A 72,089-nucleotide genomic window follows, 5' to 3' on the forward strand; every position below is an offset into this window, starting at 1 on the left:
GGTCTCTTTCACAAATGTCTTCGTTTTTCAAACTACTTGAACCCGAGACCTCTGATAATATTTGAACCCTTCATAAACAAGGTGCGCAAAGCTTCAATATTTTTATTTTTTTTTTGGTTTTCCACCCGGTGTCTGGAGCCCACATTGGAGCTCCGATTAAATCCGGATCGCGCACTGCAGGGCCCATTCGGGGGTGACGCTCCCAACATGATTTTCTCCATATCCAGGGCTCGAACCCGATACCTCTGGTTAAGGGTGAAACACTCCCACCAGTGCACCACGACCATGTTGGTTAAAGCTTCAATATTAACCCTTGCCTAATCCATGAGTTTGACTGTTTCTTTTAAAGATCGACCATTTGCCTAGACTTGGGTAGGTAAAATCTAACCATACACCTATCACTACAAAAAAAAGGTTTTAGAACTTCGTCGTTAAATATATAACTCTAACTAACATTTTTATTTATTTATAATCTATCGCTAAATAAGATTAACTACGAATTTTGCTATTTAGTTATGGCACATCAAACAGGGGAAAAGAAAAGTGTGACTTTTCACATGGTGGTTGAGACATAGTTAACCTTAGAAAGGTGGATGTCATGCCTATAGACTTATAAGCCTTCAACCACCAAAAACTACATTCTTTATTTTTTCCCCCTATAAATAAGAGCTTCACTTGAATACATTTCCCATATAAAGCTAACAATCTCATCTTATACACTACAAAAAAGAAAAAAGAAAAAGAAAAAGAATTAGCGACATACAATTTTGTAGCTAAACAACAGAATACGTTACTAATCCTATTTAGTGACGGATTAACAACAATTATCAATATTTTTATATAGTTACCAACAATTTAACGACGAAGTTCATAGCTAATTCCGAGAGATATATTCGATTATGCCTCTTCTCAATAATCATATTGTGTCTCTTTTCTTGAGTGCCAATAAATCAGATGGAGTAAGAAGAAAAGGAAGGAAAAAACCCTATCGAAGTTTGCTGGTATTGTTTCTAACTATACAAAACTTTAGATTCATGTAGATAGTTAAAATCACACTAAGTACTTGTGATTAAAAAAAATAGTTTTATAACTTTACTGTTATTATGACGACTAAAATTCATTTAGTTTGATGCGAAAAATAAAGTTTTATTGTGATTTTAGTGTTATGATGAATAAGAAGTTAGTGACTATACGTGAAATTGACCCTCGTGTTGCCTCAAAAGTTCAAATTTGTAACCTAATTAGCTTTTGTTTGTAGTAGGGGCGGATCCAGTATTTAGCAGAAGGTGTATTTTTCGCACAAACTATGTGTTTATGATAAAATTTTCATCTACTATGTAAACATAGAAAAAATTATTATCGCCAAGAATTGATAAACTAAATATTCTAAATCCGCTTCTCGTTTCTAAACTTCTTCTTGTAGTGTTATTGTTATTTTTTTTATCTTATAATTTTAATATCTAGTTTGTTAGTTAGGGCTAATGATATCTCGACGAATCCTTTAAATAATTAAGCTTATATACTTATAATTTAATTTGCAAGTATTGAAATTAATTCATGCAAACATAGTGAAAAGATAGCACACAACAAAAGTAAAATATATACATAAGTGATATTGGGAATATGTTTTCATCATGTTAGTACGTTTGTTTGGTTTAGAAAATATAAAATTCAAATCTATCTTCTTTTTTTTTCAGGATACAATTTGGTAAATCATCTGGAACATTCATTTGAGCAAGAAAGTTAGAGTTAGTACGACGATGAAGGTACGAAGATGATGTTGTTTTTGCCAACCTCAACCTCGGACCTTCATCTATAACGTCAATTATGACGTAGGTGCACACGTGGAACGTTCATCACCACTATTTCACATAATATTTCACTCAAGAAAGTTTTGTGCATGGCCCAAAGACAACATGAAGTTTGTTAATTATTAGTCGAGGCCTATATACATAACACAACAAAAAATGCCTTTAGTGGCAATAACAAATGTTACTTAGAAACGAACTATTTAGAGGTGGATTCAAGATTTATAATTTTGTTGATTCAATATTAAAGATTATCAGCATTGTTTTCATTATATTATTATAGTTACAAATTCATATTTATTATTTATTGTAATATTGGTGAATTTCTATATATAAATTTATGTATCGTACCAAAAGTAACAGGTTCAGATGGATATATAATGTACTAAAATACTATATCTGCCTCTAAACAAACATTCAATTGATAGTCATGAAAACAATCTTTTGCAGAAATATATTGTAAATTAAAATGGTATACAATACATTCAAATTTAATTAGTCAAAATTGTCCTCTACACATAACTAGAGCATAATGCACTGAGTTGTCCTTAATATTAGTGATAGTTTATTACGTAGGTTGGCTACAAAGTTTGACTAAGGCCTTCAATAATAAGTTAATAACAGTATAATCCTACAAGTGAAGTATGAAATTAATCAAAATCTTGTAACACTTATATTCAGATTAATTTGGGTTATGGTAGTGTAAATAGTATATGAGACAAAATCCTCATAAACTTTATATTGAAATTGACATTTTTTCATCAATAATTCTTATTTTGTCTCAATTTGAGTTTCTGGAATGGCAATTATTGTTTTCTGGTTCATGTACATATATAATCTCTTCAATGAATAATTAATAAAGTGCTTTTTCGTGTTTGTCTTCTTATCAATGTCATTTTCCCACTTGTTTAGATCTAGAGAATCAAAACACAACAACAAAGACATATCCAATTGTAACACTACAAATTACAAATAGGATACGAAGATAGTGGTGTGTACGTAACTTTATTTTTATCTTGTGAAAGTAGATAACCGATTTAAATAAATCTTTTGCTTAGGTAAACTATAAACCCTATCAATATCAAATATTGAAAGGAAATATATTAGTGAAAAAGTCATGCTAAAATTTTAATTATTGCATTATTTTTTTGTTATGACTGTCCTCATTTATGTATTCTTTTTTTCCAAACTATCTGAAAATGTTTTATTTTGAGCCAAGAGGGTCTATCATATACAACTTCTCTATCTCTATGAGGTAGAGGTAAGGTCTGCCACTATTATTGTACCCTCTCCAAATCTTACCTGTATGAAATTACACTGGGTATATATACTGTTAAAGAAGTCATGTTAAAAATAAAATAAGAAAGCAATAACAACAACAAATAATATGATAATTGAAACAAAGAAAATAATAAGTAAAGCCCCCTATTGTTTGATCCAATATTGACCGGGGACGAGCCAAGAAATAGAAAGGAGAAAGCCCATCTCTTTCCGGGCGGCGTCCTTCATTCTTAGTATTGCACAGTCAGTCCCGCATGAGTAGAGGCGCGCAGGCAAGCGAATAGAAAAGTAGTCTTTCTCCACGGCAAGCATATTCAAGTACCGAACAGCCCGAGGAGTAGGCTTCCCGATGCTGTTCAAACCCATCTTTCGTTGAAAAATCAAACAATTCAGATAGTTTATCCCTGCGGGGAGGACCTCAGCTCAGGATGTAGTCGATGTCTTGATATCCTTGTGAATCTTCCAAGATGTTAAAGGTGGAGCGAATCCGAAAGATTGCCTCAGTTCGGATTGTTCTCTGTAACTCAGGAACATGAAGTTGGAATCGCTAGTAATCGCGGATCAGCATGCCGCGGTGAATCGTCCGAGAGATATAGCTCTTCAGCGCATACATACAGAGATCCTGTGATTTGATTTGGGCTAGCGATGAGGGGAAAAGAATCCCAATGTATGGTCCTAATTTAAACACGCCACCTACACGACTCACTACATAGGTTTACGAAATGCAGGACGTCGTCGTCACCTGCAAGATAAGGCCAAAAACTTGACTAATTATACAATTAAATAATAAAATGATAGGAGAGCAATAATTATAACAATAGTGATAAGTAACACTAGACAACATTCAATTACCTACTAACGTTCTACTTTAATTCTTGATCTCTATACCCTTTTATCTAAGTTCATATTTTCAGAAAGTTGCACTATTGAAATAATTTTGTTTTTAACATATAGTACTACTTTCCATTTCACATGTTTGCCATAGTTGGACTATAAGTTTAATCTTAATATTTATATGATTATAGGACATTTGAAGTCCATAACTCATGCGATCGTATTGTGTGATTATAAAATTTTCCTATTTATCAGAAAAATAATATAAAACTTCATTTTTTTTTAATTTTAAAAGAACTAACATAATGCCAAAATAAATACAACAGAGAAAATAATATTAAATTCTCTTAATACTTATACTGGACAAGTACACGTGCCCATACGAATGCCGTGTCACTTCACTATGACCAACCTTCTTGTCTTGTTGTGGGCAGCGAAGCTTACACTTGTTCACTAGCTAATTATGATGGTTCACCAGGGCCTCTTTGCTCCTCCCTTTTCTGTTCACTCGTAGGGGTCGGGACCCCCACAAAGGGAGAGGGAGTCGACTGAACATCTCAGCCGTTGGCGGAAATTTCGCCCACATTCGATTCTCAATTCTTGTTCACCCCGAATGATCGTTGTGTTTGATTGAATATAAAATTTATAATTTTTTAAGACTAAAGTAAGTGTCTAAGAATCCGTTTGATCATGCAATATGAAATTGTGATATGAAATCACGATATGAAATCACGATATGATATCATAATATAAAATCATGAGATAGATCAGTAGGTCATAAAAAACGACAAGTGATATGTTATAAACCATCTCTTTAGTAAACATAGATAAGTAATTCGTAAAAAATGACAAGTGACATGTTACAAATCATACATTATTCTCTATAGTAAACATAGAAGAGTAATTCTTAAAAAACATAGTGACATGTTACAAACCATACATTATTCTCTATAGTAAACATAAATCGTAATTCAACAAAAACGATAAAGTGACATGTTACAAACCATACAGTATTCTCTATAGTAAATATAGACCATTAATTCTTAATTAAAAAACGATAAGTTACATGTTACAAACCAATTTATTATCCTTCTATAGTAAACATAGACCAGTAATTCATAAAAACAATAACTAACATGTTATAACAATGATAAATTAGTCGTGTATATAACTTAAATCCTTGATTCTATTTTGTACATAGTGGTCATCAATCAACTGATAAAACCTTTAATTTGTTCGATCAACTCTGTTGTTCTTGTTTGTGCAACTTGAGATTTGCTCAGTACTTGAAATGCATGGCCTACACCTTTAAACATCACATATTCAACAACCTTTTTATTACTAACTCTATTTAAAGTAGAACAAAACTCCAAATTTCTATCTCTCAAAATATCTAATTCAGATATACACACCAATATTCCAGGAATATTCCTTATATCCACCAAATTTACACCCTCTTTCCCAATCGGATTGCACCACGGGTGGTCTCGATTAACCTCCGTGGGCAATGCTAGCCGCCAGTATGTGTCAGCGCTCGCTAATGTGAGCGCTGATCGTGGCGGCTGGATAGTGTATTTTTCGGAGTAAGTCCTCGACTCTCCACCAAAAAAAGGTTGAATTAAAATGATACCTTTTAAAGTTATTGGCTTTAGGTCACCTATTTTCGAACGAAGCATTATAGCTACGTTATAAGCTATGTTCCCACCAGCACTATCACCAACCAAATAAATATTAGAAAAATTAACCTTATTTAACCACCAATAATCTTCGTTAGAACCAATAAGCACTTTTTGTCTTATCCAAACAATCGTCTTAACCCCATCATCGTAAGCCGATGGAAGACGATTTTCGGGGGCTAATCGATAATTAACAGACATAATCACACAATTAGCAATTGATGCTAATTTAGCTAAGAACTCATGGTAACAAATCCAAGATGATGATCCAACACAAAATCCACCACCATGGAAATAAATTAACATAGGTAATTTATTTCCTTGACATAATATTTTTGGAACATATAAACGTGCCCAAATATTTGTGTACCTATCAATTACAACATCACTAGAGGTAACACCAAGTTCAAGAGGTAATTTATTAGTGACATTTGGTACTATTTGAGGTCTTTCAACATGACCATCTTTGTAGACTTTAATAAGACCTTCAATTTCTTCTAATAAAACTTTATGTTGTGGATATTCTTTGATTTTTTGAAGGTTGAAATTTGGATCATAGGTTATAGTTGTCATTCTTCTTTTTCTCATGAACTCAAGAATGAAGAAAAAAGGATGAAGAGGAGGATTTTTTGTTGTTTTTTTGGTTATATAATAAGATTGTGGTTGATGAGAAGTTGTTTATATAGGAAATGAAAAAGATAAGATTGGGCTAGTTAGCTTTGAAGGCTTATGAAGTATATTTATTATAAAGAAAGATGGATTGATCGTCCACTTATGATATGACAAGTGGCGAATTGGGAAATTGCCACATGTCTTCACTTGGAGTCTATAATTGTGGGCTAAGTGGTATTGGCTTCCATTATTCAACCCCCTACCGCCGCCGCCCCCCAGAAAAAATTTCGTCCACATTTAAGTTTCGATAGAATTCAGTAAATTTAGAATATATTTTATGTTTGTATTAAAAACTTTATTAAATATATATAAATATTAAATTCAGAATTAAATTACTGATATTTGATATTGTTATTTTAATTCGAAATTCATAAAATTTAAATTTTGTCATGCGGACCCACCCCTCAGCATCATAAGTGGAAAGATGAATCATTTTAGTCAGTCAACTTTTGGATGTTTCTTGGTTTTGAGTATTTGATTGGTTGTTGTGGTTTTAAACAAAGAATTAAGTCTAAAACAAAGTCTTTCACCATGTTGGGACACGAAAATATCATGTTTAGTATTCACACGCATTGATAATTATATATTTTATGGTTCAAATTTATCGAATTAAGTAAAAAGCAATAGGTTCAATAAAACATCGTATTTGTTGTAACATGTTTAGAATGCTTTTGAGATTTATATACATCATTAGGATAGGAAATGAATATTTACATTGTTGGAATTAGGGGTGTACATGACCGGATTGGTTCGGGTTTTTCAAATACCAAATCAAATCATTGTGTCAAATTTTTAAATTTATAAATCAAACCAAACTAATAAACCTCGGATTTTTTCAGATTTTTGGATTTTTTCGGTAAAGTTTGCATACAAACATATAACTAACTTGTGCTCCAAATATTTCTTTAGTCCAACCAAAATACAATTATCTAAGGTGTTTTTTTTAAAAATAACACAAAATATGAGATGAGTACTGATGACACAAAAATATTCAATAAAAAATAATAATGAAATCATCATATAAAATAAATATTGCAAAGTCATAATGAAAATGATCATAATTTAAAAGTACTAAATCATGCTAAAATAAGTTTAATAAGTATTAGTTATATTACTAAATATTTAAGGAAAATTAAAATTAGATTATGTAATTTAATTGTCTAAACCAATGTAAAACTAAAGAACAAATATTCAATATTATTGTCATTCTTAGTGTTGAATTGATTTTCTTTTTGCATTAGTATTAATTTGATTTTGATTTAAGTTTTATTATAATTATCAACATCTATGAACTATAATCTTTATTGGACCATTCCGAATTCTAAGTTTTAAACTTGAAATAATATATTAAAAGATAAAAACTATGAAATAGTATAAGAAATATGTTAAAATTATATCAAAGTAAATATTTTTATGTATAAAATAAAATTTTAAAATTACATATGTAATGTCGGGTTGGTTTGGTCTCGGGTTGTTTTTTTTTTAGTTAAAACGAAACCAACCCAAATATAGTCGGATTTTTTTTCCAATAGCAAACTAAGTCAAACCAAACCACTAGTCGGATTTTTTTTCCAATTTGACTCGATTTGCGGTTTGGTTTGGTTTGGTTTTGTACACCCCTAGTTAGAATATTTTTATTTGGGATTGTACGTAACATATCTTATTTTTAATTATTAAATGTCTAATAAGATTTATATGTATATAACCTTAAAAGCATGAACTCCTAACTTAAATGTTAAATTACTATAATATCCCTAACTTAGGTTGTGACTTTTTCGATGATTTGTGACTTTTCTGATAAGTTGTGACTTTTTTCAAAGGTTGTGATTTTTCGATAAGTGGCTTTTTCAAAGTGTTGTGACATTTTCAATAAGTTGTGACTTTTCCAAAGGGCTGTGACTTCTTGGAAATGTCATGACTTTTCAAATAACCCCCAACTTAGGTTGTGACTTTTTCGATGATTTGTGACTTTTTTGATAAGTTGTGACTTTTTCAAAAGTTGCAATTTTTCAATGAGTTGAAACTTTTTCAATAAGTTATGACTTTTCCAAAGGGTTGTGACTTCTTGGAAATGTCATGACTTTTCAGATAAGACACAAAAAATATTTGTTCATACTATCCTTTGTTGACTATAAATAGAGGGACTTCCTCTCATTATTCAACCACATTTTTTTTAATCATCTACTCTTCTTCTTCTTACTTTTTTTTTTTTGTGATTTATTGTCATTGAGTGAGTTCGAAGTTTAGCGGAATATGAGGTACTACTATTCTGATGAAGTAAGTTGTTCTACCCTAAAAGGATATATTCCATAACCTTGAGTACTTGAGGAAAATTATTTTGATGATATAATAATTACTTTTTTTCTTAATATATACATTAGTAAGTAATGTTCCAATATATGAAGCTTGCATGATATAGTCTAAATTCATTTGTTTTTGTTAACAATTTTTCTTGTGATGTAGATACATAAATAAAGAGAGAAACTTGAGATGAAAAGGAGGATGTCAAGTTCCTTTGTGTTGATACTCAATTGAGGAAGCTTTGTTTGTTTTGGCAACTCAACAATTCTCACATGCTCAAAAATCATTCATAATATAATGATAACTGTAGCCCACAGGAAAACAACAAAGTAGACAAGGTCATCATCACTTTTCATCTTACCATTTCACCCATTGAGTTATTAGTTTTGATTGTAAGTCCACTATTTCAAAAATATATTTTCACTATTACTTATAATATGATTATATAGCCATGATAAAAAATATTTTTTAAATAGATATATAGGTAAAAATGAACAGAAAAATAAAGTGTTTGGTGACAAAAGATTTCAATCAAATGGAACACTAAAGTTAATATTGCATGAAAAATTTCCTGTTATTTTGTGTTTATTTTAAACTAAGAAAATATTATGTCACAAGATACACTCCTTGTTAGGTATATAAAATTAGATAAGAAAATAGTTATTGGTTATAAAGTGATCTCAAATCAAATTAAAGATTCAATAAATAATACATTAAATTTTATTCATCTATCAATTTTTTTAATTGAAATTTTTTAATGTTTTATGTTACGATACAACTTCTATAATATACTAGATATTAAATACTTTCATTAGACAACAACTATATGATATGTATGCGGCATGAAAAATGAGAACACTACAATTCCATAAAGATAAGGTAGAAACTTAAAGAAATAAAATATTTTTTTCATTATAGGTGACGTTGTTCATATATTAACATTAAATTATGCTACTGAAATATATATATATATATATATATATATATATATATATATATAACAACATTTCCCTTTAACAACCTAATTTTCTTTAGAACTAATTTTTGATGTTATATTTGTTTTATCTCTATAACATTCTACTTATAATAGTGTTGACATTCACCATAGAAGTACCCCTTTTTCGTAAAATTACCTCTCTATGATACCCTTACTCACATATTATTTGAGTAAAACTATTTTCTAAAAAATATATATTACGTATAAAGATAAATTTTGGAAATATTTATGGTAATGATTATGCACATACTAAATTTCAAGCATGAATATTTAAAAGAAAATTTGTACTTAAATGGTATCCATATGGTCATAACCTTAAAAGGAAAGACTATTGGTGACTTTTTTTATATTGATATTTTTTTTTCTACTATGTTGGTTAAATTTGTTTACAAAATTGAGTGAAGCAAAATATCATATTGCTAAAGAAATGTCACTTTCTTCTCATATTTAAACTTTGAATGTATTTTGAAATGTACCAATTAATGATATTTGACCATTTTGATCTAAAAAGACAAGTAATTCTATGACAATCTGTAATAATGATTATTATTGATTTTAGTTATAATCCCTCCTTATCACTTTTTTATGTTCTTTCAATTATAATCATTTACTAAAAAGCTTCAATTTAGTAATATTAATTCCATTTTACAACATCGTATAGCATATAATACGATACACATGTACAACGCACGTACCGTGAAACTAGTTAATTAAAATATACGAAAATTAATTCGAACATCATAATTATCAAACAGACATAAAGTTGAGATAAGATAGAATTAACGGGCCCTAACTTCTGGCTGCACCCCATTAACATCATTTCAAAGAAACTACATTATGTTGATATTTGACCCATTTTCTTTTTATGACCGTCCAAATATATGAACATTATTCGACATTTTTGTTCCACTACAAAAATGCCTACATGTGGACTTCAAATGGGCAAGTCATTCCTTTCACTTTGGAGAAACTAAAAATCTCTTTTATTTTGGGTTGATGGGTGGGGGGTCAAACAACAACAATATATTCAATACGTAATATTATACGTAAAATCTGAAAATAATAAAACGTACACAAATTTCATTCTTATCTCTATTATAGAGTGAGATTTTCAAAAGAATTTTATAGTATTTAAATTCCTAAAAAAATGATATAAATGAAAGGTGTGACTGTTGGGTATTAATTGCCCTGAGTTTCTTACCATAAATAAGTTTTTCTTTTAGGAAAAGGTTTTGGAGTGACTAGTCTTTTTCTTGTAGGAAAATGTTTAAGACTCTATAAATAGATGTTTGTTCCTTCTAACTTAATCAACATTCACAATGTTGTCCTACGGTTTTGAGAGTTCCAGTTATGGGGGAGAATTTGTGAACCTACTTGTATTTCGAGTGAATTGGTTGAGGTTATTTCTCTCTATATTTGGTACTTTCATATTTATAGTGGACGTAGGTCGATTGACCGAACCACGTTAAATTTTTGTGTCTTTTGGTGTGTTTCTCGTTTGTCTTCATATTCATGGTCTTTCGAGATTTGCTTTGTTAGCTTCCGTATTACACCTGCTTATTTCGGTCCTAACAAGTGGTATCAGAGTCAGGTTCAATGATGGAGTCAGGTTCAGTGGTTCGATAATCGATGATTTAACCAAGTTAGAGATGGGTGTTCATCTTGGCGGGTGTAGTTCTAGCCGCAACCTTTTTGACAATAATGAAGATTTTTTTAGAGAAATTGTTTCAGAGAGGTTCTCTATGTCGAGACGTAGATTTGATGGAGGAGATTATGGAGAAGAGATGCAAGTTGTTGAAGATTATGTGAAAAAGGTGGACAAATTTATTTTGTCAGAAATTCAGGCCAAGGCAGAGATTTGTTGGGTATTAATTGCCCTGAGTTTCTTACCATAAATAAGTTTTTCTTTTAGGAAAAGGTTTTGTAGTGACTAGTCTTTTTCTTGTAGGAAAAAGTTTAGGACTCTATAAATAGAGGTTTGTTTCTTCTAACTTAATCAACATTCACAATGTAATCCTAGGGTTTTGAGAGTTTCGGTTATGGGGGAGAATTTGTTAACCTACTTGTATTCCGAGTGAATTGGTTGAGGTTATTTCTCTCTATATTATGTACTCTCATATTTATAGTGGATGCTCATCGCCTTTGTGGACGTAGGTCGATTGACCAAACCACGTTAAATTTTTGTGTCTTTTTGTGTGTTTCTCGTTTGTCTTCTTACTCATGATCTTTCGAGGTTTGCTTTGCTAGCTTCCATATTAAACCTGCTTATTTCGATCCTAACAGTGACAACCTCATAACCTAATGAATTGACCATGCATGAATGTGACTCTTAGCTTATATCAACACTCAAATTTCTTAAGCATTGTTATTATTCGATGATCAACTCTTGACTCATTTTGGTTTTGATCTTCGATGATCTTACTTTTAAAATCAAACTCTATGTTATTCTTACATATTTTTTTATGATTCAAAAAGATAACTCTCATAAAGAGTATGATTAGCACAAGATGTGTTAATTTAATTATTGCTAAACCTTATATTGTGCAGAGTTGAGTATCTTCTATTCATTGGGATTTATAAAGTATTTCTACCTATTTTAATATAGTTTAAAATACCTTGGTAGTATAATTTGTTTATTTTTTTTTTGCCTTATCAATGTATATAATTCTTTTAGTTTCTTATCCCTTGTTCGATATTTTAATCAGATTTCTGCAGCGTAAGGCTTGTAAAAAGAAGAAACCCACTCTACCAACACTACAACAAAAATAATTTTTAGCGGCAATAAATAGACACATTAATAAAAAATGCTAAAATCTTTACCGGCATTAGTTTAGTGTCATTAGATCCAATGTCACTAAAGACTTTAGGGACATATACAAGAGTGATAATTCCCACTAAAAATACATATTTAGCGACAATTGAACTATTGCCGTTAATTAATTGTCGCTAAAGATTATTTTTTATATAGTGCAGAATTCTTTCATTTTCGATTTTCGCTCCTGATACTCCAGTTGCAGATAGAAAAATCGTATTTATCTCATCGCAACCTATTATATACATACAAGTTAAATCCTTTCAAGAGTGGGTGGGATTTCCATCTTTTGAGGACATCCATGGAACATGGTTATCAATTTTAACTTGTCTTTCTTTCACCTTAGGGTTCCTAGCTAGCTCCTAGCTAGGTCAAACTTACATACACTCAAAAGACTTTAGAAGACTTTGGGATATATATGCACTAATATATTTTGTCCTTCTAATTAATTCTAGGTTGAATATAAATGTGATCTTTCTTATCATAGTACTGTGTGTTCACTATTTATGTGTCCATTATTTGTTACCAAACATATTAAAATATAGTATGTTTAAAGCTTTCTCATGTGTTCTTAAGAAGTCTTTGATGACGTTAACCTCCAAAAATATACCAGGGTTTTGGTAACCTTATAATAACATTTTTGACTCATTATCGCACGATTATAACCCTTTAAGTATTTAAAATAATATATGGATGGACATACTCTAAAGTTTAATTATTACTATTCGAGCTAGATTTTGTGTAAGATTTCATTGTGATGACGCAAACTCATGACATGTGTTGTCCGATTTACCCCAATAGGTCTCACATAATATTGTCCCTTGGGCTATCTCATCGTTGAGCATAGTAATGCGTGTATCATGTGAATTTATGTTATATCTTATAAAACCTTTTATTTTCCTCTTTGATCATGTGGATTCACGTCAACTTTTTAAAAACTTTTTTTGCATTATCAATGTACACAAGTTAAATTATAACTTTTATGTAACATTAAGCTAAATCCTTAACCATTAAAAGTCATAGTGGTAGGGTAGATCATATAAGATTCTTTCACTTTTAATCAGAGATATCAGATTCGAGTCTTTATTAGAAAAATAATCTTTATAGGAACGCCACTTTCATGTTTGATTAGTTGTACATGACACAAATTCAAATTAGTCGGAACCCCTACGTAAATATCAAACACCGAATAGAAAATAAAAATAAGTTAGATCCTTAGAAATGTTATATATTAAGATTTCTTTTAAGAGAACCCCATAAAGTTCTTATGTTCTCTATGGATGTCATAGTAGAATAAGGTATCCTCTCACCTTATGCTCACAAAAATTCCTCCTCCTTGCTGACAAAAGCATGTATAATTGTCTATTGGTGATGGGGGAGATGCCCACCAAAAATTGAAACAAATAAATAAAATTGAGGAAAATAGTAAACAATAACATCAGTGAAATTTCACAAATAAAGTCTGGAAAGGATCGATATATATATTACATAGAACAATGTCTTTATTTTATAGAGATAAAAAAGTTGCTTCAAATATACTCTCGATTGAAGTAAAATATTCGAAAGCATTTTGAAATAAAAAGAGGAAAGTACATATCCATTTTCAATCCCTTAAGAATAAAATCTTTTTTAGTTCTTGCAAATTGTGCTACGTACTCCTTCCATTTTATTCTTTAGTTTGAGCTAGGCATCTTCTATGAAACTACTTTTTTTGTTTCATCCTTTTTGACTATGTCGTTAATGTTTCCAAAAGTAGGATAAGAGAAGACTTTTATGTCATGGAAATAATAAGAAAGAAACTCTTGCCATCTCAAATTCTTATTCTTGATTGAAAAAGTTATGGAATTATATTCAAATGGCTCATCCATTGGATAGTTTGACATTCCAAACAAATCTCACACGAATGAATTAGAAAAGTCAATAGAGAAATTCGATTTTGACTTCGTAGAGTCGGTATTGCTATTATTTGCGCATTGGCTATCCCCTTCCTTGAAAGGATAAGATACAGATACTTGGTTCACTCTATTTCTTGATCTTTCTATGAATCGTATATGTTTGTTTTCATTAGGTGCCTATACTTCAACTGTCACTCGTACCTAGTCTATTTGCAATTATTTGCTCAAAATATATAGATCCACACCCTACTCGTATTTTTATTGATATCGATCGAGGAGGATTATCGATCCATTTTTCTATGGGCCGGGTCAGTTTGGATTTTAATTGGGCCAGATACATGACTATCCAGCCCAATAGACATGTTTAGTTGATTATTGGCCTGTTAGGTATCATTATCTTTCATTGAACTTGTAATTATTAAATTAAAAATATATATTTAAAATTCGTTAATATTTAGTTTACATCAAGAATTGAAAAAATTATATTTGTATCACCTATGTGGGTTAATACGGACTTATATAAATAATTAAATAAATATATATTTTTTATATATTTAATTTGAAATAAAGAATAAAAGGATATATTAGTGATTAGGACGTATTCCTTCTGAACGATTGTCTTTAAGGAGAGAACTCATGTTTTAAAAGACAACAAAACGACAAACTATGTTTTCTCCTTCATTCTTATGAAAATTTCTCCAAAAAACGTTGAAACAACTCTGTAACAAGGAACGATTCATAGAGTACTATAATTTTTCGATGTTCGTGTTTTTATATCTATGGTGAAGTTATACATACATTATAATGACACAGACTAAGATAGCTTCATTACTTTTAATTCAAAGCAAACTTAATTAATTATATGAATTGCGTGTGGTTAAGTTGATCATATAAACAAGAGACTAATCAAATCTAAATTAGTTCTCAATTCATACATTAGTGATCTTAGTTGAATAGAACTTAAATTGCGTGTGGTCACGTATAATATTCAAATATTTTTATTAATTTGATTTAATTAAAGTAGAAGGAAAATAAGAGGTACTGTAATATCATTACATTAATAATTTAATATTAACGTAAATCTCAATGGCACTTAAAAGAGTTGACAATTAATAATGTAATTGAGTAGATATAGCATACACGCAAGCCCTAGGTTCATTGACAGTCGAATTAGAATTTAGAGTTTATGAATTTGAAATTTTAATTATTTAAAGTTATTGTATTTGATTGATAATTTATATGTATCAAATAAATTTCTTAATATAAATATCAAATTTGATCATTTGAGTAAGAATTATACTAAATTATATGAACTCGCTTCCTACCGTCTAGCACAACCCTTGGGTTTTTTATATCTCAATAAAAAAAATTACAATGTGTATATATATAAGATTATTTTTCTATGTACAAATATTAGATATTAAATTCTATTCGCTTTTTCATGTGTATTTTTAATATTTTTTCAAATTCCTTTGATAAAAATTCTGCCAGATGGGTTAATTTTGACCGGTCAAAATCAAGATATTAAATAAAAGTACTTATTAATTGTCCAAAATTTCGTGATAAGTTCAGGAGAATGATAATAAAATAATACTTACATTTAAGTTTGGTCAAATCTACTCCAATTTTATATTTATTTTATATATCATAAATCACAATCACCTTCTCCTTCTTTATATTCTTTTTGTTTTCTTCAAGTGACCTTTGACCAATAACTTCAATTAAATTAAAGATGCTCTCTTCATCATTTGGATAAAAGAAATATCCAAGAAAATGTTGAGCTTTCATGTACTCACCATGATCTTGAATGTAATCACTAAAATATTATAGTCAATTCGAATATGCATTTATAGATAAAAATAAAGGGAAAAAGGACAAATATACTCCGAACTATCGTAAATGGTATGCAGATACCCTCTGTCATACTTTTGGGACATTAGTGCCCCTGCTGTCTAAAAACTAAAGCATATATGTCCTTCACTCTAACGGAAGACTAAATTAGGACATGTGGCGCAATCTTATCCGTCGATAAATGTCGGATCGGTGGATAAGATAGTGACACGTGTATGTCCGTTAGTATAAAGGGTAAATATGCTCTAGTTTTTGGACGGCAGGGGCACCAATGTCCCAAAAGTATGACGGAGGGTATTTGCATACCATTTACGATAGTTCGGGGGTATATTTGTCCTTTTTCCCTAAAATAAATTAGTCACCGAGATCAATCAACAACAACAATAGTATATCTTGTATAATTCTATTACTGTAAATCTGGAAGGATGTTGTGTACATAAATTTTATCATACTTTAGAAAGATAGATATGTTATTTTCAGTAGATCCTCGACTCAGATAAAATATTTCAAAACAGATTTTTAAAAAAAATACAGTAATAAAGAAATCACGTTGATAGTCAGAAATGTGAAGATTGGAGGAAATATTTATGAAATTTCCTTGTGAATATTTTAATGTACAAATCTTGACATTATCCAAAATCTTGAAGTATAAAGGGCCCTTAATGTTCTCATAAGTTTATAACTAAGTCTTAATTAATAATCTCTTAAAGTTTGTTTTTCAAATCTCCTATATTCAAAATGACTACAAACAATTGGCCTATAAGCCAATGGACAACAGATCTCTTTGATTGTTGGGATGATCCTTCTCTTTGTAATTACTTTTATTATAACCTCTTAATTATATTTTTTTCTTAATTAAGTTTAATTATTATTATTATTTAACCTTTTTTTTTGTAATTTTATCTTGCCTTTTTAAAGGTGTGAAGACTTGCTTTTGTCCATGTGTTACCATTGGAGAGGTCGTTGAGATACTTGATCAAGGCACTACATGTAAGAAAAAAAAATAATTAACATTTAGGGGTTTATTTAGTATTTAGAAAAATATTTTTTCAGAAAATAAATCTTATTTTTAGGTAACCAAATAGGTAAACACCGCAAAAATATTTTCCATTAAAAGGAGAAAAACAACTTTCTTCACTTATGTTTTTTCTCTAGAGGAGGCGGATCTCGAGTAATTTTTATTGATAAATACATAATTTGAGCTAAAATTATTAGATTTTGCCGAATCTGTACCATACATGATACATTCACCCCATCCATTTGAAATAGATCGATAGAGTTTCTTTTGAATATATTTTTCTTCGTATCAAATATACCAATTATTCCTTATTAAATCAAGAATTATCAAATTTTACCTAATATCACTAAAATTAATTAAACATTACTTAATTTTTGTCTTAATAATGATTATACATTTGTGCTAACTAAAATGCAATTTTTTATTTTTTTTATAAATGGCAGCTAAAGGACATGCTTGTCTTCTTGCTTATGCTATGGGTTCCATTCATTGTGGATGGATTTATGGGAGAAGATATCGAAGAAAATTGCGTGAAATATTTAAATTACCAGAGAGTCCATATTCAGACACTTTGATTAGTTGTTGTTGTTGTGTTTGTGGTATTTCTCAAGAATATAGGGAACTCAAAAATCGAGGCGCGGATCCATCCCTAGGTATGAATATAAATTCAAGTTATATATACTGACAATATAGATACTGAATTGTTTGTGAAGGTTATAGTGACTACATGCAATTGTTTTATGAATGACCTAAATTTTGAACAAATATTTTGTATGATATAGAACTTAAAACTCAAAAATCAAATTCATTTTAAAAATTCTCAAAAGCATGAAATTGTCGAAGTGGTGACCTGATGATAGGGATTGAAGTCTCGGTGAATGATGACTGGAAATATAATAGTTGCATGAAAGGCGTAACAATTTGGACACCAAATCTTTCTATGAATTGCTTTTTTCGTCTTTTTTGTCAGCAAAATGCCTATGATCTAAATTCATATTTGGTTTCTCGAAGTTCATGTAGAGACACCTACCACAAAATTTGCTTCAAATATGAGAATCTAGGAAATTTTAAGATTTTCAATATTTATGTTTTAAGAATTGATACTTTATTCCGCTCTTTTCATCTATAGTTTAAGCGCGATTACTATAATACATACTTTCTCCATCACTACAAATTATATGTATTTATTTATTTTTTCAGGATGGGAAGGCAATGTTGAGAAATGGAAACGAGAAGGGGTTACAGTGCCACCAATTCCTACATCCTCCATGACTCGTTAATTAATTAATTAATCTCATCTGTTATGTAATTAATATTTAATACAGTGTGATTATAATTTGTGCCATGAGGGTCTTTTGTATAAAAAAATTAATACAGTGTAATTATTATTTGTGCCATGAGGGTTTTTTGTATAGAAAAAATAAAATTATATGTACTATCTATTGGAGAGGAAGTGTAGAATTGGGTTGTTAAAATAATTGTTTGATTGTATTTGTGAGTGTGAACACTTGTTTAGCTATGTAACTGTCACATTAAATAATAATTTTGTTTGTTGAATTAGTGTGACATTATCTCAATGACTTTTGTACGCGGGATAAGATGAGATATCCCAGAATTAAGTTCATTTTGCATTTTCACATATTCCAATGCTCTCCTTACCACACAAAGCGTCCTGCTCGAACTCGTGAGGTCACATAGAGACAACTTTACGGTTGTTCCACGGCTCCAACTTTATTAAAGAGGAAGAGAAAACTAATTAACATCACAATAGATAGAATTATATATGTTTCTTATAGTGTCTCCTCTTTCATAAATAAATAAGCAGCAATTCATCTATGTTCATCAAAAACTCAGTTCAAAGAGGGAGAAAAACAAAGAAAAAGCACAAAACAATTACAAGAATGAAGTCACAATCAACAAGGCAACAGTACACATAGAGTCCGTTTGGATTGACTGAATTTAAGTAGCGTTTAAGCTCCGAGGCCAATGAAGTTGTAGCAAGCTGAGGACTTGACTCACTGCAGAGTGAATTCAGTATCAGAATTTACAAAGACCCTGTGCAAAACGACGTATGATCAGCTGTTAAAGTATCTTAACCGTTCAGCCTAAAGTATTTCCGACCAAAAGGGGGAGAAATATGTAAAATGTACCAAAGTGTCGTTCAATCTTGTGGTCTTAAACATGTCATGTGGAAAATTAGAATCAGAAGTTGCCAAAAAAGGAAGAGACATTCTTTTTTAAACGGAGTGTAAAAGGAAAGTAAGACAAGAAAATTGAAACGGAGTGAGTAACATGTTTTGAAGACTAACCTGTCAAAGTGCCAATGAAGCAATCTTTGAAGTTACAATCCAAGATCATGAGGGAATATAGAAAGCTTGAATCCGGTGCCCTTATCGTCTTCCTGTTCTTTTTCTTGATTCCTTTTTAGTATCGCTCGTGCAGATCTAGCTGCAGATTCACTGCAACCCTGGAGTTCAATTAGCTGGAGGTTTTTCACATCAGCCAGTTCAGCTGGGAGTTCCTCAAGTTTATCACATGATATGAGTGCGAGGTGTTTTAGTCGCGGAAAGTTCCCTGATGAGGCTTTCCAAGAAGTTAGATCTGTCCTTTCAATCCATAAGACCTGCAGACGAGGAAAACCACCGTCCTCTTGCTCCCACGACTGTCCTTTAAACGCATTTTCTTTCAACTTCAGCACCTCAAGGTCTGGCAATAGACCTAATATAGACATATCTTTCCATTCAAACCAAGTGTCTACCAGAGAGAGCTTTTTTAGCTTCTGAGGGAAAATATATGCTGGAGGAAGGTGTAGCGGTTTACTACTTAGACGAGTATCATTTACCAACTTCAGATATTCGAGGCAAGCTAACTTACCTATGTTACTGAACAAGCCAGAACCAGACCCGTCTTTACTGGTTTCTAAAAGCGCATCTATTTTCCCACGAACGCCTAATTTCTTGAGATTAGGAGTTCTAGTAAAAACTTCTGCTGTGCAACATTCGGGTGCTATAGTTGAAAGTGTTTGTAAGCAACGATTCACCAAGTTGCCCTTGCTGCTCTTGGGGCGCTTAGTGGAAGGCAATGTAGCAGAGGCGTTTGTGCACACATGCCTTAATCTTGTCATATTCCAAATGTCTGCTTTGATGTCAAGAGTAGCCTGTTGCGTCTCAACGATAAGTGTTTGTACGTTCCAAAGATTCCCAAAATCCGCGGGAATGGTCTTAATCTTGTCAGTTGATAAAGCAATGTACCTCAAATGAAATAATTTGAAGAACTCTCGAGAAAATCGATTGAACTTGATTGATTCAGCATCTAGTACCCTAAGCAATGGAAAGGCTTTCGGGATGGATGGTATTTCATTTGGAGGCATGTCAATTTTCTTCGAGCCAACACATAAAAATGACCTGATATGCTCACCGGAGGGCTTTGTTGATAAGAATTCAGGAACCAAGGAGTGAATACACAAACGACGATAAGTGGCTAACTCTTGTTTCCCTGGAAAAGATCGTTCTTGCCCTTGTTTGATTTCTTGAAAAAGATTCTCCTCCGTCATGGCCTCGTGTCTGCAGAACTCATGCAACATGTCATGAACGCGACATATTTTGATTTGACCACTGCAACTCCTTTGCATTACCATCACTAAGTTCCTATTGACAAGATCATTTAAGTGGTCCTCTGCTACATCCTCTAGAGCCAATGGTCCTTGGTATTGTATGAATCCTTCCGCGATCCATAACCGAATCAACTTCTTAGCAGGAATTTGAGAACCTCCTGGAAATGCCCCACAGTATAAAAAACACGCCTTTAGGTCATAAGGCAAACGATCATAACTCATTTGAACCAATTTCTTGCAGTTCTCTGGATCTCGATTTATGAGGTGCTCACCGACACTGGCAGCCACCAACTCCCACTCCCTTGTTGTCTTTCCTTTGCCTATCAAAGCTCCGGCGATAACCACTATTGCAAGAGGTAATCCCATACATTTTTCAGCTATACTTTTCCCGGGCAATTCTAACTCAGGTGGACACTTTTCCTTGTGAAAAACCTTCTTCTCAAGTAGCTCCCAACTTTCATCTTTAGTTAAAAACTTAAGATCATGAGGTTTATCATTACAATGCTTAGCCACATGTGATTGTCTTGTGGTCATCAACACTCTATTCCGTTTACCATTATTAGGGAAAGCAATTTTGATACGATCCCAAGCTTCCATCGTCCACACATCATCCAAAACAATAAGATATTTCCCACCTTTTCCAAGAAGCTCCTTCACTTCATTTGCTAAGTCATCCTCTGGTGTATCATGATATTGTTTGTTATTTCGAGTGAACTTGCTGATAATGTTGAGAAATATTTCCCTTCTCTTGAATGTTTGAGAGACATATACCCAAACGCGGGTGAAGAACTCATACTCAACCTTTGGATCCTTGTAAATCTTATATGCCAAAGTTGTTTTACCAAGACCAGGCATACCAACAACTGGCACAACCTCAACATAATCTGATCCTCCGATGAGACGATCAATTACAATTTTTGCTTCATCATCAAAACCAACCACATCATCTTCCTCAACTACAGGGGCCTGTAATATGATTGTAAAGAAGAAATCTATAAAACATATCAATTTACTTGAAGTACTAGTTGAGTGTACGTGCTTAACAAAACAAGATTCTCAACGCGACCTTCATTACATATAGCAACCACATTTCATAATTTACCAAAATCTCCCTTTTAGTTGAGAATACAGATTTCACTGCTTTAAATACACTTTCCACAAAGGTATATATATATATATACATATATATATATTTTATGGTATACTGCCTATATGTTATGATATTGTCCAGCTTAAGTTTGCTCAACCTTAAAGGCTTCTAAATTGCTTCATAATGTAGGGTATGTTGTATCATAGTTTCAGTAAGACTTAGAGAGAGTACAATTTTTTTCTGTACTGTAATAAGCTTATAGTTATAATGACATATTTGATAAACTATTTTTCGTTTTGATAAATGATTTGTGTCAATTTTGTTCGAATAGAAATTACATTTATCATCTGTTAGCTTGATTTAGTCGGGCTCCAATTAGCTTGATTTAGTCGGGCTCCAATGTGGGTACCGGACACCGGGTGGGAAACCAAAAAAAAAAAGTTTGTTGATAGAATCTTCTAAAATATGAAAACGTTTCTTAAATTATCCATAACATTACTGTCTATCTTATCTTATTGTTAAAATATGCTTACACTTGGACTTTACTTTTTCTCAATCTTGGTTATAAATTTGTCTTTATATTATTTGTTGCTAGTTACCCTACCCCTTTAATTATGATGTATACCGACTATATTACTTGAACTAGTATCACAAAAGAAAATTATTATTAATAATAATAGCAGAAATTAAAAGAATGAGAAAAAATCACCTTCCTCTCTTCATCACCTCTATTGAAATTATCATCTAAAGTTATCGCTTGAAGGCCATAAGCGTCATTTTCTCTAATTTCCTTCACTCTTTCCCTTATACTTTTGATCTCATCCGCTACCCCTTTTGCTCTAGCCACATGAGTAATATGAATCCATTGAGCAAATTTGTTTTTATCATCATGTCTCTTAGCTTCAATCACAAATTTATCAATTGAATCCTCAGCATCATTCACCACTTTTCTGATTTTCTTCACCATTTCTTTCAAAACCTGTAAGTAAAACAATTTACTCAATAAAACTATTAATTATTCTCTTTAGTTGGTTGGAGTATTCAGGTATTCAAACAATATTTTTCACGCGAAATATACATTTATGTGAAAAATGCAATAAAATAGTTGATAACCATATTTTTGATGCAAAATATACATTACGATCATGCTTGTCCCAAAAATCCTGCATATCAACATGTGTGAGCGTGTGGATTGCACGATGACACCATGCTTCTATGCTCATTCTGAGTAGCAGAAGAGAGTTGTGACATGAGCTATCATCTTAATTAGACGACAAGCAAGAAGATATGAGAAGAATATTTGTTGATTTTTGTAGCCTCATATTTAAGAAGACAACACCATATAGTTACTAATTAAACATGAAAGTACACGTCAGTATTACTTCGCTCTAACTTTTGTTGCAAATAAGATGTTTCTATTACTTTGCACTGCTTCTATAGAAACGATATTTCTATTACTTTGCAGTTACTTTTGTTATGTAAAAGATAATTTTAGAAATTGGGAGACCTTATACAAAAACTCAACTCTTATGAATATATTTTGCGTTCCTTTTCCATCCTCCGGTACAACTTGTTATTATTTATTTCACTGATAAGTATGAATTGATTGTGTTCTAATCAAAAAAAAAAATCCCTTCGACTTCTTTTTTGTCTATTTAGCTCCGTGCTGGAGCATAGATTTTAAAAATTTATCTTCAAATATTTGATTGACCATGAAATTTGATCAAATGTCCCAAAGACTGGCTCTAAGCCCCTTTTTGGGTCCTCCCCTCACCAAACTTCATTTTTTTCTAAGTAAAATGCATCTCCAAACACAACCTCAAATTTCATAAATAACTCAAATTTTCAACTTCAAAATCTATGATAAAATGAAAGCTAAGATTGAACATATTAAATTTAAATCCTAAATCTACCTTAGCACCCTATTTAATTATAACAATGCAAAGACTACTTTAACTAATACTCCCTCCATTTCATTTACTTTAATTTTTATACTAAAAATAAATATTTCATTTTAGTTTGAATCTAAGAGTTATATCACTTCTTTCCTATACGAACTACAATCAGCAATAATTAGCTACCATAAATAAACTATAGTACAGCAAAAAAAAAAAACCCAAGTCAACACGAGCACGGGTCAAGTAATATGAAAGGAAGAACAGTATTTGGAAAATCAATTCATATTGAATGTTAAATAAATTAAATAATTCCTAATTTTAAGGCAAACCTCATTTTCCCTGCGGGATTTAGCAGCTTGTTTGAGGAAAGCATTGAAATCATTGAGATCTCGGAGTAGATTTTCAACTTCGCCTTTGATTCCGAGAATCAAATCGGCGTTGTCGATTAGTAACTGCATCAAATTTTCTACTAAGAACTTTACTGCTACATCCGCCATTGTTGCACCTCGAGCTTGCTGGTTTTCGGGAGTTATTGACTCAGAAAGTAGTAAAGTGACAACTAATAATTGGGAATTTTGTTAGTAATTGATTGGGGCTTTTAGAATTCCTTTTAAGATATTTCTAGGTACAAGTTGCTTTAGTTTAATCACACTCACATTTTATCCGCTTTTGAATCTCGTAATCTTAAATTGAAAATGAATTAAAATGTCTAATAAGTTTTCATTTTAAAAGAAAGTAAGATAAACAGTTGAAAGAGAGAATATTATTATCTGTTTTAATTTACATGACATGTTGTTTTTTTAGTTTGTTCGGAAAAGATGTCATCTTTTAAAATTTAATAATAATTTAAAAAAGTTATATGTCTTCTTATTTCTTTGTTTAAAAAAGTTATTTTAACATCCACATTTTATCCTTAATGACATGGTTTGTTGAGGTGTTTACTATCACTATATCATTTAAAATAAAGTGATATTTAATTTTTCATTCGATGTTTGATATTCATACTAAAGTTCATTTGAATTTGTATTGAAAAGTCACGGCTTCCTAACTAAGATGATTGTATGACCATAATTCGAACCTAAAACATCTTATTAAGGATGAACTTCATCGCAACCCTTGATACATAATTTGCATACATGTTCTATTATTAAAGGTGATAAATGGATGGGTGGAATTGTATTTGGGTGGATCAAAATAGGTTGAGTTAATAATTGGGCAAATTATTGACTCACTCAAAAGTTATTTGGATTAAAATAGGCTAAAATTTGGGACAAAATTCAATCCGTCCAATTTTTATGGTTACTTTATTTGTTCTTTGATAATTTTTAAATACCTAAGAAAATTATTATTTTTCTTTATTATAACTATATATAACATATCATATGATTATAAAAAAAGAATTAACATATCATATAAAAAATGTTTTCTTGAAAATCTTTCGTGGACCAATTTGGGCTAGATATCAGCTCGAATTGGGCTAAACTTATAAATGGCCGGGCAGGACATTAAAATGGGCCTAGCCCTTTGAATGGTTTGGAGTTTGGGCCAAGAACCTAATCACACATTCAGCATAATCTATGCTTCTTTTTTTATAAAATAACTAAAAAAAAAATGAATGCAATTATATAAGTTATTATATTATATATACTCATTAAGTCATAAACTCATAATGTACAAAGATTTCCAATATCACTAAATTTTAATTTATGATATTACTTCACACGAAGAAGGGTTATAAAATAACCCCCAAATCTGTCTAATTTGATTCACCATTTGCTCTTTCCATAATATTTGAAAAGTAAAATAAAAATGGCACAGATTTATAATTTAGAAGGTAAAATAAGTTTTTGATAGATTGACCTTCTGAGTGATATATATACTTAAATGATTTATTTATTATATATATATTTTTAAAACATGACTTTACGAAATAATTTCATATTGTTGGATGATGATTTGAGTAATGGACACCCAATATAATAAAAGTCGACCTCACAAATTTACATCAAACATAAAATCAATGATAGAGTATTTTTGTAATCTAATGTAATAATTACCATTGCAAATTAAATTAAAACGGGAAACAAAAAATGGAAATTTTACACAAATTTCATAGTGTTAAGAGCTAATTACATCTTATTCCTTCTTTTTTTTTCCAAACTAAAATCTCTTAAATTTGGTGGAATCCGGATACATTCCAAAAACGTCTCGATACATCGAGTTCTGGTTTCAAATTCATCCCTCAATGTTCCGATACACCACGTCTCGGTTTCGAATACATCACTCAATCTCGTATGTCCTGATACATCGCGTAAAGTAATGTATCCGAAAATAGGAGAGAGTTGAGATTTTTGAAATTTTTACAAATGATAGGAAATTTTTAAAAATATGATGAAATAAGTTGTGTATTTATGTAATTTTTTCATATGACTAATGAACTTACACTAATATGGGAATGGGGTACTTAAATAAAACCAGTTATGACCTGTTTGCTAATTAGGTGGATTTAGCCTCTAATTAAGGTTGATGGTATTTATTTATTTTTGTTGTCTTTCAGATTATACGGAGGGCCGTCTGGCGGCTGCTGTTGGACAAAAACATATTTTTGTTTCGTTTTTATTTGTCACATTTTATATCTTTAGATTAAATTGTATAACCAACATGGGTTGTGGTGCACTTGTGGGAGTGCTTCACCCTTAACCAGAAGTCTCGGATTCGAGCCCTGGATATAGAGAAAATCTTGTTGGGAGCGCAACCCTCGAATGGGCCTTGCAATGTGCAATCCGGATGTTGACACCCAATTTTGGCCCTCCACAATATGTATTGATCATCGAGCTTTTTCAATTTCAAACGATTTGAAATAATTAGCTTTTAATAAAAGTTGCAATGTATTTCAAGTTTAAAAAAAAAAATATATAGTTTTGTCACTATTTTTAAATTTTCAAATAATACACATATTTTATAAAATTATATTTAGTACATTTTATGGGTATTCAAAAATCATCTAAAAATAATAATAACAATTTAGTTTTTCCTAAATATTTGGTTAATTTAGTTTAGTTAATTAATAGCTTATATTTTTGAGTTAATCAATTTATAATTAAGTTAATCATTTTATTTTGTTAAAATTAAGAAGCTCGTTAATTAATTAGTAACAATTCATCTTATTTGATCTTTAGCCGAATTCATCAATCATCGAATTGGCTATGTGTTAAAATTCCATTGGTTAAATTTGGTAATGCAATGAGCCATTTCGGCTAAAATTGCAATACTTTGGTCAAATCCTAAAGACCAAATGGTTTTATAATAAACCCTTTTCCCAAATCTTGGCCCAATCTCATACAACCCATCAGCTACATACAACAATACACACGATCAGCAACACCAAACAGTACCCGACTGACCCAGAACTCAAGCGCGACCCCTGCTGCGTCTTCTCCCTCGCGTGACCAGACGAGCAGAAACCCAGAAATTCCAGTAGTACGCGACGCAACTCTCCAAAATCGCACGTAGCCCGCGTCGTCCTCTCCCTCTCTTCGTACAAGAATATTCTCGATCGAGCCAGGTGTTTGCATCTCGCGCCTCGATCGTCCTTCACTCAAAATCAACGCCTCTCCATTCAAACTCGTACACTAACCAGTTGGCAACCCTTATATGTTAAGGGATTTTTCAAAAATCCCACATCGAAAATCTTTCCAATTTTTAGAGATTTTAGGCCTATAAATAGGCCTTCTTCTCACTGTTCAAAGAGGAATGAGGAAAACCTGAGAGTACCCCTAAAAGGTTTGGGAAATCTTGGTTCAATAGTTCAATTTTTGTGGTTGTTCGAGTTGAAAGGGGTGGTGGAGTCGTCTTCTCAACTCGTCGTTTTAGCTCGCTGCTCAGTGAAAGGTAATTCTTCCTTCTTTTAAATATTTTTATTATTTGGTTGTGTGTTGAATGACTGGATTAGATCAGTTTAGTTGTTGTATCTGTTAGTAATTTTGATTTTTGGTTTGCTGTCCATTCTGATGTCTTAGTAACTAGTAAAACAACTAATTTTCTTGTTTGTCGTAGATACTGTTTAGTTCTTTGTTTATATTTTATGTTTAACATTAAATTCATATTTGCTAAAAAGAGGATGGTTGATAGCTAGCATTACTTCACCCTCGTTTATGAAGAGTAGCTCTTATGTTAAGCTCTATTTGTTCTTATTTTGACCAACAACTTATTTATTCTGCTAGCTATTTGTTTTTCTTTTCCCTTCTTAGCATGTTCACTAAAAGAAAAGTAATAATTGAGTTTCATATGCTCCATATGGCTGGTTGTCTTAATCTTTGCTAAAGTTTGTTTGGAATTTATTTAACATTCTCTGATGTGTCTCTCTAGTATCGCTTATTGTTACTTTAAAAATGAATAAATTTAGCTAAACTTTGTTGAATATAGTTAGCAATGGGTTCCCTTGTTTAAATAACAGTTTGTGGAATTCTTAATTAATTAGCTGCTTTAGAGATGTTTTAGTAGGGTGATTTGTTGCATTTAATATTGGTTCTTTCATCCTTAATTTCTATTTAGTTATATTGATATGCTATTTGGGTTAGCTGCTAGCTGGCTATTATAGTTAACTTTAAAAATCCCCATGATAGTAGCGAATAGCCCATTTATGTTTACTATGTGTGGCCGCGTGCGTTGGCTAAATGAATAGTTAGTTGCATTTTGCTCATTTATTTCTCCCATGTTCATGGATCCTTATTGTCTGACCATAATAAAATGAATTTGAATTATTGCTCTATTCAAACTCGCTAATCCTTATTTCGTTTGTTTTCTTTGTGTGAACTTTCTTGTTCGAGTCCATTTGGACTCTCCATTGGTTTGCATTCAACTCTCTTCGAGTCAACCTCATCGGAATCGTGAAAGGGAAGCTAATATTAATGGGTCAAATCCCAAATCAGTGGCAGCAGCTAAGTAGCGGTGTAATGGCAATCCCAAATGGCCGAAAATTGAATTTTGGGATTTTAAAATCCAATTCAATTGCAGCAGTAGCAGCCAGCAGTCCCAAACGAACTAAAATTGGAAATTTTTGGACTTTAATTAGTCCAATTTACAGCAGTAGAGCAGCCCGCAAAGGGCTAAAGATTTTGGAATTTAGGACTTAAAGGTCCAATTTGAGCATAAGCGACAAAAGTGGTCCGAACATTAAGTCCAATGGCTTGATTTGGAGACATGCTCTTTTCCTTTATTTGTCTTATTATTTGTTTATTGATTGATTGTGAATTAACGCTTTATCTAATTTAGATGAATCCTTGGGAGTTTTTTAAAATAACTTTTCTATTTCGTTAGTTGTTTACTTCAAATATCTAAATTTTCAAAACCCGTTTTAGTTAAGTCACTCTAAGCTTTCAAGACTAACTTGAGAATTATCTTATATTCTTTCATAGTTAGTATTTAGCTTTCAAATCCACGCTTAAGTTATTGTGTTGATTTTTCGACTCAAAAACTTGACTCGGATAAAATGTTAAGTTAAATTATTATTTTGGCACTTCAACATTTGAATTATTTCATTAATTGGGATAATATGAATGTACAAGTATCAAAAGATTTCTCATTTATCAAAAAATAAATATATATATATAACAAAATTAAATAATAAAATAATAAAATAAGATTTTTTCAAGTAATTTAAGTTATCTTTTCAAATTAGCCAACCTTTAAATCCGTCGGTTAACCGCGTGTTAGCGGATTCTCTAAGATGCCTAAACCCTTCCTTAGAGAATTATTTGAACTCTTACCCGACTCTGGTTTATTAAATGTTTTATTTAAAATATTTCCTTTCAAAAAATTCCTTTTAAAATGGTTTTCTTAATTTTTCCTAAAGAATTAAGTGGCGACTCCAAATAACTCATTTTTCCAAAACATAACAAAAGTTGCCAAAGTTGCGAAATTGGTTTCGAAACCTTAGTTTTCGAAATCAGGTCGTAACACCGGATTTAATCAAAGCTCCAATGTGGGCTCGGAACACCGAATGAAAAACAAAAAAAAGAAAGATTAAATTGTATAAATTCTAACTAATATTTTAAGATATTTTTTTAATTATACTAATATGGAAAGGATATATCTTTTTATACAATTTTCCAATATTCAAAATTTTAGATTACCCTAATTTAGTTTAACTTGAAGATTAGTTAAATTAACTCTAAAAACACAATTTAGACAAATAAAAATGAAGAGAAAGGAGTAATATTAATATTAAAATATAGAAAAATGTATTTTAGTTCCAATGACACATGTTGTTTGTCATTATTTTTTGTCAATAAAATATGAGTAATTAGTAGTTACTTTGATGTAAGCATTTTTCATTGGATACCGTCAGCAATGTCATAGAGTATGATTAAATAAATTATCTACATTATTTTATTTTCTGACTTGTCGTGACAGAGCATAGTCATATTTTTTTTATAAAAAAAATAGGGAATGGGCGAGGGGAAACAAAGGAAGAGAATACAAGGCGAAAAATCGAAATTTCATTAATAAAATGACAATTCATGAAATTCGTCAGGGAGATGATATTTCTAGTAAAAAAATAAGTTTTATAAATATACATTTCAAATTCATTATCTTCTCTCCGTCAATACTTCCAAGTCTCAAGTTTACAACTTTCCATATAATCATTTGAGATATTTATTTATTCATTTATTTATTTTTCTTGGTACTTAATTATCAAAAAAACTTCAAAGACCCTACTTATAAATTTATACTGATATAATATTATTGTTGTAAGTATCAAATATTAAAAATTAAATAAGTAAAAAAAAAAACTCATTTATTTTTTAAGAAAACATTTCAATTCTTCTACAAACACACCCTACTTCACAATAAAAAGAGTTTCGCTTAATTGACCTTCCTACATCGATGATCACAAATAAAAAAAAAATTCTTATCTCAAAAGTCAATAACACATAAGTGGAAGATACAGAATTTGAATCTATGTCATATTGGCATGCAAGTCGTTTAATTTCAAGTTAGGTACCAAAAAAATAAAAGAAAAATTAGTAGGTAATTAACAAATCATTTTACTCATCATACAAGTGTCAAATGTTCCTAGTATTTTTGAATACTATGATAATTGATTTGCAAGATGTATGACTTTAGACATTATTTACAAATATTAAATAGGACTAGTTTTCAAGTCCATATGACGATTGATTAATTACAAACTTAAGATAATAGTAATATATAATTAGGTAGTGTAGGGTCCTAATCCAACTAAACATCCTTAGCCGCCTGCTCCCTAATCCATGCACCATTGGATACGAAACATAAAACAAAACAAAATTTATGAAATTAAATATAAAATAAAGTTATTGGTTTTTTGCTTCTACCAATAATTTGCGTAACACTTTTTTTTTAAAAAAAAATATTTCAAAATAATAATAGTGTTGTATGGTTTTCAAATATAGAAATAATTTAATTTAAAAGTTTTAATTTTATCATTGATGACAAGTTTTTTAGGCCTCCAAAATGTCATAACATATTTAAGATCACAAAAATAAAAAAAAGCTTCATTTATTAAACCCCGGATACATGTCAAACACCTTCCTAAAAGTGTGTCCCTCTGTTCACTAAGGTCGAGCTATCGTAATACAAAGAGTCATAAGTGAATTAAAAGTCAGATCAATCTCCCATGTGTTGTGGCCCTATGGTGTTATGCTTGTGAAATAGAAAAAAATATTGCATCGATCAAACTAAGACTAGGAATTAAATCAAATGCATTGAATGTTTCATCGTGTTAACAAGATAAAAAGAAGTAATTGCTATTGACTGAATTAATCTGGAAGAAGAAAAAATATTTATTTAACTATTCATATTTACTATACTTTGAAAATTCGAAATTGACTATTAATATATACTCCGATTAAGTTTGAGAGAATAACATAGGTAAAATACATGATATATTTTAGTACGATGGACAAATAATAAAATGTTTTGGTGAATGTCAAGTTAACACTTCATACAAATTAAAACAATATATATATATATATATATATATATATATATACGGATATTTTTTAATTATTAATATTAATATTGTTAAGGGGTAACATCATTGCCGTTTAAGCAACAACTTGCACCTCCCCTTTAATGAAATTATTTTTTGTAGCACTATAAATTAAAGTCATGATAGATACACAAAATATACAAATTGGCCTTTAATTTCTCCAATAATCTCTCAAAAAAAAAATGGATGATCTTTCTCTTATCTTTTCTCATCATAATAAGGGTGAGACATCAAGAAAACAACTTCATAAAGAAGAAGATGAAAAGGCAAATTCTTTAGCTTGTATAATTTCTTTCAACAATAATTTTGAAAATTCTTTGTTAATCCCAAAGGAAGAGGCAAATAATACTATAAGTTTCTCAAATAATAATAATATTATTGGTGCAAAATTTGGAGAAAGAAGGAGTGGGGAGCAAGCACATGAACATTTGTTAGCTGAAAGAAAGAGAAGAAAGAGGATATCTAAGTTGTTTGTTTCCTTAGCCTCTCTCATTCCTGGCCTCAACAAGGTACGTACTGACTCGATTAATTTAAATTTGAATGGTACATGACCCATTTTATGGTAAGTTTGTGGGCATAATAAAAAAAATTGGTGACTGACGTGAATTTTCTTCCCTTTTATGAACTTTCATTTTGTTATTATTCCTTTTATTAATCGTTATCTAATAACATTTAATTAATGAGGAAAAAATACACTTCCTATCAAAATATTTTCCATTTTCAAAACTCTTGAGGGGCGTTTGATTAACCATCTTCCAAAACCTCAATCGTAAGTAACTAAACTTATAAAATTCATGATAACTATATATAAGTCCATGCAATATAATATTAGTCGTAGCTCATTCAGACATAATAATTTTGGCTCAAATTCTGTATATATTGTTATGAAATTCACTAAATATTTAAAAGTATGATTTTAAACTCCAACACATAATATTAAATTTTGTATCTGCGCATTAATTGAAACATGTTAAATTATTATATGACAGATGGACAAGGCATCAATTCTTGAAGGAGCAGCCACTCTCATTAGACAACTTGGTGAAAGGGCAAAACAAGATGATCATCAATCTACCATAGACATGATGAAGAAGAGTAGTTTATTACCAGAAGTTGACGTAAAAAGTTTAGAAAAAGAGTTGCTCATTACAATATTATTATACAAAAACCAACAAAAAGGAAATATTGATGAAATATTAAGTGTGATCCAAAGGCTTCATTTAACTATCAAGACCACCAATTTCATGCCATTTGGCACCACCTCAATGCATATCACAGTTATTGCTCAGGTTTGAATTCTATCTTACTATATTTCATGTTATTGCACGAAGCATCCCGCATTAGTAGAATTCAGAGAAGAACTGTACCCTAAGGTTATGATATAGACAGACGGCAATCTACCCTAATACAAATATTAGTGGCTACTTCCACAACTCGATCAATTCTTAAATAGTGAAATTTAGTTTTGCCAAATGAACTCCATACTGATATTCGATTTTTTGGTGAGCAACAACGATCAACTATAGTTTACAGGTTCAATTATAAAATCCAATAATCTCTAGTAAAAATTATATATTTGTGTAAAACTAATTACTTAATAAATATTTATAGATAATTTATCTTATACTCATGAATGTCAATGAAGTACATCATAATTCATAATACATTAATTGCATTGTTTTAAATATATTTCAATTTGTTATATATGATAATATTTAATTTCTCTCCTAATTTTATTTTTTTACAGATGAATGATGAGTTTTGTGAAACAACAGATTTTCTTGCTGAGAAATTAAGATCGTCGATAATCAATGTGTGAAGATTAATGTCTGGTCAGCAGACAAGTTGTACATTTGTTATTATATATGCAAATAATAATTAATCACTATATGCTTTTGTATTTAACTAATTAATCACATGTATTTTTGTACATATGTCTATCCCATAATAATATAAAACATGTGTTTTTTTGTATAAACAGAGTGGAATAAAAGTGTCAGCCTTTCATGAATTTTATGCGGCGTAAATTAAATTAATCGAAGACTCCGATGGAGATAATAAAATTTATTTTACAAAAGAAGCATATTATAGAGATAAAAAAAAATTATTTTACAAAAGAAGCATATTATAGAGATAAAAATAAAAAGTCATTCTGCGATTTGATATTCAACACTTGGATTCGTTCTATACCCATTAATTATGGTGTCATTCCATTATTTCAATACAATAATAACATAACTTGAAATTGGTTAGAATTGAAAGATGTTTGGGATAATAGCACTTTTTATTCATAAGTTATTGGTAATTATATTTTTTGGTCCTAGGGATATATGATTGTAAGCAGATTTAGTTTTCAATTAAATAAAATGTGTATTTTAAATCCTTTTATGTAGAAAATATGTCATATTTTACTATTTATAAAATTATTTTATCGTTAAATATGGAGTAATAATACAAACTTAAGATAAGATACAATTAATTAAAGCAGTGAGATGGTTAGTATTTATGTAACTCTAGATAGGAGGTTATGGAGGTCAATGATTAGGTAGAAGATTATTAGTAACTAGTCGAAATTTGTCTAGCTTTCTTACCAGTATTGTTATTATTATTTTCTTATTGTCTTGTTCTTCGATTTTATTATTACATGTTGTTTCCTTTGTTTCTCTTACCGTATTATTTGTAAAAATTACTACTCTCTTTTTTCCTTTATTTTTAGCATGTTCTTTCATTATTGTATATCTTTTTCATACTTGATTTCGATATGCTTTACTAATCTATCATTACAAGATAAGGGTAAAACTATGCACCACATTCCTTAGAATTCACTTACGAAATTATATTGATATTATTACTATAAAGAGATCACAAAAATATGTTTAGTCCGAATACCGCAAAGATTATAATCAGAATTATCAATAACCAAGGGATTTAAATACTGTTAACCCAAGATATTTTGAACAAGCTAGTATAATTATTAATTTGAATAAAGTACCAATATATGTAAAGAATATTCCAATTCAAGAAGTGGAATGCAGGCAGAAAAATACCCTTTTTTTACAAATAAAAATAAATAAATGGCGGCTAAAAGTCAAGTCAAGATAATTTTGGAACTAAAATGTCACTTTTACAAAACTCCAAATGTCTATAACTGAAAAATTAAATTCTAATCATAATGCCGCGTTTGGATGTCCCACTAAAAACACAAATAACAAGTCAAACTAAATTGGTAAACTAATAGTTCACCTATTTACCTTTCAAATATGATTCTTCTAATTGATTTTTAGTGTATAGTTGTATGGTGTCAATTAACAAACATTATTGTAATACTTTTGAAAAATACATTGGTTGATAAAGTTGACCAAGAATTGATAGTGACTAAAAATAACATTGCAAGGGTTATCGTTGGTGGAGCCCGAGCCCAAGAGATTTATTCGAACCTACTTCATAATTTTTTTTATATTTATGAAAAGATTTTTTTATATTTCTAATCTCCTTAATAAAAATTACGAATCTACCACTATTCGTCACATTCCCTTTCTTAATGTTTTGACATATTGATGGAGATTGACATTGTCTCTTTCGAATATTTAAGGGGTAAAACTGACATTTTTCCATATGAGCGGGAGAAATCATCAGGAACAAGTGTATTTTTGAGCTACTTGACTAACGATAAGGGTATTTTTGAATTATAACCTAAAATGAAAGACAATATCTCATTTTCGAATAGTTTACAAGTAAAATTGACCTTTTTTCCCTTTCAATAATCATAGTTAATATATACTTCTTTCATTTCATATTACTTAGCTATGTTGACCTAATACACCCCTTAAAAATTTTTAATTACAAGTGTATTTTATCAATATAATAAAATTGTCTTGACTTACATGTCTGAAAAGTCAATCAAAAAACTATTCTTAATATGTGCGTCAAGTATTTTGAAGCGAAAAAAATATAACTTAAACCTTTTAATACTAAACTCACTTTTTAAGTATTTGTTTTCAACACTAATTGCCTATCACAAGTAGGTGGAAGACATTAACGGTGAAGAGTTCATATTTGAAAAGTCAAAAAAATACAAATCCTTCTAGGTTGAGTAGAGTATCATTTTCTTAACTTTGTGGACTAATACAATAATTTACTTGAGAATAAAGGGCCCACTTATACATGTTAATTGACCTAAATTCAAACAACATACGACTATATTACGCAAATAGATGAAGAAAATTCAAAGTGTAAACATTATAATAAGTTATATTTAATTAAAATAATTAGTGTTTAATTTACACGCATAGACTAATATAAAAAATGGAACATATTCTTTGAATTTGTTTCCCCTATCCTCTTAGTTAATAATGGACCTATATTGTATAGAGGAAAAAAATCCAAAATTATTATGAAGCTATGTTATTGTGCTAATCTATATAATAGTATATTAATTCATATATAATAGGTAAAATGTTCAAATTTGTCCTAGTGATTAAAACAAAATCAATTTAACAAGCATCCTAGTGATTAAGGGCGATTTCGAACCAAAATTGTAATGACAAGTAGGGGCGGAGCCTCACAATACGACAAAATAGTTGAAATTTTGTATTTGTCTTTTAATATTTTTTTTATATATAATATGCATAAATTATTAATTTAGAACCTAATAACTCAGAAATAACTAAAATATCGAACTCATAACTTTCAAATTCTGACTAATTCCACAACTTACTAAATAAAGGCATGAATGAGTCAAACTTATAACTAACAATAAAATTAAAACTTTTCGTCGAATAGAAAAAGACAAATCTTAACATTTTTCCTTTAATATAAAATAAAATAAGGTTAACATACAAGCATTGACTAACATACAAAAAATAGGACATATTCTTTAGATTTATTTCCACTTGTAGACGTGTTGTAAGACCAAATTCTTATCACTAGTAACTTTGACCACGAACACATAAACCCTTTCTCCTCACATAAAACACTATAAATACAAACCCAAAAACTCAAAAAATATACAAAAAAAATAAAAATCAAGAACTTATTTTTTCAAGGATTCATCAATGGAAATATTCAAGAGAAACATGGGGACTTTTCGAGACGAATTCGAAGGTGACGATTTTTACGATGAGTTAAGAAGACAGATGTTAATATTAACAACAGAAGATGAAGAAGATTATGTTCAACAATCAAATGATCAAATCAAGAATTCAAAAAGAGTAGAAATGAAATCTTTAGTGTTGCAACAACCTAAAGGAATTCAATTTTATTGGTATGGAGATAAAGAGGATTATAATAAAGTTCCAAAATGGTTATTGGATTTATGGAATAAAGGAAATAGGGGTGAAGTGCTAAATGGAACAGGAGTTTTTATTCCACATATTGTTAAATCAAGAAGAAGAAGTAAATCAAGTATGTTCCCTTTTCTCTTATATATGAATTATTTTTACTACTACACTCTACCAAACGAATCGATCGGTATGAACAAACTTTCAAAATATGTATATTTAGAAAGTTGATGAGCATTACTTTTTACGACTATAAAATACTTAATTTTTTCTTGAAAGTTTGGTCGAACACCTCAAATACTCTTTTCAAGAAAAAAAAATATTTTTGACTTTCCAAAAACTCGATAAACAGACTTTTAGTCTCACTTAAACAATTTTTTCCTTGTATATCTTCTATTGCTTATACTTATTTTTTTTTCTCATTTCTGTCTGCAGGAAGGAAAAATACTGAAAGAGGAAACATATACAAGCCAGTGTCAACAGGAAACTGTTAATCATCCTATAATTAGTTCTAATCATCAAAAATAAACTCTGAAGTTTTGATGTATTGTATTAGCCATGTAAAAGATTTATTAAATTTATTTATGAATTTAAAAGGCAAATCTCCAAAAGATCTATCGTAGAATTACACGGAATATATTGTTGTTGTGATCACCAAAAGATTTACTATCCGAAAAACAAAAACAAAAAGAGAGATATGAGAAGTTTTTTCCATTAACAAACAACAAACATCAATTGCAACCAACAGCCAGAAGGGTGATACTTGTACATACAACGAACGACGATTAACCAAGGACTATCTTCGAATAGATAACTAACATACCTAGTACAAGAAAATAGCTAAGACTAGATAATAGTATACAGATCACTCATTGTGCTCAAACTATCTCGAGGCAATGTGGATCGAGATAGTACACGAGTACTATACGTTTTGTCATTGTGTGATTCCGAGTGAAAGACTTTTGAAAGTTGTGAACTACTATATAATGACTTATCTTCACAATTTCAAAGGTGTAGGAAATGACTATGAAAAGGAGGAACCTAGTAGGGATGAATACGACGTACTAGAGTTGGTCTTTGGGGCGTGCTAACCACAACGAACTGAGTGCTCGAAGCCTTGACATGTAATCACTTATGACAAGGAGGGCTCGAGCAGCTTGACGAGTAGTCAAGATTCGATGCAATTGTTGCAAAGTTCGTTGTCGCAGAAGATCAGCCTAGCAATAAAGAAAGCATAAATGTGAATTTTGTTGCACAAGTGTTGTAAAGAACTTTGAACAGAGGACAGTTAGTTACCTGCTGAAGGAAGTTCTCAAGAGTGCCAAGCTGTCTCATTGCAATTGCCATTTGCCCCATATAGTCGGCTACATTTCCTGAGCCAGTAGGGCCGAGAGACGTAGATGAAAGTGTATCAACGAGTAATTGTTGCAGGGCTTCCATACCTTGTGATAGGGCGTCCTCGGCTTGCTGAGAAGACTGTTGCAAGTTACATATGCCTATGAGCTGCTGCTCTGTGAATGGTTCAAGATGGTTGCCAAGAATCTGTATTTCCAATGTCAGGTCATCAGTATACGAAAATAAAACACTAATAGAAAATGACACTTAAGTCGTAGTGTTACTCCTATAGCTTTTTGACCTTCAATTTTGGTACTTCGATTATCGTATTATTTTGATGTAGTTACTGTTCAACAGGTGCTGTTATGCTTTCATATCCGTTTCTTCTTTTTCTGGATTGCTTTGATTTGTTTTCCTTGACTGACACCCTCTCTACCTCTGACCTTACTGTGTAAGACTACACTAGATACTTTAAATATAGTACGGTAGCTGAACGAAAAGCCTAGTTTACCTTGAGAAGCTCAGAAGAACGAAATCCGCCTAACCACATGAAACACCTTTCTACAGGAGTCTTCCACATGCCTGACAGCATATGAAAAACATCTGCTTTTAGACCTACACTCTTTAACTTGAATTTTTCGTCATAATGTGACATTACACCATCAACGAGATGGCGCAGTTCATTATCGCCCCTGTGAGAATTTACAGCTGATCGGAGATCACTGATAAGTCGTTGATGTTCATCTAGCCAACGAGCATAATCCATGTCGAATGCCAATGCCCCTGTACAAGTATCACAATTACCCCCCATTCATGACTAACACATGCCAGGTCATAAATTGATCAAAATTACTCATGATATGTTCTTCAATCGGAAGAAGGAAAAAACAAGACGTAAAACATTAATCTTCTCGTGAAAATTTGACATGTAACGAATGCTAGCAAGGACAGAAATTTTCTAACCATTTCCACCAGTAGAAATGCTCTGATCTCCTGCATATCCATTACCAATAAATATGCCCTGCATCCAAGCAATTCATTCAACTACGTAGAAGTTTCGTACGATTTGAAACTGTACTAGTTGGCGGGCTCTACTTACAAGTAGTGGAGGAAGAGGTATACCTGTTGGCGGGCTCGTTTTAGCTCTTGCTCTAACTGTGACAGTTTGAGCCTACTATTCTCCAGCTGTTGAACATATGCCTGTGCAAAACAAAAACCTAACAATCATTTAAACATCAAGCATATATAAGTAGACGTATAATATACTGATCAGCAATGATCAACATCGCAGACAGCCTAAATATTAAGCTATAAGCTTAACATATGTTTAACAATATAATGCTGTCAAGCCAACCACCTGACGTGTGATAATATCTTGCTAATTTTGCATAAATAGAAAATAAACCCCACCGGCCCACCCCCCACCCCTGCAAGATATAAAATCATGCGAAGCAAGAATATCCTGCTATTCATAATTGCTAACAGTGGAACTATTACACAAATTGCATCTGTTTTTCCTACCTATAGTGTTCAACTATATCTGGACGTCATGAAGATATATGTAATGTGTGAGCAAAACACCTTACTTGTTTGTTGCAAGTGTATGCATCTATATGATTCTAAATGCAAATGTACACATATACAGATGCATACATTTTCTGACGGAAGCTATATGACACCACACAGTTGCTAACTAAAGTGAGCTAAACTCAAAATACGATTACAGAACTTAGACTGTACATAATAGTCAGAAGGACGAAAAGTATCAGTAATGGGAATGTGCCAAATCAATCTCATTTAAAATATTGCAAAAGGTGAATAAATTACTTTTTTCCTTAATCGGCTTTTCCTAGCAGCTTCTCGATTCTGAGCCAGCCTGCGAAGTGTCTGCAAGTAAGCTAAGTAAATACAGTAATAATATGTAACAACCAATGCAATAGATTAACCATTGGAATAAAGAGATAAGAGTAAACCAGTACAACCACCTTCTGGTCTCCAAGCTTTACTTTGGACAGGTCCATGGAGTCCACAGCTATTAATGTACCATGCTGAACCCCTTGGCCCTACGACACAAAATCAAATAAATGCAAACAGTTCATAATAGAAGGTTGGTGGTATAGCTATGAAAGATATCAAATCATTCCCCTATAGGGGCGAATACGATACACTTAATTCGTTCAAATAAATTCAAGGGCAAAACAACAGGTTCATTTACAGAATATTTCTTGAAGTCACTTTCCAACCCAACAATCCATTAAATTCCAAAGATACTGTTTACAGAGGCTTGCCAAAATAGTCAATATTATATTGAATTCATTAACACAAGATTTTGGAGCAACATAAGATACAAATGCTACCCTACCAAGCTGAGTTAGTTCAACCACAGATTAGTGAAATTAACACATCTCCATTACCCAAAATAGTGTGAAATCAATAATAGAAACTTGAAACTCCAGTATATCTTGAGATTAAAATATTATACTGGAGTTTCAAGTTTTTATTATTGATTCTTGAAATCCAAACACTGCTGCATATATTAGGACGGAGTCCTGGGCTGGTGATGGACTACTGCTAAATGACAAAAATTGCAACTTTCATTGGGGTCGACTACATGAATCTTCACCGTCTACATCGCATTATCCCTCCCTTTAAGGGAAAAAAGAAGAAAAAACCAAGGATACACTATTGCTTAATGCCAAAAATTGCAAATTTCTTGGGATCGACTACATGAATACTCATTGTTTGTATCACAATCACGTTATCCCTCCCTTTCAGGTGAAAAAAGACAAGGATGGACTAATTGCTTAATGCCAAAAATTGCGACTTTCATTGGGGTCAACTACATGGACCTCCACCGTCTATACCACATTGTTGAAAAAAATAGGGGTAGGGGGATCAAACCATCATTAACAAAGTGAAAGTTCAAATAATCAACCAATAGAGCTACTAAGATTTCCGCTGTCCATATCACATTATCCCTCCCCTTAAGGAGAAAAAGACAGGGATGAACTATTGCTAAATGTCAAAAAAAGGCAGTTTCCATTTGGGGTAGGGGGTAGAGAAAAGCCAAAACCTGATGGTTTCTTTCATCAGTATCAACATCTGTTGAAGTGTCAGTCTGCTGGCTATGGTCTGCAATACCAGAATCACCCCAATTCTCAAAATGCTGCACATTTCCCAATGCCACACCACCACCACCACCCCCTCCACCCCCACCCCCTCCACCCCCCACCTTTCCTGGTTGTGCCTTCTGCAACATAAACCTTCCTGTCTCAACCCCTGTCTCTGATGAACCAATACTCTGCAATTCCCATTTTCAAACACTTCACCTCATAAATACAAAAAAACACAACCAAATTTTACAAACTGCAAAGATTGATCATTTTTTCTCTTACCGTATTAAGTTCACCAAAGTGTAAGTTATTGTTGTTACAAGAAACAACACCAATATTGTTTGGCCTCATTTCACCATATACAGAAGCTATCAAGAAACCAAAAAAAACAACAAAACATTTATCTTTTTAAGGTCACAATCAAAGATAACAAAAACAATTGAGATATTGTTTGGTGGGGAGATCATAAAAGATAAAAAATGTATACTTCTACTTAAATCAACAGCATCTTGTTGAGTGAATCCTGTAGACTGTTCAAGTTCTCCAATATCAGCAAAACGTGCTGCAAGTCTACTACCTTCATCACCTCTATATAACATTACAAAAAAAATTGAATCTTTAATCCTTTTAAACACATAAGAACCTTAAAAACCAAGAAAACCTCATACACATGCACAAATCAAGCTAAAAATAGTGGAAGCGACAGGATTGTCATCAAGCGATTCAAAATATGAGGAAGTAAACACGTGAAGAAGCCGAATGAACCATGGCTAAAAAAGGATTCGAATAATTTTAACCATGGCTAGAAAAGGATTCGAATGAACCCCTCGGTCCTACATGGCTCCGCCCCTAGTTGAAAACATGTAAAACTTGAAAACACAAGAACTTGAACTCCATAAACATGCATAAGTAAAAGCTCAAAACAATAAAAATTGAATCTTTCTATGCCCTTTACTCATACAAGAACTTAAAAACCAAGAAAAACATGAACCCCACAAAAAACATGCACAAATCAAGCTGAAAAAAAAACATATAAAAAATGAAGCTTTCTAACCCCTTTACTAACACAAGAACTTAAACTCCATAAACATGCACAAATAAAGCTCAAAACAATAAAAATTGAATCTTTTTTATGCCCCTTCACTCATACAAGAACTTAAAATCCAACAAAACTTAAACCCCACATAATCAAGCTGAAAAAGACATGTAAAAATTGAATCTTTTTAACCCCTTTACTAACACAAGAACATAAACTCCATAAACATGCACAAATAAAGCTCAAAACAATAAAAATTGTATCTTTTTAACCCCTTCACTCATACAAGAACTTAAAAACCAAGAAAACACAAACCCCACATAAACATGCACAAATCAAATTGAAAAAAAAGAGGAGAAATATCTATATGATACCTGAGGTAATAACTTGAGTAGCAATACATATTAGAGTTACTATTACTATTATTATTATTATTAAGAGTAACAGCTGCTGCTTTGAAAGCTTGCATTTTTTTTTCCTTCTCCACTAACTTCAAACACCTTTAAAAAAAAAATCTTCTTTCCCAAAAAATTGTCTGTATTTTTCTTGAAGCTAAATCTTTCAAAAAAGAGATTGCGTATGAGTACAGTTTTTATATTAAATTAAAGTATAATAGTAGTAGTACTAGTAATTTAATATAAACGTCTGAGTTTCAGATATAGCCTCTCACCTTTTTTCATTATTGTAAATTTGACCCTCTCTGTCAATTTGGGCATTTTAGAGTCCCAATAAAATCTTTTTTTAAAAACACCTTTACAAATTCCAATATTTTTTAGTAGTAGTACAAATAAGCCAATTAGTATATTTTAGTCATATAATAGGTTAATGGATAGAATCCACATGCTAAAATTGCTATGGTATTAGTGAAAAAATTAGATGGGAATTATTAGTTTTATCTTCGAATTATTGACAATTTTAAAATATAAGTATTTTTATTTGACTAACTGAACTTAACTCCAATATTGCAATATGAATGAAATACTCCTCTAAATTCTCGACAAGTTTATAAGTGTTTTCAACATTTTTATCTAATTTTTATTAAGAGTCATATGTTCTTACGAGAGTTTGAAGTTATTTGTTATGTCATGTGACAAATCGGTGGTATATCTAAATTTAGTTAGTCAAGTACTATAATAGTATTTTTAAAACGATTAATAGTTTGGAGAACAAACTAATAATTTAGGCCAAGTTTTAAAATGTTTTTAATACTTCTCTCAAAGAATTAAGAATTACTTAACAAACAGAACTCTTTGTGAAGGTTTGTTTGGACATGTGATATGAAATTTTTGTGTTGTATATTTTCTCATAAACATAAAAAATTCATAAGTTGTAAAACTATTAAAATAGCCCCAATTGTTTATTCAATCTTATCAAATAAACAAAAAATTATAAAATCGCATAATAAATTATTTTTAAAGTTATTTGTTCTCCACTTAAGTAATTGTTTCATCTAACTTCAATTTAATAAAAAAATTGAACATAAATTGTAGTGTACTAGTCTTTAATATAATCCTCCCACATAGTACGGACAATTTCCTCACGTTAAACTTGCATTTCTCGATCATATGATCGAGAAGACGAACCAACATTGTTACTTTGAGGCATTTGTTGGTCAATATCCTCCGCAACTATATCTTCATGTTCATAGACCATAAAAATTTCATCACTATTTTGGTATTCTCGCAAATAATTATATAACATTGCACAAGCTATGATAATTTTCACTTGTGTATCAATATCATAATGGTTCATGCCTTGTTTCAGTATTCTAAATCTATTTTTCCAAGCTCCAAAAATCCGTTCAATCACATTGCGCAGAGATGAATGGCTATAATTAAATAGTTCTTTTGAATTTTGAGGCTCTCTTTCACTTCCTTGGTAATCTTGCAAATGATAGCGTAGTCCTTTGTATAGAGTTAAAAATTCTTTTGTGTTTCGGAAACCAGCATCAATAACATAATATTTATCTACCAAAAAACATTTTATAAAGAATTACTAAAAGCATATGTGACGTAAATGAGACAGCTTTGTGTAAATAAATAATATTTATTCTAAGGATGTAATTTAAAGTTACCATGTGGCGGAAATGAAAATTGTGACGTTGGTTCAACAAGTGCATTCTCAAGTACTTTACTATCATGTGCAGTACCTTCCCAACCAGCAACAACAAAGGTAAAATCGCATATCAAAATCACAAGCACATAAGACATTTTGTGATGTTCTTCCTTTGTGATTACGATATGCTTGTTGCACCGCTTTAGGAACCTCCCCTTCTATATATGTTCCATCAATCGCACCAACACAATCCTACCAAATAAAAAATACATCAATATTAGTTTAGTGAACATAAAATAAATTGGAAGCATTATAGAACGCACTTCATAAAAATAATGTTTGTGAGAGTAATAAAAATAGTGTTTCCAAGAAAATGCAAAGTCATAAAATAAATATTACTATCTCTTTAAACAAAGTTGATAGGAAATATGTAACTAAATACTAATAACTTACACATAAAATATAAATGTGCACTTATTAAGGCCATAAAATAAATTTATTAATGTGATTGAAATTTTACCTTAAACCAAGGCCAAAATCGAGTATTATATCGAATTTTGGAATGTACACCAGTCATATTTTTTTTGTTGTATAAATGTTGGTGCCATCTTGCTGATTGTCTCTGCAACTATTTTAACATGCCGGTTAATTGTTTCAAGTGAATGTTGCTGATAATAATAAATTTTATGTCGGTGAGAATAATAAATTTTAAGAAGTAATGATGTGATTATAAATTTTATTTACATATGAAACAAATGGTTAATAGATATAAATGTGGGGTTGTTTTAACAAAATATAATTTCATGGATCAATTATTGTATTAAAATATCTCAAATCATGATATGGAATCACCATATAATTCCATATCATGTTTTTTGGAGAATATGACATCACCTCTCATGATATGGAATCAGCGTAAAATCGCATGTCCAAACGCTGATTCCATCTCACGATACCATATCGTGATATGGTATTGCATGGTCAAACGCCTACTTAGACACTAACATTATGCATTGTTTGTTTTAATTATATATTTGAATATGTCTTAAGTTTCACGGCTTATTATGACTAATCTATATAAGGAAAGAAAGTGATATATTTCAATTAGTGGTTAATTTATTTATGTTATGATCAAATGTAAACACATGCAAAAAATTTAAATTATGAATCAATGTGCAATCGTATTAAAATTGTGCACCTATGTTAGGGTGCAATTTATTTTCAATGTAAAACTTTTCTGGGCGAATTCAAATTTAATTGAATTTCAATATGAGTACAAATACAGAATGAAAAAACAAAAAGAAAAAAACTTGAAAATTCAATTTTATATAAAGATTGAAAATTTATATCATGATATAACTATAGTCCGTATTCATTAATTATTACTCCCTCCGTTTCATAAAGAATGACCTGGTTTAACTTGGCACGGAGTTTAAGTAAATAAAGAAGACTTTTGAATCTTGTGGTCCTAAATTAAAGTTATGTCAAATGTACAAAATTGCCCTTAATCTTGTGGTCTTAAACATGCCACGTGGAAAGTAAAAAGTAAAATGTTACCAAGAAAGGAAAAAGATCATTCTTTTTTAAACTGACTAAGAAGGAAATGAGGTCATTCTTTGTGAAACGAAGGGAGTATAACATAAGATTCTCTGATCTTAATTTGGATGAGAAAACAGTGTTATAGATTTTATGTTGAAATAAAAGTAAAATATTTAATATAATGGTGCACTTCCCAAGGCAAAAGAAATACCATCTGGGGTATAGCCTATAGCACTAGTACTTGTCCTAGTTTTAGTAGCATTTCTTTTATACTCTTGCCGTTTATTAAGAAAAAAATAAATATAATATATAGTTTACTAAATTATTTTTAGATAATAAATGACTTTTAAAAATTGGATATAATTTATTTAGAAGGAGTAGAAAGGTAAAAATTGAAAAATGTATGAATTTTTATCTTAAATTTTTTTAAATGACATTTATTTAGAATAATAAAATATATTTGATTAATTAGACTGGTACTTATTTTGGAGGAAAAAGGCAAGTATCAAAGGATCGTGATTTAAATAATAAGTATTGTTTCAGCCTTAATTAAAAGTTTGAGTTTAAATTATATTGAATACAAAATCATCTTTATTAATAGTAGCAGCATTTACCTCTAGGGTGTGTCCATTTCGATCAGTCAAAATTCTTGAAATTTTCTTTTTCAGAAAAATAATAGTAAAAATAACATACAAATTAATGACATTCTAGATTGATCGTATTCTTTCCACCTTCATATGCCTCATCTTCACCCCTACGCTCAATTACCCTCATTCCCACCTCCGCAAATTCACCACTACTCGTATTTCCCTTATTTGTGTATATACAAATGCTTTTAGAATTATATTAACATGGTAAACGTAAGGGGCGTTTGATAGCTAATTTGGAGGTGAGTTATTCATATATTAAATTCTCCTAAGTAATACCATATTTGGTAGTTGGCCAGGAAGTAAGTTATTCGTGTATAAAGTTAATACATTATTTGATTTGAAATTTAAAAATTTACATGACTAATACATGTATAACTAAATCTTTCATAACCAATACATATATAAAATTACATAAATTTTCTCGTAACTCATAACTCATAACTCATAACTCATCCATATATTATTAATATTAACATAACTTTAACCAACTTACAAACAATCCCTTACTTATTTTCCGAGAAAATGACAAATATCTTTGTTCATAGCACACACCTCTAGTATAACACTTCTCACCACAACTTAAATTTAATCGAACTTTAATATAAATAATTAAAATAAAATAAAATTACAGAACGTTGTTCAGTACAGATGCTTTTGTTCTGTCTGTGAGTATTTTATTATGATTATTAATATTATTGTTATTATTATTATTGTGTGTAGAAAAAGGTTTCTTATGTTTGCAGTGTTTTGCAGAGACTGTGTAAATATATATATTTACAGGCTTTTCTTGAAAATTGTTTCTTACGTGTTATAATGGTTTTTTACTGTGAGTAGAACTGCAAGTGTAAGTCCGTAAAATTACCAATAATAGATATTATGACAATATTGCACGTTGAGAAAGTAAAACTGGAAAATTCACTTTCTGTTTTTACTAACAAACAAAAAGTATGGTAAAAAAAATAAAAATAAAAATGATTGTCATTTTCTGATAAGAAACAAATGAGTATCAGATTATTCTTACTTTCTATTTTTCCCTATTAGAAAAAATGGATGAATATAATTATTTTTATAAGAAAAATAAAGTAATAAAGAGCTACAAAGTTAATTCATGACCTTTTATTAGGTTAAAAATTTATCTACGTCGATGTTTATACTAAATTATACACATTTCAAATGGTTATATTAGAGCGAGAATATGTATAGTCAACTATACATATATATCGTATATAAGTTATTTTTCGTATTTCATCCTCATTTTTTGCACCCCTTAAAAAATAATTTTATAATTAGGGGCAGATTGAAGCTAGTTGCCTTCACATAAATTCGGCAAAACTCAATAGATTTTACTTAAATAGTATATTCATTTTTAATTTTTTTTTTTTATCATCACTTAAAATTGTCATTATAAAATTTAGAACTCATAAATTAAAATTCTATTATAGTATTAGTTATTCGAGACTACACATGAGTAGTGCAATATATTGTATTATTCAAACTAAATATTAGTACTTTTTAATGCAGTTACTTAAATATTCATTCATATAATTGAAATTTGTTAGATTACTAGTACCACTAAGTCCTTGGAAAGTTGTGTTTGTGTTAGTATTATTAAATAGTGAGTTGAAAAGTTTATAATTTATTTTTATAATATAGGGAGAAGTGATTAAATAATATTATCAGAATATTTAGGGCACAAAAGATGATGTGATGGTGATGTGAGTGAAAAGCTTTTGGAGATGGGGAATTTGAAGGTGATGGAATTTCTTTTCCTTTTTAGTTATATTTTTAAGTTAGGGACGGTCGTGCTCGTCTTGAATTTAAAATTAAAAACTCATAAAAGTCCTTTATATATCTTTCTTTACGCAAATCTCGACATAGTTCACTTCACGCATATCTCAAACTTATGATCTAAAACACGATATTCACAATCTATTGAGAGTTTAATTTCTTTATTTTCAGATCTCGAACACGAAACATGTTCATTATTCCTTGGAAGTGTGGGAGTTGGAGAATTAAATATAAGATAGGATGTGTAATAAATTGGATAATAAGTAGAGGCCCTTCTTTACTGACATAATGCCTTTTTCTGGATTGTGAATCTTTTCTCTACTTTGGCTTTATCATGTCTTTATTTCTCTGTCTATCTATCACATGACCTCTCCATTTTTCTTCATAATAGCAATACTATTTCTTTTATTTTATTGAAAAAAATGTTAATAAAATGTTTTTGTTTTTTCCTCAAATAGTTAAAAGAAAATGATAAGAGTGTATAATATATTGTTAGTTGACTTAATTGGAATGTGTTATTTGAATGGAGTTTTTTTAAAATTATTTCTTTACTCTTATGAGATAAAAGGATAAAATATGTTCTCCGATATTAAATACCTATGAAATTACATTGGGCATGAGTCATTTTTTATTAGGGTTAAGGAGTCAACTGAGCATCTCAATGATGAAATTGAATATTTCGATTGAATTAGAATTTACATCGCCTGTCTTGGTGCGTAGGCCACTGATCGCACATAAACCGTAAGGTCACGCTATAGAAGAATACCCAACATTAAAGATGCATACTTTTCCATATGAAATATGTTAGATGAATATGACTTGATTGTAATGCTTATTCAAATACATAACAAATTGAAAGAACTTTCAAACATCGAAAATCAAGAAATTCTAAGAAGAATGCTTCTCTTTTACTGAGTCATACACGATGTCAAACTTGAATTAGTCAGACTAGCGGACTCGAATTTTGATGGTTCTATAAATAAATTAAAAAACTAATGTAATATTGTTAATGAATGTGTCCTTATCCAAACTTACATTTTCATAATTCCTAGGTTGAATTCCAATGTGGTCCATATTTGATGGGAAGATCCAAGCAAGTTCACAGATTCGAATAACAATTTATTTATTTAATTTAAAGCATATTTTTGGTTGAGAAAATTAAGAGGATTCAATTTTTAACTAATTTACAAAAAACGATAAATCCAACAATTTTACTGTCCTTATTGCTGATGTTCTGACAGTTATATAAATGCCTAATTAATATAGAAGACATTTTGAGGATTTGTTTATAACTACGTGGCCATAGATTAGACAAAATTGTTGATGTTTGTGGCTATGGATTGGTCTTGTGTCATTGATTGATCCAAACACTAATATCATATCCCGCCTCCGTTCATTTTTACTTGTCCATTTTAGACTTTGCACGTTATATAAAAAACAATAATTAATATGCATATTTTACCACCAGTGGTATAGCCACATATAACTCAGGATGGACAGGCAAACACTCTTTAACGAAATTTCTAACTTTACTATTGTTTACCACAATATTCATATTAATTGATGTATAATTGCCAAACCAAATTGCCAATTAAGGAGCAAGCTTAGGGTAAAAGAATAGTGTTTTAACTTTGTCTCCCGACATCCACCTGATTCGAGTCAAATCGACCTTCCCTATTATCTCATGGTGAGAATCATTGACTACCACCATTGTTAGCTTTAAGATTGTGCTTCATCAAACAAATAATTTCTATTACACCATATTAAATAATCTCGTGTATTCACGTTCAAACATCTTAATCTTAAAAAGAACAAACGATACATTAGTTATAAACACAAATACAATTTCCCAAATGGGATGTGAAGTGTTCTCTCTCTCTCTCAAGATAGAGGACAAACTTCAAAAGTACTCTATTTCCCTTCCCTTTGAGATGGGAAATAGACCAGATCAATCTACAGACCTATTGACAAAATCAAATACTAATACATGAAGACAAGGAGCTAAGACATGAATGTTCTAAAAGTGGTGGAAATTCAGACGGCATTTTCTGGCGTTTGGCTGTCGAATCTGCTGGTGAATACTTGAGTTGCCCGTGAACTTCTGTGTTGTAATCGCTGGTGCAGCATCTCCGACATCTTGTTGAAAAACTCCGCATCCCATCTCTGTATTAACACAGGATCTTCGGCGTAACAGATATATATGGATGTAACCGCGCTTTCCACCACAACTGTAGCCAGCCCGACCTGAAAACCAATATCATAGTGACATAAATAATAGGGAAGATTAAGAGCCATGGTGTGTAGTGGTGATCTAAAAGGCAACTAATAATCATTGTTTATCTTGTCGAGTACTACATCCCACAACAAGAACTTTAATAATCAGGAAAGAATAGATTGCGTTTTATGATATAGATCATTCATTGATCACATATCACAAGGTTCAGCCAAAGTTTCTGTAAAGAAATGGATCTTAAGGCCTAACTCTACCCCAAAAGCTAGCTCTTGACGGGAGGATTGCCCAAATCCATATAAGGAGACCATCCATCATTTTTCATCCGATGTGGGACTCTTTAACAGTTCCTAACTGTGTACCGAAATAAAATTTGATGTGTATTTCACTAGATTAATATTTGGTTCATAGAAGTGTGACCTTAGCTGCAACATCTCTGTATCACCTATTACTGTGTTAAAACCTCAGTAAAAGTAAGTTAAATTTCATTGGTGCTCAAGCATATTCAGATTGAACTCCGACTTTGGCAGCACATCAGAGGGAACACAAGTGAGTAATAAGCCTGTAAGGAAGAACGTGGTAGATTTGTAGGAGTGAATGGGGAAGGCTGATGAAGGTTATCATTTGGAAATAAAAGTTAAGCACCATTCTTATTTCTTTGATCTTCCATTTATCTTTATTTAACATCAGATCATTGCAGAACTTGAGGACCATTTAAACACTAAACTTTCTAAGGCACTCACAGCCAAGCACTAAAAGTAATACGAGAGGTAAGGCTGCTGACTATGACTTACCAAGATCATTCCCATCAACATGGAAGTGGAACCGACCATCATCACTCTGTCAGGATGCTTGATCCTTGTCCAAATTCCTGCACAAGTTCCGGCTACCAGCCCACTCACAACAGTTCCCATAAATATAACAGCACCTGAGCAATCATAGGCAATAAGTGCTTCAACTCCAGTTGATTGGAACAACTCCCATGCATCTCGTGCAGAGCGATTAAAATTTTTACCATAAACTGCAATCTGCAAGGAGTATGTTTGAAATGCCATCAAATTCACTAACAAAATGACATCTGCTTCTGGTAAATTTTTTAAAAAATTCACTACAATGCATAATTTCTTGTCTGTTATGGGGAGCAATGGACCAAAGCCAACATGAATTACTACTCATAAAGAAATAATTGATTAGGGATGTGCCACTTTACATCACATCTTTCCTTAAAATCCTTGTCTCACCCTAAGCGGGACAAAGACTTGAGATGTAACTTCTAAACCGTGTCACTCTTTAGCTACTCAAGTGATTAATTACTATCCATGCATGCAATACTTACACACCTAATTGCCAGAATATAGCACATACTCAAAATTTCATCACTAACTTGTCATGTGTTAAATTGAACACATGTAAGTGCATTGCGCTGAAAAGAAGATTAATGAAGAGTTGGCACACATTTGGCAAATATGTTGTCTATTTCACAAATCCTAGAACAACCAAATACTATAACTTAATGAATGTTGTTTTATTAAGGCAGTATCAAAGCAAATTTGCGCACATCTCAACTAATACGGGGCAGCCTGCTATAATCCACAGGTACAGGTGTTGGCCCTGATCCTCAAGGATTAGAGCAGATAGGCTTATGATGAGTGTTGTAGCTAGGAAGTGAACATTGGATCTGCAGGTTCATTACCCCTGTGCCTCAACCACTCAGTCATCCCTTTGGAGATAACTCACATGAATGATGTTACAATGAATACTACAGAAAAAAACAAAGTCAACCTCACTGGAGACATCAATATCAAAGCAGCAGCTACTCTCTACCCAATCGGAGACTATTGATCTCTATGATTAAGAGAGGATTTCCACTCAGTCTCTTTCAATATGAGTGAAAAGGAAAGTATCACAAGGTAAGATATAAAGGAGAATAAGCAGGGACGGAGTTAAGGGGGTTCATTTGAATCCCCTTAGCTGGAAAATTATGTTATGTGTACAAGGTCAAAATTATTTTCTAAAGTAAATATAGTAATAATAGTAGAGATTAAATTCCTTAGCTTCTTTCTATATTGAAGCCCATTGAAAAACATGGCTCAGCAACTGGAAAAAGTGAATCCAAGTCTGTTAAAGTATATCGTTTATTCGATTGTCGTTATCTTCTTCATTTTAAATGTTATAAGGAATTACCGAAAACTACTTTCTGGGAGCTGGCAAGGTGCTGAACTGCAACTTGCTTAGCTGTAGATAAGGAACTGCTACATGTTTTAGTAAGTAGTGACTATGCATGGAGGGTACCAAAGCTGGAAGCATAGATGGACAATCAAGGAGGAAAAGGGATTACGTGAATCTGGAGTTTAGTTGTCTGGACAAGAGATATCCCTGAATGGTGGTCAGAAGTTGGAGGGTGAAGTAACACCTTCACATGAAGAGAAGGGACATATTTTACAGATATATTGAAAAATCAACCACGACTTAAAGAATAGACAAAAATATGGCACTAAAACTATTAACAACCTACCTGGACATAAGCATACTTATTGAAGAAACGGACTAAGGTCTCAACCAAATGAAAGAGGAAATCGACACAGCAAAGCAAACACTCATTCTTGCCAATCTTTGATCTGACTCCTCTAATCTGCATTACACGAAACCACTAATCAGTCAAAACTGTTCATACATGCAGTTAAGCAATATGTAAGAGAAAATCTTACTCTTCATGTGAGAAGTTAATATAATGGACAATTAGTCAAGAACAGGCTGACCAACCTTCCACCGTAATGTCCGGATGGCTGCTGTAAAAAGTGATCCATAGCAGATGCTTCCAAATGAGGTTGTAACAGCATAGCGTAAGGATTTCTTCAATGGTTTGGGAGGCATTGAGGTTGCTTGCCGATCACCATGAATGAGAACGAGAAACACCATGCCCGACACTATTACATGAATAATGTTACACAGAACTGCACCAGTCCAAAACAAACTCACACAGAATACCTGTACAAAACACATGCGATTGACAGGTCATGTGCTTGGCAAAATAACCAATATATACTTGATAGAGACTAAACCCTAAAACCAGATTAAATAAAGAGCAAAAACTTGCCAGCTCACCACAAGAAGCCACCAGCGACCACCATCGCCGATACTAAGTGCTACAACACCAGCTACTCCAAAAGACCAAAGAACTAGCCATGAAAGCATGACCAGCATGAATGCACAAGAAACTCCTATAACTTCAGGAAGGCTGCACACCATCTTCACACTTCTTTGTAAAACCAACATGGTAAATGGAAGTCTGCGAAATTGGGAAAAGAAATATTTTCACAAAACTGAAACTTATACAACAGTTCCTTATTTGGTAAAGATTATCTCGACCTCTCTATTTATATGCTTTCTGAGCTTTAATCTCCTCTTTATACACTACGGTTCCAGAGTTACGAAAAAATTTACACAAACCTCTCCATAGCTTTGTGTTTAGAGCTTATGAGGCCTCAGTTTTTGTTTGATAACTGAGAAATCTTCAAGGGCCAATGGTGCATGGCTCAAAACTTGGAGGATTCTTCCACTTATGATAGGCTTTTATTTGCCTCAGGTCAAACCCATAAAGTTTTTCAATGTCAATCTAAACTATATCCTAGAAGTTACTAAGAGGAAATATGAAGTAAAGGAATCGAATACTAAATTCTTTTACTTCTAGGTCTTCAGACTTCTTAATTAAGGGTCAATCTCATGGATGGTCAATCAACTTTCAGTTTATAGTACCAAAATTACTGAACTATTTTTCGGTAACGAAAGTTACTCAACTTTACCAAAATGTCACAAAAATTACAAAACTACTTTTTGTAACAATAAAGCCATTCAACATATCCTAAGTACAGTATAACACTACAACCCATTAGAAGGAAACAAACGAAACATTTTTTATTATACTTAGACAAAGTTGAGTTGACTTTTCTTTGGCACAATAAAGTGAAAGTTTAGTAACCATCCGCAAAACTACCCCAAATACTTATAATCAGGGAGAGCAACCTCCTTACAAATGGCAGGATGACTTTCTATCAAAGAACTTCATGATTGCTGTATTAGTATAGACTTTGAAACCTGTTTCATTTGAAATCAGGATGACAGGGCTGACTCCAGATAAGATTTCTTTCAAGAAAGTTAATCTGATGATGCTCCAGCAGAAGACAGACATGTAAATTACAAAGCAAATATTAGAAAAATTCTCACTTTATACAATCTCACTAACAACACAACTTTCTCCAAGCTGACTTTCCAGAAAGGAGAATTTGGGTAACAGGTTGTATATTCATTAAGAAATAAAAACAAAATACTAGGCCAACAGATGGATAAAGATTAAATATCTTGTAAAAGAGAATTGAACTCAGATAGAAACCGATAAACATATAAAGGCAAGATTCTTTTCTGTTTTCTTATTTTTAAAAAATCATGATCCTTTTCAGCTATACCTGTCTATGATTGATATTACGTACAAAAACTGCAATGCTGCACCAACAGCAAATGCAACACCCCAGAAAAATTGTTTCTGCCAGAAACACAGCACACTGATCACAGCAAGATATGTTGTCAAGATGTGAACCGATAACTTCATCATGTTACTAGCACTTGAACCAAGCAAAACCAACCAAGCCCATGCCAGAACTGTTCCCACTGCACCAGCTACGGTATAGAAAGGCCAAAAATCTTCGGTCAAACCAGGCTGATTCTCAAGGATCATCTTCGTGAACCTATCAATTTTGAGCCTATCCTTTTCCCTGAACCTGTTAAATCCCAATACCGCAAGTGCCACACCTATCAACACTAGATGCAGCATGAATACCCCCATCCAAAACACATCTCGCCAATGCCGTGAAACTTGTGAAGTGAGTTGTCGAGATCTAATATCATCTCCACTCGCACTACTCCCCACCATATTCTGCAGTCAAATAGACAAATAAATAATAATTAAAATCTGAAACTTCTCAATGTCTGCATAGCACAAGTAGGACTCAGTTGGTACTCGGTACTCCCTGCCTGATTCCATTTTATATGGTGGTTTTTGTGTGGTTTAAGATGCTGAATTCATTTAAGTAATATATTAGTGCTCGGAGAAGAAAATATTAAAGTAGGATTTGAACATGAGTTAGACATCATAAGCACAACAATGAAATTAGATTGACAAACAACTTAACATTCATAGAAAGCACAAAACAATGAATAATCAGTGCTAAAATCTTGAGTACTGATAAACATACTAATCTTTTATACTTCCGTCGTCCCAATTTATGCATACTTCCTTTCCGAAATGTCCAAAATTCTTGAGCCATTCCAAATTTTTTTATACAACTTTCACGAACTTAAATTCACTTTTAACTATTCAAAAATAAACTTTTCATGAGATCATTTCTCTACTAAACTAATTTTACAAACACCAATTTCTTCCACTACCAGTAATTAACAAGTCAAATCAACATATTTATCCAGTCAACACCATCATATCCATGAGAATACAATAAATTAAGTATCAAATTAAATATCATAAATTCAACAAAATCAAAGCAATTTAACATTACAAATTTATCTAACACTAAAAATCCACAGCCACAACATAAAATTCAAACTTTTTTTAGCAAATTCAACACATACTTCAACCACTTAAAACCACAAGCACACTAGTAAATACATCAATTTAAACAAACAGTAACCACACATTCACACAAATAACGGTAAAATTACACTAATTAACAAAAAAATTTGTCTTATTTTAACTAAACATACTTTATAAAGTTGTAAATTCAACACAATTTACCTCACGAGCTCACTGTTAAACATCGATTTAAACTACAACAACCGCAATATTCACACAAATAAGCATAAAATTACACTAATAAACAATCAATAGTTAATTACAAAAATTGAAGAAAAAAAGAGCAAGTAGTGAAATGTTTACCGGCGCCGGAGCAGCGCCGGAGGGAGAACCGGAGCCGTCGCATGAGGAGGACGAAAGTGAATAAAACTGAGAATCATTCATGGAGAAAATTCGTTGATCTGGATGACTATAACAGAGAGAAGAAGTAACATTGGTGGTATAAATTCTTCACAGAGAAAAAGATTAGTTTATAAATTAAAATTAAGTTAATTGAGAATTAAAGAGGATAAGAGTCAATGGAAGTTTAATTTAGGAATTATGAAAATTGACTAATTACATATGGGTTATTAGAAATGAAACTGATAGGTAACGGTTAACAAAATGGGAAATACAAACACTATTACGGTGGAGCGGTAAATATTCTCGATATGAAATGTCTTTTTAATATGATTATATGAGATTGATTTTCATCGTAAATTTAAATTTAATGGACTTTTATATGAGTAGCGTATAACGATAAGGAAAAAAGGGGAATATTTTTGCAAAATGCCAACGTTTCTTCGTTGGATAATCTTCTAAAAATTTTAATGATTAAAATATTAAATCTGAATTATTGGGACCAAAGATCCTTTTTCCTTTTGTTCGTTTACTACTTATTTTACTCTCAATAAGTGGGGAAGGTGTTGTATTATTTGATATTTATTTTCTATTTTAACCAACTATTTATATAATTAAATAATAATAATAATATATCGATGTGATTTTATAAGTGAGGTTTAAGAAGAACAAAATGTATTGAGATCCTATTTACACTTATTCTGTAATAGAATCTAATAGACTCTCGACTTGAGAAAAAAGAGAGAAAAATTTGAAATACATATTATAACATAAAAATACGACAACAAAATAACAAGAGTTAAACGACAAATGAATTGAAGCACGCAACATATAGTAGTAATATACGCTGAAGAAAAGAAACTATGTGATTACTAGATAGTACCACTAGTAAGAGAAGAGAACACAAAATGTTATACCACTTGACTTTCTACTAATTTCTAACTTAATTCTCGTTTTGTATTTGCTTTATAATAATTGATTAAATTTTCAATTTGAAATAGATGAATCAAACTTATCCCAGAACTCTATTTATTCTTATTCTTTTAAGAGGTAAAGCATTTCTTACTATTACAATAATAAGAATAAAAACTATTATAATGATGATTCAAAATATGAAAACGTAAATATATGAATAAACAAAGAAAATTCAACATTAGGTTGATAAAATTGTGTTTTCTTTTCCCTAATAAAGCCAATAAGATCGACAGGACAGTAATCATTTTTATAGTATTATTATTTTGGTCGCATATATGGTGGTTATGGTTCATTTTCATAGGATAAGATATGATGACAACGACTTAATAAATATTTATATTAAATCAATCAATTTGTTTTTACAGTTTAAAATTAAAGTAAGAAGTACTTGCCCCAAATATACTTTGAAGTTTTATAGAGTTTTTTTCTCCAATTCTTTGATGTAAAAAAGGTTCATGTTCTTCTTTAAATTATTCTAATTTATGATCCAATTAATAAAAGTTTGTAGTGTGAGGGAATTAGATTGATAGCAACACTACATCCTATTATATAACCTATAGGGACTTTATACTCTTTAATTAAATCATTCTAGCTACTCTTTAATATTCTAAAAAAAATAAGATTTTCATTCGATATTAGTTATTTATATTGGCATGATTAAATCAGTTTTGTAGTGAAAAATCTCTTCTTAAGAGGTTATAAAGTGCTGTAAATATGATTTTGGACCTACCAGAAATTGTATTTGAAATCTCTGATAAAAAAAATAAGAAGTACTTACTATTTTACCACTGTTTTTATCGGTAATGTTTGATTTTTTCAATACTTTGACTTGTCCTATGTTTGGTTTAAGTGGAAAATGAAAATGGTTCCCTCTTATAATAAGGTAAAAAAAGAATTCTTCTTTCTAGCTTCTCTGTTTGGTCCAAAGGGAAAAAACAAAAGGTGTAGCATTTTTTTTCTTTTTACATGACTTTTGTACCACAAACTTTAATGAGATAAAGTTTTACTCTTTTCTTAAAGAGTTAATTTCAAAATTTAAATTTAATAAGATTGACCATTCAAGAATGCAATAGTAATGGTTCAATAAATTCATTCTAATTATAGACACGTTGTATTAGAATCATAAAGCACGATAAAATACCATCCTGTTATGTCAATAATTAATTTTGAGGTATCAGTTATGATATCCTCATCAAATGATATACTATATAGCTTCGCAACTGGTAAAAAAATATTAGTAACCAATATATTTATTTTATAGAACAAGAATTATAAGTCGTCAAAGATGTTAAAATTTTACTATTGAACCTGTTGAATTTAAATTAGTAATGAAGTCGAAAATTTATTTGAAGTATATGTTAAATTAGATGTGATTAAATAAAGATTGGTAAAAAGTACGAGTATATAAATTGAAGGGGAAGGAGCAGTATAGTATTGACATAATACATAAACATGACCATTAACTTGACTTCAACAGACAACTATGTTTTCTAACTTTGAATGTGCACAAGTAAATATTTAAATTTGTATAAAATTGAACAAGTAGACACACATGTCATAATACAGTAGTACGCCACGTAGGACACAAAATTGCCATGTATGGTGCCATGTAGAACGATGTGTCAATTTATTCAATTTTATTCAAGTTTAAGTGTATGTTTGTCTATACCCAAAATTAAAGATATCCATTAATGTCAAATTAAGAATCAGGTTTATGCATTATGTCAATAGTATCATACTAGACGTGTTATGACCGGAACATGCATATAACGACAAATTCTAGAAGCTTTTATTTATACTAAAAAAATGTACTATTTATGTCTGTAGAGACTATTATCTGTCTGATTTGATTAAAAGTATTATTCATAAGGGTGCTAAGTTCAAGTCAAGTTTTGCTTCACCTTTTTTAAAAATAATATATATATTTTATATGTCCTTGGATGTAGATATTTTAAATCTTTCCTTCTATTATGAGCTATCATTCAAGTAAAAAAAAAATAAAAAAATGTGGTAGACCGATAGAGAGCAAGCCAACAAGGATGAATCACATAAAAGAACTAGAGACCTATTAGGTTATTTTAAAAAAAATAATTACGAAGAGATGCATGTGATATCTTAGTTGAATTTCTCATTGAAATGAGAAAGAAAACACAAAGCACCAACTTAAAAGGAAAAAAAAAAGTTATATAAACCCAACATTGTAATAGCATAAAATTTCTTTAAAAGTCATTCACTTAGCCACATGTCCAATATGACCCGAATCAAAATGAGCTGAGCCAATATCGAATTAGTCAATCACCTCGAGTCCAACATAATCCGAATCAAAATGAACTGAGCCGTAACCCAAGTCAATCACCTAATAGGCTAATTTTGCTACCCGTACGTAACAACTCCAATTGTTTTTCCAATGGTTTGCCCATAATACCCCTCCCACTATCAATAAATTACTATACAAAAAAACATACTGAAATTGCAATAATAACACACACACACGCATACTGAACCAGGTCCCACTTCATCACGTTACAGTTATTTTAAGTAGGCCCTGACCAAAATTGAAAATAACTTCCTAACTAAGGGGTAAAACGGGAAGTAAACAATTTTACTACTAGCATTGATTGGATGAGAATCCAATGAGAGAATTTACCAGGTCGAAACTGACACGTGTCCCTTGCTGTTGAACGTTACCGATTATCGATAGCGACGACGACGATGGAGCGAAGGCGAAACAAAATGTACTCGATGAATCAACAGGTATCAGGTAATTTTTAGCCGGTAACGCTAACTCATTCCCGTTAGAAAAATGAAACGACACCGTTGGTACCTCAACGCTTTTCATCGATTTCAAATCGTAACACGTGTCGAATAACGCAACGCCGTTAGTTGACGGCAGGTGTCTCATCCCTTTCACGAACTCATCACGGAGCGTGTTGTACACGTCCGTCTTCAATCTCGTCACCGCCGTACCTGAATCGACGATTACTCCGCCGTCGCCGTTGTCGGCTATTTCGAAATCTGATGGATTAACTGAAAGCATATTGCCGGCGACGCTGATTCCGGTTAAGTCTACGTAGTAGAATGTTTCCAGTTTTGAGTTTTTGATTATCGGAGCTGTGACGGCGTTCGGCGGAGTTGCGCCGCCGAACTCGAGAGTTGAGGTAGAGTCGGAGTCACGGTCGACTAAGCAGTAAGAGAAGGAAGATGCATTTATCTGTGAAGGAAATGATAAAGCGCCGCCGCCGAGACCTAATAATCCTGCTGCTCCGACGAATAAACCTTCGTTATTATGTCCACAGCCGATAGCTACATTCTCAACGGAAGACGAACCGGCAAATGTGATACTCTCCGTCACAAAATCTCCAACTGTATACGAGCCATCTCCGTAAGATACTTCGTATAAACAAGTATCATTCCTGCATTCAGAAACATCAAGCGATTTACACTGTTGCGTTTCACAAGTGAGCGGAGAGAACGTCGAAGACGAAGCAGGTTCAAAAATTGGATCAGCTTGTTGGTAACAATCAGCACAAGGAGAACATTGAACCCAGTTAACATCACTTCCTGTGTCTAACACCATATAAACTTGACTCGGCGGATGACCGATTCCGATTCGTGAGAAATACTCACCGCTTCCTTGACTTGTCCCGGAGATAATTGGTCCTTCAATTTCCTCAGCTTGAATCTCTCGAAACTCAGTTTCCATCGGTTTGAGATCCGATTTTCCAATTCCTTGTACAACCAGATCTACACGAGTTTGAAGTGATTTAGCTCGAGCTGAGTCACGTTCAAGTCGAGCTAGCATCAATGAATTGTAGTCCTTATGTGAAGTCCCACGAACTGCTACTCGAGAATGCAGTTGAAAACTCAGCAATGATGAAGAAATTTGATTTTCTTCATGTTTCAGAGAATTCAGAGACGAATCAAGTGAGAACGGATTATAGGTTTTCTGAATGGAGGAAGAAACGTCGAGGATTTTTGTTCTTGAGGCATTATCTGGAGTTGTTCGTGAAAGAACTGTGGTGAATAACAGAACAAAGAAGAAAATGGAAGTCACCATTGTTGAAGGCCTTGGAAGAAAAAAAAAAGTGTGCGACTGTGACACCGATGAAGACTGAGCTTGGATTTATATATTACAGAGTTCAAAGAGAAATATATGGTGGTAGATAGTTACTTCCTCCGTCTCAAAATAGTTGTTACAATTCACTTATCGCGAGCTTATTTTAAAATAAATACATTTTAAAATATTAATTAAAATTTAAATAGTTTGACGATTGAAAAGTATAACATAATATGTATTTGAAATGAATAGAATACATAGAAATTGTATCTTATTCTTCAATGAACAAGGGTGGCAATCTAGTGGTAAGTATTTTTTTATTTTAAATCAGAGATTTTGATTTTAAACTTTTGAATATGATATATATAAACGATATAAATTCAAAATTAATCATATGTCAATATAAATATTAGACAGAAAATAAAAATAGACTTTAAAAAGGTCACGTTGAACTTGTTGGAGGAGACAAAGAATGGACAATGAGGAGAAAACAAGCTTTGAATAGGGGGTTTTAATATTTCAATTAATGTTGTTCTTTATAAGCATAATTAATGGAGAAAACTTTTTCATTGCATGTTTAATGGTGTGTTGAATTTAAAGAAGAATCTAATGGAGTTAAATCAAAGAAATTAATGCATTGTACTTTGGAAGTTGTTACCATAGCTTGTGAACCTTTATTGACCATTAATTAGATAGTGGCTTAACCCCACTCACTAATCATCTCTTGTATTTTTTGAGTAACTTACTTAAATTATAAGACATGATTAGTGAGTGGGGTAAAATCATTTAATTAAAATTTTGAGCAACTTTCTTCTAGTTAAAAAGAAATCAAGAGTGGTGTTCTTGAGTGAATCCCTATATTTGCGGTACTCGCTTTTATAAATCAATAGATAAATAGTAAGAAATTGATTCCTCGTTGTCAGTTGGTATTAGTATAACCATGAATCTCTTTTTTTTGTGTTTATAATTGTCCTTACTTTAATAGGAGTTTCTTTTGCTTCTAGCTAGCTCAATTAGTGCGTTAAAGTTTCGTTAGTGAAATTTTTAACACATATATAAGCTTTGAGTTGTAGCTATCAGCTTCGGATGATCGCTAACTACAACCTTTCACATCCGGCCACGTGTTCTTCAATAAGAGTTAAACGATTTCAGCTAATCATATACTTAACTTAGCAATCAAAATTAGCAAATTAGCAATATTACTTGTTTGAATTCTATAAGTTGAAATTTCTTCTAATTAACCATGTTAAACAAGTTGATTAGGCAATATTGTAGTTGATAAAAGAAGGTTATAACAATTTCCCCACCCTTCACTCCACCAAAAGGGGATGATATTAGTATTAGAATTAGGTTATTTTATTTGATTATTATGATTTTGGCTAGGGGGGTTGGTTTGATTTAGTTGAGCATATTAAGGCGGATTGATGAATGAAATGGGGCCAAGATATAGGAAATTTAGGAGGTCAAAAGATGATGCATTGGAATGATGGCAATTATCAAAGATGTGGTGAAGGTGAAGCAAAGGCCTTTTGTTATTACCACACACATGGGATGTCTCGGGTTCGAGTTTTAGAAATGAAAAAATGCGGACAAGAAACTTTAATTCAGAAATTTTTCGTTAGGATATAACTATTCAGTAAATGATTTTTTTTTCTTGTAACATATGGACTTTTATGTCACTGTCTAAGAATTTCTCTTGATCAAACTTCAAATCCTATAAAAGAATTGTCAGATGACAGTGTTAAATGTTACAAGTTATTACAAACATTAGATGACAATCTAATACTTTATATGTAGGATAGAAAAATATATGAGCAAATTAGACTTGAATCTAACACTATCCGAAAAGATAATTTCTAAGGCTTATATTTACTCAATTTTTTAAAAAAGGAACTAAACATAAATAGGGCCAAAAAGTGGCATTTTGCATAAATTAGTTGTCATTATGTTATTTAATAGACTTTATGTGATACAAATTCAAATTAATCAAAACTTTAAAGCGGGTGTAACAAATAGATGAAAGTCCTTTTGTTGGTAAACCAAACATGATTTGTGTGCACCTAAAAAAGTGTAGAAATGATGTGAGTTAGGCTCTATTTAGACTTTAAAATGATAATAGTATACTATAATAATTTTGTCAATGTGAGTAATGATTTTGATTGTCTAACTAATTTTATGTTGTTTGATGATTGGTCTAAAAGACTTGAAGTGATACTAACTTTTTTGACGTGAGGTTTTTTTTTTTTTTTCATTTCATGTCTTCCTTCATAAGATTGTATTAGCATTTACATACACAATCATATAATATAATGTTAGTGAAACTTATTAAAAATAATGAAGCATGAGCACACATTAAAATAACTCTATTGGTCTCTTTTTGTCATCATCACAAAAGTAAAAAAGTAAAAATAGACGTGATTGGAGGAGAATTTTTTTGACAATAGTAACCACTTTGACATTTAAAAATAATAATAAAAACAAGTGTGTCTCTCCAAATTTGTGTGAAAAATCAAAATTTTGCTTAACTTTAAACTTTGATATTGAAAGATGATTTTATATGTCTACAGACTTGTACAACATATAATTCGATGCTTCGTACCTAATAGGATTTGTAAAAAATCATTATTAATTTGTCACTAAATTAGATTGATAATGATTTTTTTTACTATTTAGTGCATAACATTATCGATCGATAACTCTTTATTTTTCTGTTGCACCCTTGCTTTCTCACAATAGCTTATTTTCGTAAAAAGCTCTATCAATAGTTTGAAATTGATCCGTGAAATCAGATACTCTTCCTCTTTTTCCAAGTGTTTCCTATCTACTACATGGTTACGTTGTGATGGAATGGTTTGGATCCTTCCACCTCAATTAAAGACCTCGAATTTGAATCATTCGAAATAAAATAAACTCTATTAAAAGCATTATCCGAGAAATAAGTTGTATAAATTTAAATTTAATCGAATTGTAATGTGGATATCGTCTCAATATTTCTTTTTTTCTTTTAAAAATATTCAAAAAAGATAAAGCTACCAAAATTCCTTCATTCAACGTACTTAAAAGTATTTGATTAGATTTAAAAAAGTAAAGGTAAATCCCATCTGTCAATGTTCCCAAGAATCTTTGGGGTTTTGTTTCTTATAAGTAACACTTTGGTCCACCAATACGAGTTGTGGTGCAGTGGTGAGACTATTTCAATCTTAACTACATGTTTCGAGTTTGAATCCTAAATATGAAGAAAATCTTGTTGAGAGGGTGATCCCTAAATGGGTCCGATAATGCGCGATCCGAATTTAGTTGAAGCCCAATGTAAACTTCGAACACCAAATTAAAAAAAAAAACACTTTGGTCCCTTTTACTCTTTTCTTTGTTAATAAGATATATAATTAGAAAAAGTGAGGTCACGAGGCTTTAAACTCTTTTAAGGGTTGCACTTGAAAAAGAGATGCTAAGTTACTTTATTACTGCTAACTATTATTATTGTCATCATCTTTCAATAGAAATTGGTTATTAAAATTTTACTTTGAAGCGCGACTCTTTCTATTTTTGTTTTGGTATTATAGTTGTTTTCTTTCTTCTTTCAATTAAAAAATAGATGTAAATAGCTCTAATGGCCCCACTTATGCCTTTACCAACACCCCTATTTATCGTCCAACTAAGCATATCAATAGTCATCTGATTCATATAAGCTATTTTGAAATAAACAATAGTGATCTTCTTAAGATCAATTATTTCTTCTATCTAAAAACTACTCTACCTATCGTTCGAATTCAAGCTTAAAACTTTTAATTAAGAGTGATAAATTTGTACTATAATTATCATCACACTCCTTGGTGTTCAAACACAATATTTGTTCCAATGCTCAATTTAGTAGTCATTAGAAATAGCCAAGACAATTAGAAGTGTAGGAAAACAATAATTATTGAATAAGAATTCATCCACAAATGCTGAAGTTCAAACAAAAATAACTAGCTCTAACAATATGTGTTTGAAGTTGTTCCAAAGTTTTTACCAAAAAAAAAAAAAAAGTTGTTCCAAAGTGTAAACTTGCAAATTTTTATGCACACTTAAATAGTTGTAAATTGGTATTTGTGGCATTTAGGCCTATGCCCTCTCTCTTATATTATAGGGCATCCTACTTTATTGCCAAAATGGCTCTTTGAAATGCTAAAATGAATCTACTTTTGATGTTGATTTAGTAGAAACAGAGTTAACTGAACACTTTTCAGCATTATCTTTGAAAGATAATCACAATAATGGAGTTTCAAATTTCACACATAAAACCCCATAACCAATTCTGGAGCTTAACTTGTAGAATTTGTAATTTCACAATAATGATTATTTTTCAATTATAAAGACTAAAAGTGGTTATTTGTGAATTTTACCCGTCGATTTATCCAACCTTGAGGCCTATTTGGTATCATTTCAGCACTGTAACTAAGAACCTATCTGGATTGACTTAAAAATTGGTCAAACCTACTTTTAAATCATTTTTAGCTTTTGAAAGTGTTTGACAAGGTAAAAAAATAACTTAAGATAAGTTTAAAATGACTTTAAAAAAGTTAAAAATTAAAAGTAGGTCTCCCTCTACTTTTTCCTTTTAACTTAAATGTAATACCCCGTATCCGAAACAGACCTAAAATGCAGATTTTGAGAAGTTACAGGTGCAGTCCACGGTTGCCATCCACGGACCGTAGGTCAGACCACGGCCCGTTCTGGTGGTCCATGGTTCACCACTGCAACCCCTCCCTAAAACCAGCTCAGAAAATCGGCTAAGTCTCTACCCACGGACAGATCCACAGTCCGTAGGTCAGACCACGGCCCGTGGTCTGTGTTCGTGGATCGAGGGCCCCTTTACCCAGCCTCTGACGCAAACGACGGCCAACCAGCACAGATCGTCGTTCGATCCACGGTCCGTAGGTCTGACCGTAGTGAGGGTCAGCAACCAATTAGAGGAAAATTGTTGATTGGGTCAACTTCAAATGGTCATAAATCTTAGCACAAAAGGAATTATTTGTCCCATGACCTATGATATGATAGATAGTTGAATTCTCTTTCCAACGTCACCGAGTTTACTAAAATCCGACCTCCGAGTAAAAAGTTATGCTCGTTTTAGTGAAGCCCTGTCGAGCAGACTTGACCTACGACCCCAATCTACGGACCATAAATTGACCTACGGCCCGTAGGTCCTGTCCGTCGATCACTCCGACAGCAGTTAAGTCTCTTGGTCTTTTCCTATTTTGTTGGACCCCTAAGCTACGTCGTTTAGACCCTAAATTATGAGGTTTTAGTCAGTTTAAGCCTAGAAACATAACTAGAACTTACCTAAGTCAAATCATTAATCAAAACTTAGAAAAATTAGAGCGTAAGAGGAGAAGAGAAGTCAAGAACCCTAGTTCAAGAACACAACAGGGTTCCATCAGTTCCAGCCCCGGAATCTAAAGATTTCTTTGTGAAATTTGTCACCAGGTATGTGGGATTTCACTAGTGGGTTCCTTTCGCCCATTAGGTCCCTAGTTTTCAGTCAGTTTCTTGATTCCCTTATTATGACTAGACCTAGGGTTTCTTTGAAGTTAGAATTGTTGGGTTCTTAGCTGTTAGATTGATCTAGATCAGATTAGTACGTTAATATTTAGTTTAATGCATGAATTCCAGAACCCTAACTATGTATTTCTTTAGTTCTTGAATTATACATGTTAGGTCAGATATTTCAGTTATTCAGTTATACATGCCTCAATTATTAATGCATCAATAACAGTTTAATTGTTGCATTCTCAATTTGCATGTTTAGTTTGAGCTATCCAGTAACTTACATAAATTCAGTCATAATGTGTTAATCACTTAATCCATTGGGAGTAGCATATGGACTAGGGTTCAGCATACCCAAATAGTCCCAGAACTACTAGCCACGTAGGTTGTAAGTCCCCTCTGTGGACATCGTTTCAGTGATCACGCCAGCATGCCTCTATACCTGTGGCAGGGTATATTGGGTCCTCTCAATGGGGCGTATACATCGGACTCCACATTTAGCTCATGTGATTTTATTATCGGTTATTAGTAGCTCCCACAGTTCAGTCAGATTCTATTACATTGACCATTTATCAGTATATCCAGTATTCAGTTTCAACATGTTATAAATTGGTCACTGCATTCAGTTATCTCAGCATTCAGTATCTATATCATGTTCAGATTATATCATTGCTTATTTGCTTTGTTCAGTTATATGTTATTTCAGTTGTATTCTATCTTGCATGCTCAGTACCTTTCAAGTACTGACGCATACTCTGGCTACATCTTCTCATGATGTAGGTTCAAGTTCTCAGCATCCAGATCGCGTTTAGATCGGTTCCCGATCTCCAGTTCAGCAAAATCAGTGGGTCCTCATTCTCCGAGGGCAATAGTCATGAGTTTCTTTTCAGTATTTTTAGTCTTTTAGTTTCAGTTTTGCTAGACTTAGCTGGGGCCTATCCCAGCATTTCTAGTCAGTTAGAGGCTATTTTCATACATAGATAGATTCAACTTAGTATTGAGTTAGTATCTTCCTTGTATTAAACTCATCAGTTTACATATATCTCAATTATAGTATATGGGTATTCCCCATCTTTTCATTTTGTTTATGATTATAGCTTCCGCACAGTTTCAATTATTCAGTTTATATTTAGTATGCTCATGATCATGCCAGCAGGGTTAGCTTGGGATCACTTGTGGTCCTAGGTCCCGTGTCCGCATCTCGGGGTAGCTCGGGGCGTGACATTAAAAGTCATTTAAGTTTGACTTTTTATTTTTTGACTTAAAAGCTACTCTATTTTTTAGGCCAATCCAAATGTGCTCTAAATCAAGGACCAAATGGTTATAACAATTGGGCCGATCTTGAAAATTTTAATATTGGGCCAAATCTATTTGACATTAGAAAGGGCCAGCAGCCCATAAAGGATATAGACTCTTAGTTTAAGTCCCATCATGGACATAGAAAATGAGAAGTTCCTCATGGCAATAAATTATGAGAATTTTATACAAATCTCATCGTGTTAAGAGTTAATTATATTTTTTTTTTATTTTTTTTTAAATTACAAAAAAATTGCTTAAATTTGGTGGAATCCGGATACATCCCAAAATGTCCTGAGACATCGTGTTCCTTCGGATACGTCCATCAACGTCCTGATACATCGCGTCTCAGTTTTGGATACATCACTCAATGTCCTGATACATCGCGTACACTCCGTTACATCACACAAAATGATGTACCCGATCGATAGATCATGTAAAGTGATGTATCCGGTCGATACATTGCATAAAGTGATGTATCCAAGAATAGGAGAGAGTAGGGATTTTATAATTTTTTCAAATGGTAGGAAATTTTTGAGAATATAGTAAAATAAATTGTATATTTAGATAATTTCCCCATAAATTATTTATCGTCGAATCATTTTACGGTATTTGATCTAGTATAAAGTTCAAAATTTTAATTTGATTAAGATATTCTAGTAATGATACTGAAGAAGATAAGTAAATTATTGATTGAAAATATAATTTAATAAAAAAACACTAGGTGGAAATTTGAAAGTTGAATAGTTTAATGAATTTGAATTCTAACAAGTCTAAGGTAGAAAAATAGGTGACCGCAATGTTAGGTTGAAACATCTAAGCTAGGGTTAAGAGGTCCCCGTAAGTAGTCACTCCTTCATTTGAGTTACCTTTTTAATGGTTCGGACAAATATTATTGAACAGAGGGAGTAATTTTATGTTTCTGAGTTTCAAATTTTAAAATGACGTTTTCAAGCACTATTAACTAAATTCTAAATTCAAGATTCAGATTTGCAACAACAACTTAAATTATTTCAAAATACAATTGATGTAACATAATTACTTGCTCGATAAATTTTATATTTTTACTGAAAATTATAATTATTGATCGAGACAACACAATTAATTTAACTAAGAAATTCCAAGTGTTTCAAAAATAATCATTGAAACTTTTTACTAAATTTCAAAGATAATTACAATGTGTTTTTTACTAGACTACGATTGAGACATTATATCCATACATAATTGATGTTGTTTAACTAATGATTTTCAGTCGTATGGAACAACAACATTTCAAATGGGGTTAGAAACTTGAACAAGTAAACACCATATAATTAATATTATTGTTAATTATTAACAATTCCCTTAGCCATATTTTGAAAGTTTATAGATGGTGACAAATATATATGTTAACATAAAATACATTTGAAATCAACAAAAACCCTTCTATAAGACAAAAGGAGATTGCTTAGATGGTAAAGTCGTAAGCACCTTCCATCTGCAACTCTAAGATTGTGAGTTTGAGTCATCAATATAGCAAAATTAAAAAGGTAAGAATTCCTAAGGAGTTTAAAAAAAATTCTTTTCATAACACTTGGATCGTATCTGTAAATCACCGATAGGGATTACTATTATTGATTAATACAACTATAATTTAAGCTGTTAATTAGTGTTGATGGATAATTATACATATATCATTACAATAGATCAAGTCTTAGCCCTGATTCTTGATAGAGCTATCAACATGAGTTGTAGAGAGATGATTGAGATCTCTATATTCTTAATTGCAATTTTCGAATTCGAGTCTCTAGAAACTGAAAAAATATTATCAAAAAAACCGCCCTCACAAATGGACCTCGATTATAATTGTATTGGGATGACCATTAAAATGTTTAGTATATTAACATATTAGCAAACCCAAAGGGGAATATTTTCTTTTTGGCATAATAAAGTTTTGTTAAAGGTTAATTTGTCTGTTTTGTTTGTAGTTTTCTATCTCATATTTTGTGTTGGAGCTTAATTGAAGTTAATTAATAGTACGTATGTTCAACACGTTAAAAGTTATCATACAATATTCTTCCTCCACTTTAGTTTATTTTGTTTAGTTACTATTTTTGACAATATAATATTTTTTAATTATAAAAATATTTTAAATTATTAGCTATTATATTTTTATTTAGGTTTACATATGTATATATTATTTTTTAAATATAATAAAAATTATATATTCGAAATCACTAAATATTAATCAATCTGATCTTATTTCAAATCAAACCAAACAATTTATAACAAATCAGGAGTATTAATTATTTTCTAAATTGTTTAGTAAACATGATGCTTGCACTATCCTTTGACTTTTCGTAACAAAAATGATAAACCAAACCAAAAATAAAATAAAACAACGTAAAACGTGAAATAATGAAATTATTGGACCACCAATTTATTATGTATGATGTATTTTCCAAAATATATTAAAAATGATAACTTTGTTCTTTGCAAAAGTCCAAGTTTTATAAAAGTAGATTCATTTATTATTAAAAGGTTTCTTTATTTCTGATCTTGCTCCACTTAATCTGTTACTATTTGAATAAGAAAAAGTTCTATCTTAATCTGCGTAGAAAATAAAATAAAATATGACAAATAGACTATGGAACTTATATAAACCAAATTGCAATCAAACAATAATTATAACTACCACGAAGCTTCTTGAGATTTGGCATTTTGTTCACAAATTTGTGAGTAATCAAGTACATGAATTGACAGTACAAAATCGAAGGAAATTTCCCTAAATTCCTACAAAAAATAATAATATATTTATATACTTAAAAACTTCACGTGATTTAATCCGCGCGTGGAAATATTCATATTTTTAGCTTCATACAATCACACTTGTTCACCTTCTCGGGGTCAGCATGGTATGATACGGCATTGAAAATTTTAATTTTTGAAATATACATGTCAAATTAGTTCGATATGAATTAATATTATTAAGTTTGATTTTGATACTTTGCAGTATGATGGTTTGTTCTATTTTGATTTACATATACTCATATAAAAGAGAATTAAGAATTTATTTTTTTAAGAAATATCTTAATTATATCATACTAATACACCAGACATGTAGAAATATTCAAAAGAAAGTATAAATAATTTTCTTTATTAATCAATTATATAAAAGATGGGATACTAGAAACAATAGGATTAAGAATGAGATATTTGAGACAAAGTGAGAATGACCTTCGTGGCGGACAAGATGAGGGAAGTGCGATTGAGATGATTTGTCCATGTAAAAGGGAGATACGCTAACGCCTCAATGAAGAGGCGCGAGAGGTTGGACATAAGGGATAGGAGGAGAGGTAGAGGCAGGTCGAAAAAGTATTGGGGAGAGATGATTAAACAAGACATGATTCAACTTCATATTACCTAAGACATGACTTTAGATAGGAAGATATGGAGGTCGCGTATCA

At 31.4% G+C, this 72,089-nt stretch overlaps 8 protein-coding genes across 8 annotated transcripts; 3 read left to right on the top strand and 5 right to left on the bottom strand.

Annotated features, from left to right (window-relative positions):
- Positions 1-4,923: 4,923 nt before the first annotated feature.
- Positions 4,924-6,252, bottom strand: LOC125829870 (probable carboxylesterase 6). The gene has a single exon (XM_049509084.1). The coding sequence runs from the start codon at positions 6,185-6,187 to the stop codon at positions 5,135-5,137; it is 1,053 nt and encodes a 350-aa protein (XP_049365041.1). The 5' UTR covers positions 6,188-6,252; the 3' UTR covers positions 4,924-5,134.
- Positions 6,253-16,825: 10,573 nt separating this feature from the next.
- On the top strand, positions 16,826-18,658 carry LOC125829884 (protein PLANT CADMIUM RESISTANCE 9-like). The gene is made up of 4 exons (XM_049509104.1): positions 16,826-16,938; positions 17,046-17,117; positions 17,589-17,798; positions 18,346-18,658. Exons 1-4 carry the CDS (start codon positions 16,866-16,868, stop codon positions 18,423-18,425), a joined length of 435 nt encoding a protein of 144 aa, XP_049365061.1. The 5' UTR covers positions 16,826-16,865; the 3' UTR covers positions 18,426-18,658.
- Positions 18,659-19,466: 808 nt separating this feature from the next.
- Positions 19,467-24,337, bottom strand: LOC125829843 (putative late blight resistance protein homolog R1B-16). The gene is made up of 3 exons (XM_049509048.1): positions 24,076-24,337; positions 22,558-22,827; positions 19,467-21,724 (listed from the first exon to the last, which is right to left on the bottom strand). The coding sequence occupies exons 1-3, from the start codon at positions 24,241-24,243 to the stop codon at positions 19,487-19,489; spliced, it is 2,676 nt and encodes an 891-aa protein (XP_049365005.1). The 5' UTR covers positions 24,244-24,337; the 3' UTR covers positions 19,467-19,486.
- Positions 24,338-31,963: 7,626 nt separating this feature from the next.
- Positions 31,964-33,855, top strand: LOC125829877 (transcription factor bHLH18-like). Its single transcript, XM_049509090.1, has 3 exons — positions 31,964-32,290; positions 32,771-33,070; positions 33,529-33,855. Exons 1-3 carry the CDS (start codon positions 31,964-31,966, stop codon positions 33,598-33,600), a joined length of 699 nt encoding a protein of 232 aa, XP_049365047.1. The 3' UTR covers positions 33,601-33,855.
- Positions 33,856-36,810: 2,955 nt separating this feature from the next.
- On the top strand, positions 36,811-37,716 carry LOC125829885 (uncharacterized). The gene is made up of 2 exons (XM_049509105.1): positions 36,811-37,184; positions 37,496-37,716. The coding sequence occupies exons 1-2, from the start codon at positions 36,836-36,838 to the stop codon at positions 37,552-37,554; spliced, it is 408 nt and encodes a 135-aa protein (XP_049365062.1). The 5' UTR covers positions 36,811-36,835; the 3' UTR covers positions 37,555-37,716.
- A 40-nt stretch (positions 37,717-37,756) lies between these two features.
- Positions 37,757-43,023, bottom strand: LOC125829852 (transcription factor TGA2.3-like). The gene is made up of 11 exons (XM_049509059.1): positions 42,919-43,023; positions 41,996-42,096; positions 41,791-41,876; positions 41,469-41,696; positions 40,381-40,458; positions 40,223-40,282; positions 39,518-39,595; positions 39,359-39,416; positions 38,907-39,178; positions 38,357-38,602; positions 37,757-38,277 (listed from the first exon to the last, which is right to left on the bottom strand). The coding sequence occupies exons 1-11, from the start codon at positions 43,011-43,013 to the stop codon at positions 38,125-38,127; spliced, it is 1,455 nt and encodes a 484-aa protein (XP_049365016.1). The 5' UTR covers positions 43,014-43,023; the 3' UTR covers positions 37,757-38,124.
- Positions 43,024-50,341: 7,318 nt separating this feature from the next.
- On the bottom strand, positions 50,342-56,972 carry LOC125829851 (uncharacterized). The gene is made up of 7 exons (XM_049509057.1): positions 56,751-56,972; positions 55,270-55,736; positions 53,912-54,095; positions 53,570-53,794; positions 53,322-53,438; positions 51,601-51,834; positions 50,342-50,820 (listed from the first exon to the last, which is right to left on the bottom strand). Exons 1-7 carry the CDS (start codon positions 56,829-56,831, stop codon positions 50,611-50,613), a joined length of 1,518 nt encoding a protein of 505 aa, XP_049365014.1. The 5' UTR covers positions 56,832-56,972; the 3' UTR covers positions 50,342-50,610.
- A 3,233-nt stretch (positions 56,973-60,205) lies between these two features.
- Positions 60,206-61,841, bottom strand: LOC125829853 (protein ASPARTIC PROTEASE IN GUARD CELL 1). Its single transcript, XM_049509060.1, has one exon. The coding sequence runs from the start codon at positions 61,816-61,818 to the stop codon at positions 60,370-60,372; it is 1,449 nt and encodes a 482-aa protein (XP_049365017.1). The 5' UTR covers positions 61,819-61,841; the 3' UTR covers positions 60,206-60,369.
- Between the last annotated feature and the right edge of the window lie 10,248 nt (positions 61,842-72,089).

The sequence above is a fragment of the Solanum verrucosum genome, unplaced genomic scaffold (genome assembly GCF_900185275.1).
Source record: "Solanum verrucosum unplaced genomic scaffold, falcon-dt-bn FXZP01000008.1, whole genome shotgun sequence".
Classification (NCBI taxonomy): Eukaryota; Viridiplantae; Streptophyta; class Magnoliopsida; order Solanales; family Solanaceae; genus Solanum; species Solanum verrucosum.

Bases quoted from the DNA above. Each gene is read 5' to 3' on its own strand.
- LOC125829870 (XM_049509084.1), bottom strand. From the start codon at position 6,187: ATGAGAAAAAGAAGAATGACAACTATAACCTATGATCCAAATTTCAAC.
- LOC125829884 (XM_049509104.1), top strand. From the start codon at position 16,866: ATGACTACAAACAATTGGCCTATAAGCCAATGGACAACAGATCTCTTT. The intron at 17,118-17,588 runs GTAAGAAAAAAA...TATAAATGGCAG, and splicing joins ACTTGATCAAGGCACTACAT to CTAAAGGACATGCTTGTCTT. The intron at 17,799-18,345 runs GTATGAATATAA...TTATTTTTTCAG, and splicing joins AGGCGCGGATCCATCCCTAG to GATGGGAAGGCAATGTTGAG.
- LOC125829843 (XM_049509048.1), bottom strand. From the start codon at position 24,243: ATGGCGGATGTAGCAGTAAAGTTCTTAGTAGAAAATTTGATGCAGTTA. The intron at 22,828-24,075 runs GTTTGCCTTAAA...TTTTACTTACAG, and splicing joins AATCCCGCAGGGAAAATGAG to GTTTTGAAAGAAATGGTGAA. The intron at 21,725-22,557 runs GTGATTTTTTCT...ATCATATTACAG, and splicing joins GAGGTGATGAAGAGAGGAAG to GCCCCTGTAGTTGAGGAAGA.
- LOC125829877 (XM_049509090.1), top strand. From the start codon at position 31,964: ATGGATGATCTTTCTCTTATCTTTTCTCATCATAATAAGGGTGAGACA. The intron at 32,291-32,770 runs GTACGTACTGAC...ATTATATGACAG, and splicing joins TCATTCCTGGCCTCAACAAG to ATGGACAAGGCATCAATTCT. The intron at 33,071-33,528 runs GTTTGAATTCTA...ATTTTTTTACAG, and splicing joins ATATCACAGTTATTGCTCAG to ATGAATGATGAGTTTTGTGA.
- LOC125829885 (XM_049509105.1), top strand. From the start codon at position 36,836: ATGGAAATATTCAAGAGAAACATGGGGACTTTTCGAGACGAATTCGAA. The intron at 37,185-37,495 runs GTATGTTCCCTT...TTCTGTCTGCAG, and splicing joins AAGAAGAAGAAGTAAATCAA to GAAGGAAAAATACTGAAAGA.
- LOC125829852 (XM_049509059.1), bottom strand. From the start codon at position 43,013: ATGCAAGCTTTCAAAGCAGCAGCTGTTACTCTTAATAATAATAATAAT. The intron at 42,097-42,918 runs GTATCATATAGA...AATGTTATATAG, and splicing joins TACTCAAGTTATTACCTCAG to AGGTGATGAAGGTAGTAGAC. The intron at 41,877-41,995 runs GTATACATTTTT...GTTTCTTGATAG, and splicing joins TGCTGTTGATTTAAGTAGAA to CTTCTGTATATGGTGAAATG.
- LOC125829851 (XM_049509057.1), bottom strand. From the start codon at position 56,831: ATGAATGATTCTCAGTTTTATTCACTTTCGTCCTCCTCATGCGACGGC. The intron at 53,439-53,569 runs GTTGGTCAGCCT...CGTGTAATGCAG, and splicing joins TCCGGACATTACGGTGGAAG to ATTAGAGGAGTCAGATCAAA. The intron at 50,821-51,600 runs GTAAGTCATAGT...ATTGGTTTTCAG, and splicing joins TGTTGATGGGAATGATCTTG to GTCGGGCTGGCTACAGTTGT.
- LOC125829853 (XM_049509060.1), bottom strand. From the start codon at position 61,818: ATGGTGACTTCCATTTTCTTCTTTGTTCTGTTATTCACCACAGTTCTT.